General features: G+C 33.4%; 2 protein-coding genes across 2 annotated transcripts in view; one reads left to right on the top strand and one right to left on the bottom strand.

The window, feature by feature from the left end:
* Positions 1 to 14,163: 14,163 nt before the first annotated feature.
* LOC106717025 (eukaryotic translation initiation factor 4 gamma 1) lies at positions 14,164 to 45,874 on the bottom strand. The gene is made up of 30 exons (XM_045686153.1): positions 45,083 to 45,874; positions 44,946 to 44,981; positions 44,700 to 44,872; positions 42,239 to 42,348; positions 41,421 to 41,555; positions 39,136 to 39,197; positions 38,626 to 38,784; positions 37,967 to 38,026; positions 37,516 to 37,598; positions 34,672 to 35,635; positions 27,227 to 27,562; positions 26,679 to 26,990; positions 26,430 to 26,560; positions 26,159 to 26,306; positions 25,911 to 26,080; positions 25,290 to 25,493; positions 25,056 to 25,199; positions 24,643 to 24,727; positions 23,193 to 23,320; positions 21,725 to 21,946; positions 21,329 to 21,502; positions 19,334 to 19,493; positions 18,633 to 18,710; positions 17,420 to 17,690; positions 17,130 to 17,316; positions 16,819 to 16,998; positions 16,490 to 16,648; positions 16,194 to 16,410; positions 15,378 to 15,479; positions 14,164 to 14,775 (listed from the first exon to the last, which is right to left on the bottom strand). The coding sequence occupies exons 1-30, from the start codon at positions 45,381 to 45,383 to the stop codon at positions 14,696 to 14,698; spliced, it is 5,571 nt and encodes a 1,856-aa protein (XP_045542109.1). The 5' UTR covers positions 45,384 to 45,874; the 3' UTR covers positions 14,164 to 14,695.
* Positions 45,875 to 70,202: 24,328 nt separating this feature from the next.
* LOC106717140 (facilitated trehalose transporter Tret1) overlaps positions 70,203 to 72,089 on the top strand; it is a 16,402-nt gene continuing 14,515 nt past the window's right edge. Inside the window, exon 1 of the mRNA XM_045686180.1 lies at positions 70,203 to 70,330. The gene's annotated coding sequence lies outside the window, so the exon portion shown is untranslated. The remainder of the gene's footprint in view (positions 70,331 to 72,089) is intronic.

The following is a 72,089-nucleotide window of genomic DNA, read 5'->3' on the forward strand; positions in this document are numbered from 1 at the left end:
ACCTTGTTTTTTTTATGAGAATGAGAGGGATGACAATATGTTTGAAGATGTGTGTTTTCGCGAGTAAAAACCCACGGTAGAAACGGTTGACGACGAAGTGATCATTTCTGTTAACTTTGAGCTTTGACATGAGTGAAATGGACTCGACAGGGAGCCGCTGTTTTCCTAAAAAAATGTGCCACAATTCGCGGGAGGTGAGGTGAAGATGACAATCATCACACTTGTGCATATTATGACACACAAAATTGTATCGTCTTCATTTACGCTTCAGCATTATCAGGCTTTGTCTGTTCGCAGCCGAATAAAGGCCTTTCTCTTGCCATCTACATTATGCTGTTCTCCTTTATGAACGTATATTGAGTAAAAAATTTATATACAAAAGGAACTTGCATGTGAGATTTAGATATCATTGTTCGTTTAATTGATACAGGAGGATGTGCGCACCTGATAAGTCCTGTCTCTTAAAAGTCAAAAGCAGTTCAATTTTCTGTATTGTATTTTGAATTGTTGCTCTCCTTTTCGTCTTTCTTGATTATTGATTGCTTGATTTATTATTACATGGTGTTTGTGAATGGCGTTGCGTTATTACTCAATGTATATAAGTTTAAAGGTACTATTATTATTGATTAAATTAAAATTTAATATGTATTTAGAGTAGAGCTGCTACAGGTTGTTGTCAATAATTTAATAAAATTGAAGCTAAAGAAGATGAATTTACATCATATTTATATTTTGGGTGTTAATACCACTAGTGAACTTCACAAAATTCGTTTCAGATCTGCGGGGAAACTAGCAGAAGATTTTTTTAAAGAAAAATTTTAGCTCCTATAATTAGGGAGATACAAGTACATTTTATGTGCTCATAAATCTATTGTTGTTGATGAAAGAACTGGAAGATTTTAAAAAAGTAACTGGTTGAAAAGAAAAGAAAAAAGACATGTCTTACTATGCGAAGCCCATTCCCCTGTCAGGGCTCTCTTTTGTTACTCCTCGGCTACCGCCTAGACAACATACTGTGTATAAATTGTTGTTGTACCTTTTAATATCAATTAAAATACTTAACAATCACTTGGCTAACCATCGGAGATAAACACTATGGCGATGGCTATCCCAGTCTTATATGTACCCCAAGGCTTGGTAACAAGCAGTAGTTTGTGTAATTATGTCCTAATGTTGTAATTGATGTTCCCCCTATTACTAAAATATGCATAAAATTATTGCACCTTTCAGTTAGTAGATATGTAAGGGCTTTTGTGACTCATAGCAGCAGATTGGTTAAATTGTATTAACAGAAGTAAAGTGGGAACGGAACAATGTGGAAGAGTTAAATAATGGATTAGAAAATAATTAAATCTGGTTGTTTGTGTAAGAGATAATGGTGCCAAAGAACAAACAAAGCAGAAGACCAGAGACATATTAAGTTTAAAGTTTGCTGATAGTGGCACATCCAATCATTGTGATTCATGTCCACTTTTACTTAGTTGAGTGATGTACTACTGAGTGATGACCTTTAATGTATGATTAGTGTACAAGCCGAAGACATTGAACATGTGCATCAATAGACCAACAACATAAACCAAATACTAATTAACAACTTGTTAATACTAGATCATGAAGTACATTTCACTTAGAACTTTATGCTGAAAACATCACTCGACAATGTAACATGCTGTTACTGCTGACTGAATATTTGTGGGATTTTTTTTAATGTCTAATCTATTATCAATAAATTTGAAACTCTTTGGAAATATCGCAGAAACTTTCATCCCCACTCTCTACAAAAGTCAAAATGAAAATGTGCAATGTTTATGAAAATGTGAAAAATAAAATAGAAATAGTGACATTAAATTAGGACAGGTTGTTAACAAAATCCATGTCATGTTACCCCTGTTTTGTGTTATTTTCTTTTAAGCATTTTCTATGCCTTAGTAGGTTTTTCTGGAAAAACTATCTTAAAAAACAAAGCCTCTTTCACGGGCCCTGACAAGTTTGTTCCAATGTATATTGTAAACATATTGTATTACTTATTTTTTACAGTTAATTACCATAATCAATAATGTTATGTTAATGTCTGGCTGACTCATACATATATCATAAACAAGTCATACAGATTTGTATGTGATGAACAACTGGCTGTAAATTATGTTTTACTTCTACATTGTGTTTTGTTATTTTATGTATTTGATAGAAATAAATTGACATAGTCGCTGTAGCAGTGGGTTTCCACTGTTGATACACTTGTATTTTATCATATTGTCATCCCTTTCCTGCTCTTTCACAAAACAGAGAGCAATATGTTTTATTAGAAATGTCACCAGAGTAGAATTCAGTGACAAAGAAATCGACATGATCAGTATGAATTATGTTATTGTTTTATTTTTCTCAAATTTAGTTAAATACGGTAAGTTATTTGGAAACGTCTTTGTCGGGAAGTGTCATATTATAATAAAAATGTTTTGAACTCTAAAAGCTTGTTTCTATTTCCTTCTATCAACTTATTTTGCTACAACAAAAAACTCTACACGTTACACATTCTTAGGACATGGATAAAAGAATTTGTTTGTACAAATAGAAAGATTAAAATTATTGATATACAATTAATTTTCACTCCTCCAAAAGAATTATACATTTTTTTATTTTGTCTTAGTCGTGAAGATATAGCAAATTACTGACTAGGTATCAAAGTTCCAAAGTATTATAATAAGATCACGGAGTCATCAGGCTGTGTTAGGTTATCTTTATAGATATCCCCCAACGCAATAGCAGCAGTACAACATGTTTAGAGTTTCGTAATTATAATAACGAAATACTTACAATACAAGAAACGTAAAGAATTATTGTATCAAATACTAGCTTTTACCCGCGACTCTGTCCGCGCGGAATAAAAAATAGAAAACGGGGTAAAAATTATCCTATGTCCGTTTCCTGGTTCTAAGCTACCTGCCCACCAATTTTCAGTCAAATCGATTCAGCCGTTCTTGAGTTATAAATAGTGTAACTACTTGACTTTCTTTTATATATATAGATTTCAAGTGTTAAAGGTAGGCAACGCATCTGAAATTACTTATGTCTACGGGCAGCGATCGCTTCGCTTAGGCGTATTTATGTGGCCGTTTACTCATTTCTCATTTGTCACCTTATGATATAAAAAATGCATTAATGGTAAATATTGTGAGCAAATATAGTTTGACATTTATACTCATTATTATAAAGAGAAAAGATTTGATTGTTTCCATAGATAAAGCTTTAATATTACCGAACTGATTTGAATTTTTTTTTTAATGTTAGGAAACTGATATCTCCGGGTGACATAAGCTATATTTATTCCTCACGAATGATGTTGCGGGAAAATGCTAGATGAGTGTGGTGCCGGAGGCTTAATTTTAGTCCTCTTTCCGTTCCCACCCCTTTTCTTATAAAGAAAGGATGAGAAAGGGAGGTGAATTTGATGGAGGAGGAGATGCATACCTATATTACAACCATAGCTACAAGAAGGTATTGATATATTTAAACTGAATGGTGGCTAATGATTGACTATACTTCAGCTGTTATGTTGCCTCTAAAATTTGTTTTCCTGACTGAGAGGAAGGTAGAAATAAAGGGCATATTAATGTTTGTTAGTGTATACCTACATGTCCGTTACATTGTAGCCCAATCTACTTTTCACTACAGGACAAGTTTTCTGCGAGTACACAACTAGTAATTTTTTGGTAGTATCATATCTATTAAGATGTTACATATAAAATGCAAAAACAAGATAATAAAAAATGGGACCCATCTGCAAACTGCTACCTTTCGATTAAAATATTTTTTATCAAATTCGGAGCACTACGGACGGAGCTTAGCGGTAACACATAAAAAAATACAGTCGAATTGATAACCACCTTCTTTTTGAAGTCGGCTAAAAAGTACAAAAAGGGGTCGAAGCGTCTACAGCAGTGGTGTTGAGGTATGGATCCTCTTTTCAGTTCCATAGTCCTCTGAGCGCGGCGAAATTACACTTTCGTCGAGCGAATAGGGCCATCTAATCCCCTACTGAAGAGCGACAGAGGGGTGAAGACGGGTCGCCCACGCGTTGGCGCCGCCAGCACCCGAGCTGCCCTCAACTAGTTCTCTGTGTAGACACGGACCCCCACTGACGGTACTAGTGCGAGCGTCTTATATACTTAGCGTTGAGAAAAAGTTGATAGCGTGAGTCAGGCAAATCTCTCTCTCGAGAGAGAACACACGGAACGATAATTGCCCGGTAATAAAATAAATTCAGTTTTTTATGGCTAAAGATTTATTAAATAATCACACATCACACACTGATAACGAGTGCACGATTTCAGTTAAAGCCAATTTTTCCTTAATGAGGATTAATGACTGAAATTAAAATTTATAATATAAATAAAAATTTTACAGTCATTTTTGACCCAAAAAAGATGCTAATAATAATTATAAATTAACACGTCACCGCTACGATTCAATATCCGTAGCACTCTACGTAGCTGCTACGAAGTTTTGCTACCAGCTCTGTTAACAGTTCTGAGTAGCTTGTCATTGCGGATTAGCCGCAGAATATTTGGGTGTATTTTTGTTGACTTGGCTTTACGTACTACCTTTTACCTTAAACAGTTCTAATAATATTATTTTGTCTGAAATTACTTGTCCGTATGTTCTTTACCCCCACTCTTCGTATGCTCAATGACTACGCCCCCAATGTTGTACTTACAGCGGCTACACACTGGGAGTTTTGAAGCTCATTTGTTAGTAATGTGCTTTCTAGTGATAAAGGTTCCTAGCCTTAGAAATTAAATTAACTACGACGCCTGCTACATCCTTTCTTCACCTATAAACATCCGGAGTGCGGATTATCAAGCGTTCCATGATGTTGTATACGACTGCATAGTTATTACAACGCCCGTTCCAATGCGCACGCTTTAAATCGGTACGTGTGTACCGGCTGTAATACACACGAACACAAAGATTCTGTACGATAGATGAAACGTCCCCTTTCGCACACAAACAAACTTTACGGAGAACAAATGGGTGTTTCAATGGCAATCCTAGATGTCGTTGAAAAATTTTAGTGTAGGAAATTTCTAGATTGTAAGAAAAAGACATTACGTGGAAGGAAATTAAATTCAAAATAACAAAAAAACTTGTTAGCTTAACATATCACTTGAGGATCGAACCATCTGCATTCGTGCACGTTTGTAGTTTTATATTGGCAAAGGTAGTTCGGATCCGAAAAGCGAAAGGATTATTGAAAACCTTCACAGGATGAGCACTGGACATTTAATCTACATATACTGTCTTCATTTTCTGTGTAATGCATATTGCTAAAATAAATATTGTAAGTTAAATAAAAAAAACGAATTTTGCAAATGTCGTTTATTTCGAACAAAAATGTCGACAAACATAAAGAAAGTTAACAAAGAACTTTAAAAAAGTAAGTCGAAGCTAAGAATAAGAAAAATGTCTTACCGAAATATAATCAACAATTTACCGTCTTTCTCTCAAATAAGTATATAAAATAATAACAATATATAGTAAAATATTATATTAGTTTAATAACCAAAGCAAACTAAAACTATTCAACAAAGAAACATTTTTTGATTTTAGATAACAAAGATAAATCTTTATAACTACATAAAAAAACAATATCAAAAGTTAACGTTTTTCGTACCGACAGTACATCTGAAATAAATAACTTAAATTATTTACAAAAGTAAATCGATAAAAAACAAAGTAAATTTAAAAATGAATTTAGATTTTTCATCCTATTTATAAAAAGAAAAATTATTCCTTAAATGGATAACAAAAATATAAAAGTAAAAAAATATACTATAAGTACACTTATAATAAACAAATATCTTTTCGCACTAACAGAACATCTATATAAAACAAATGAGAAATAAATAAAACAGCCTTCCTTGTGTTCTGATTGTGACTAAGAATCATTCTTATTGTAATATTTTTATGCTATCTTACATTTCTTTCATTGGAAATTGGCCATTTGATAACGTCTAAGGAATGCTCTCTGTTCGTCTGTACCTGCAGGATCCTCTAATACTGACAATACTACACTGTTTTGATCTTGTAACTTAATTAATGTTACGTTCTCATTAGATAATACTGGCAATAGTTTGCTCTTTTGAATCTGTAATGTTGATAATGTTCCTGTCTCATGAACCTGTAAAGTGTGTGATGCTTCGCTCCCTTTTTTCACGGGCTCCTCGACTACAACTCGGTCAGTTTTGACATGTTTTTTTAATACTTCAATAGCTTCCTCAATTTGAACATTGAACTCGGGGCTGCCTACGGCTACCGACTGCGGCCATCTTGCAAGAGACTCTTTAATGAGCTGCTTAATTCTTTTCTTTTTCTGATACATTGTCGACATTAATTCATCAATTTCGGACAACACGAAATGTGTTAACCATTGCGTATCGTCCATTTGTTGTTCAGATACGAATTCAATTTCGTTTATTTCTGAAACGAAAAGCGAAAAAAATATTGCATTTAGTTTATAATATCTTGAACATATTACAATTAACATTTTTGGACCAATAATATAAAATTAAATAAGTATATCAGAGCAAGCTTGAAATTTATTTTGAAATCAGCGATTAACAAATTTGAGTAGGAAAATATTAACGTATAAAAATTGTAGAGATATGAGAGGGTAGTGAAATTAAATGTGCATCGCTAACTACAAAACGCGAACGGAGTCGCGGGCAAAAGTAAGTTTTTTTATAATTTTTCTTTTAGATATTGGAACTTGTGTGATTTCAAGGTATTATGAAGGTTCGAGGAAAGTAGTTCGAGACTTAATGATACTCATATTGACTATGTTTATAACTAAGTAAAATGGAAGCAGACGTCGTGTTGGACGTTATTTACTACTTTACCATCTTCTGAATTTGAAATAATAATAACTTCAAAACCTCTGTTGTTTTTTTCGTCTCTCCTATCAATAGATGCCATCTGTAAATTTAATTTATACTTAGTGAGCATTTTTATTTTAACATAATATGTTTTACAACTATAACTGTTATAAAATAATTTATGTTTGTATCTCTCTGTACTTTGTGATGGTAATAAAATTATTATTCTTTAATATGACATTATGAAACTACAAGGAAGAAGAAGTTAAATTCAAATCATGATGTAATAGATGTAGAAATTTAGGAAAAAATTGTGAAAAAATAGTTGTTAATTAAAAAAATGCTAAATTCAAGTAAAAAAAAATCTAGTGACACTTAAATATACCCGCTAATATAGCAATACGCTCTTCTCAGTTGCTTTTTTAAATTGTTTGATCCAATAATTGGAAAATCAAAGGAACTTCGTTCTAATTAATTTCATAAAATAAGATATTAACAAAAATGAAAAAAAAAATACAACGTAACTTATTTATTGAAGTAGGTAACATACATATGTTAATAATATTTTTAAAGTTATATTATATTTAATTGAAACATATTTAATAATAACTTACCTTTGTTTTCTTTTTAATTTAACAAACCTTTGTCAATTTAACACCACACAGATCTATCGCTATCACATAGAAGACGCGTTTAAGTCTTTTCCTTTTCACAATAACTGAAAGAAATTACGCTTACTTTTATACAAATTAATTGTTATTTATGTATTTATTTAAGCGATTTATTATCGGTTCAAAGAACACTATCAATAAAATGTTATGCGAGTGTTTGAAAACTTTTACTTAGCTAGCGCCGAAGTCATTTTTAGCAAATGTCAAAGTAAAGTTTAAGTTAAAAAATAGGGTTGCTTACTAGAGATATTAAATGTATAACAGGTAAGAATACTAAAGAAAAAATATATAATTTTATTCGCCAACATTATATATTTCTGTTAATATTGATGTTGTACATAAAATATAATAATACTTAAAATATAAACTACTATAATAAGGTACAGAGTATCAAAACTCGGCATACAAAATAATTTTAAATCTACCCACAATAGAAATGTTATATCCAACGATGTCATGACACAACCAAATACCTTATATCTACATTTCTTTGTACATTAGTTTACATATTCTTTGAAATAGTTAACATTATTTTTAATTTTTTTCTTTAACTGCCGTCTCTTAAGCAAAAAATTATCTTATTAGTAATTAAGCTATTTTGAATACTTCGTTGGTTCGTAATAAAGATATCATTTTATTTAGTGGTTCACATGCACTAATCGTTTCCGTATCATGATTAGCTACGGCGTAGCACTTGTCTACGATTTAGTCAGTTCGTAGCAGCTATGATGATTGCAAGTGTACCTTATTTATAAGAAATTTTAATATTGTGTTAAATTCTTTATGGTTTGAGATTTTGATGAGAGCGTTTATGTTTATTTACTATGTAGGTATTAAAGCGGAAATATATCAATTCGTTCAAAAATAGTTTTAATCATATTGTATAATAATAATTTTCCAAACAAACGCGAAATTCCCTAAAGTGAGTTTGTGAAAATAGGTAGATAGGACAAGTGTGTAGTTGTACAAGTTGTTGCTACTATTTTGTTCAGAAGGTGGTAAAAGAGTCGAGTCACTTAATATTATGTAAACAACGACCATGAATATCTACAGTGCTTCAAGAGCATATCATCTTTTTGTACCTTTAAAGAAGTGTTTCTTACTTATTACATTACGAACTGTTGCCCACAACTCTGTCCATGCAGAATTAAAAAAAAACATAATAATTAGCTCATGTATTCTGCTATACTATATAGCTTATCTAATATATAAAATTCTCGTGTCACAATTTTCGTCACCGTACTCCTCCGAAACGGCTTGACCGATTCTCATGAAATTTTGTGAGCATATTCAGTAGGTCTGAGAATCGGCCAACATCTATTTTTCATAACCCCCCCCCCCCATTTAGTTTTTTTTTTAACTGCGCGCGGACAGAGTCGCGGGCGACAGCTAGTGTATATCTAAAATTTCGAATTTGTAAGAATATTTTCAGGCAAGATATTTAACTTTATCAAGGTATTTCTTTTTTTAAATTCAAATTGCTTTGATACGTTTATTTCAAATATAACCTTACAGAATATTTTCAGTTATAGCTTAAATTTGTATTTATTATACTTTGTTTCAGTTGAAGCATTCTTTATACGAACTCCGCTTTTTATTTTATCATCTCTAGTCTTTCCGTGTGTTAGTTGGCTGCCACTAAATTTGAACCTTTTTTAATTTTTAATATAATTAGCTGTGGTTATATAACAGATCAATGTTCAAGAGCCCTTTACCTATAATGACATTGTCTGATTTTAACATAGCTACAGTAAGTACTTGAATAAAATCAATTTACGCACATATCAAGCGACACCAACACATATAACATACATGTGTATAAATGTTACAGGGTGCTTGTTTGTGAGCAACAGGCACTTATGCAATCATCAAATAATTCAGTATACGCCGGCACGTGGCCGGGAACGGTCGCGCGGGATTCCCTGGCGACGCTTAACCGATGTAGCGCAAGCTGTCCCACCAGCTATCTGATGTTAGTTGGATTCTTGAACTGGCAACACAGCTGATTATCTGTCCTAGTTTCCTGAACCGGCGGATGCGAGAGACTGTTATTATGTGTCATAAGGTAGGCCAGATTGTCTAAACACTTAAACTAATCATAACATAAGTATTACCGACATTTAGTAGACTTAGTCTACCACATGGTTATGCTTCCCCTAAAAGCTATAGTTTTCTTCTTGGAGCTTACCTCTTCAACGGACTAGGGTATAGTTTATAATAAGTTTACATACAAAGGCGTCGAAACATATATGTGCATCGTTAGGTGTTGCACATTCATCACGTGATGTCTTTTTTAACAAATTTTTGACTCCCACCCCCATCGCTGGTGTTATATGGTCAGGTTTTAGATTAACACTCCAATACCTAAATTTACGACTAAAAATAGTAATAATACTGAAAATTTATTAATATTACGACATTAGTCAGAAAAAACACCTGATATTTATTTAAGTCTGCTCTCCCTCCTCGTGATTTTTTCGGGACCCCCAGGCCCAGAGGCTAATTTGATAAATGGACAAGCCCTATTTTATTATAGCTCATACCTCCTCATATTTTTTTAATAGCAATGGATGTAAAATTAAAATAATCAAAAATTTTAAATTGATAAATGTTTACAGCTGCTAACTATGTTACGAGTATGCTGACAACGAACTATAAAAAAAAAACAAATTTGCAAAAACTCCCTAGAAACTACTTGTACGTTATCTGCATCATTTTACCCAACAAAGGTAAAACCACGGCTTAGATCGATTTGTATGAAGTTCTAGGTAACCAAGGTTTCTTCAGGTTCTAAAAATGGTAGATCCCTAAACAAAAATATTTCTTGGGTTCACGAATGAGCGGGGCGACCTGTGAAATACCACCAAACAGAAGACAGGTGTGAAGTGGAAGCAATTCCGAGACTTGTATGACGAGTGTGCGTGTCGGAGGCCTAATTCTAGTCCTCTTTTTCTTCCTTCCACCCTTTCCTTATTAGGAAAGGATGGGAAGAGAAAGTCAATTTGGCGGAAGATGGGTGTGCCATTGTTTGGTGTAAAAAAGTTCTAATCTAAATCTGGAATAAGATAAATTGTTTAAAAGAAGGTATGCAGAAAGTAAATTCAGATATGGCGTCTGATAGAGATGTATGAAATAGTAGTGCATATTGTGGTTCGTCGAAAATCGGATATATAATTTATCTTATCGTAATTTTCATAAATTTAGTTCATTGTTCTAAAAATGACAAAGGCAGTACAATTTCGTTATAGATTCTAAAAACTCTAATAATAGGCCTGCAGTGTCCTTCTTCTAGAAAATAAACCTAAGACTCATCAAGTATAATAATTTAATAGTTACTTTATTTACCATGGTTTTCTAATACCACACTTGTCACATCATCCCTGTCTTTCATCTTTGATAGAACAGAGATAAGAATATGTTTTGAACGGGGATTTTGGTCTGCAAAACCCACAGTTAGTGGCAATTCCATGATGAAGGTTGAGGTATATCTTAAAAAATGATGCCGACATTAAATGGGTTTTTTGAATGTTGTTTCCTTAAAGAAGCGAGCGTATCACCATTTCAAAGGCCGGCAACGCATCTACGATTCCTCTGGTATTGCAGATGTTCATGGGCGTCGATGAACACCTTGGTGTTCCCGCTGCTCGTTTGCCTCCTTCTCTTATAAAAAAATGTTCCTTTATTGTATTCATTTAGTCTATTTTATAAATTTCGGATATTCCTCTAATAAAAGATGTAAATATTTTTTTGACCATAATTTGTATCGAAAACATATCTTACTTTTCATCTTAGAAAAAGTCTTTAATACCATCTCGTGACCAAACACTTGAAGTGTTCCTAATCCTTTAGATGTTTTTTATATGATATATTTAGAAGTAGCTCTGCCCGGGAGTTGGTCCGCGTGAAATACTGTCCCTTAAGGGTAAAACTTTTACGAACTTTGAATTTCATATTTATTTTTATTATATTAACATCCTAAAAAAATAAGTTTCAACCTTCTTACTGTAAAAATGGTGATATTTCTATACAAATTTCCACCCCACCTCACCCTCACTTTCAACCCCTTACAACCCTTTTTTCGCGTTAATATCCTTTCGCAGGCTCTAGACTAACTGTGTGCCATATTACATTTAAATCGGTTCAGTAGTTTTGGCGTGAAAGCTAGACAAATTTACTTTCACATTTATAATATCAATAAAATTACAATTTTATAAGGATAAACTTGTATATAAGATTTCAGCAGAAGGAAATAACAGCGGAATTATATATTTTTGATGACAAAATGTGAAAAACATTTCACCTTAAATACAATGGCAAAAAACAGGATAATATTTTTTGCAAACGAATCCAGAGCGTGTCTTTTATTTTAATATAGTTAAAGATGTTATAGCCCTCTTTGAATATTTTATTTTTGAAAAAGGATATTAGATTAGAATTAAATTAAAAAAAACACTTTTCTTATTTATATTTAAAGACTTCAAACATTTATAAATCTATTAATAATATTTACACGAGACATTTATCATTAAATTCGAGCTATGTTTGTTATATTGTGACTACCAATCACTTACTATAGCGGTACAGTAGGTCAGGTTTATTGTTTTCTAAAATAACTATTCCTAGTCTTAGGTAACAATTATTCCATCTCGATCTAGAATTATCATTTAGTTGTTTTATTTGTATACTAGCTGTCACCCGCGACTCCGTCCGCGCGGAATAAAAAATAGAAAACGGGGTAAAGTTATCCTACGTCCGTTTCCTGGTTCTAAGCTACATGCCCACCAATTTTCAGTCAAATCGATTCAGCCGTTCTTGAGTTATAAATAGTGTAACTAACACGACTTTCTTTTATATATATATAGATGTGGTAATCTCGGAATATAACTTTTTTTTCAAAAAAATCTGACGTTTAACATTCACAAGATAAATCAAACTTGCAATCTTTTAAATGATTCTGTTCTTTCCTTACATTGACTATATTTATTTCAAGGTCGAAATATTTGTGAATTAAAAAAAACAACAAAATTCTAATGCAACAAAATCATACATTTTTTATTAGTATAAAAGAATTAAATATTACGATCGATCTACGATTAAATTGAATTTCCGGTGCCGAAATCGTCACTTAAGTCAAAATTAGTGCGATTTTCGTTGTACTTTACGCCCGATAGGGGACGTTGCTTAAATCAAAGAGTACACACTATTATATATACAAAAATTATCAAATATTAACTGAAATGACATGATGGATGACATTTAGAGGAATAAAAATTCAAATATTTCATGGGGTATATCGAGAGATGGCGCTATTTTCGCATTGAACCACAAGTATGGAAATGTCCTAGGCCTGGCTTAAATTTTGATAGGAACATTGTCGATGACAATACTTTGGCGATAGTCACAAAATATCGTGCTAGGGCCCACTGATAATACCTTATTTTTACATTAATATGTTGTTTATTCGTTGTGTTGCTTGTATGTGCTTTGTTCCAATCCTGACTGTGTCCGCGACTTTCAGCTAGTGGTCATGCACCCATACTTGCTTGTTAGTTACCTTTGGTTTCAGACCAAAATCTCTATATAAAACATATAATCACGCTTGTCTTTGATATAACAGAGATAACACATGTTTTAGCGGAGATTTTGGGCTCAGAAACCCACTGTTAGAAACTTTGTGTCCACTGTTTATCCATTTACGATTTGTTTCTGTAAATTAATTGTAACGATTGATGAACTTTACCATCGGTTAATACCTAATAGATCCATAAACCTGGATAAGCTGGATTATCAAAGTTATTAGAGGTTCTCCGTAAGCGAGAACCCTCTATAAGCTAGAAAAAAGTCTTTGGACTCTCACTTCTCTAGGTTCGTTAGTTTTACAAAGAGGTTGAAATAGTTATCAAGGGGTCGTAAAAAAAAACAATGTCTTTCTTCAAAAAAGTTTATTTACATAACATACATAATAGTAACTGATAAAAATAGGTTTAATCATAAAGCTATAGCCATATATATATAAAATAAAATATAGTTTACAATATTGATGTCAATTAATATATGATTCTCAAATTATCATAATATTGTTTAATTGTCATACAATACATGATGTCTATTATATATATTTATTAAAGTAAAATTTTGAATTATGCAAAGAAATTTACGCGAAATACACATTATTAGCAATTCGAAATGTATTTAAGAGCTTTTAATTTTAACAACTTTAACGTATGCCAACGATAAATATCTTAAAATTAACTCATGCAATAGAACTTTAGAAACTGTTTTTGTGGATCATTAGCGACAATATTGATAAATAATAATTAACAATGTTTGTATATTACAAACAAACAATTTCGACAAATTAATCAATTTAATATATATAAATATATATATATATAAATATATTTAATATAAATGTCCAATCAGTATTTCAATATGTAACAATAATATTGAAGAAATTACAATCTACATAATCCATACATCCATAAGCTGTAATATTTAATACATATTTGCAACAAATACGAATTACAAAATTGGCTAATAAAAAAAAAAGAAAAAGAAAACATTTATTTCATAAATTATAAATAAAATGTAGAAAAAAAAAATTGTAAATTATTTTTGTATCGTTTACATGTCATTAATTTTCCTAATTGAGAATTTAATAAGTTTGGGGAACAAAACAAAAAAAAAATGGATTCAAATGGTAAATTACAAAAAAAAACACATAAACAAAGGTACTTACCTGAGGCGTGTAAGGATAACACACCTTTCTCTAAATCAAGCATTAGTTTATATATAACCGATCCGCAACAGCATCGATTCTTTTAAAATTATAATAGTAGATCTGTGGCAGCAGAGCTCGGGCTCTCCCCACACTCATACATACATCTCACCTCGCTCCACATCTCCTATACCACGTCTCACTCTCCCACTTAATCTATCTTTTTTTTCTATTTTTTTTTTATATAATTTTAAACTTTGTTATTCATAACACATTCATACAATCAAGCGGTGGCATTGCGTGCACTGTCGCCAGTCAGTCGTCGCCACATTCCACTATATTTATTAAACTATGTTAGTACTTTAGTATAAAAAAATATAGTAGAAGGTAATTGTGGGGGAGGCCGGCGCGGGGGGCGGCGGCGGCTGCAGTCGTCATTCCTCGCTGCAAGTGTCCTCGTTGTCCGCCTCTCGGATGTTGGTGAAGAATGAAGTCAGCGCCTTCAGCATCACCGCTGTAACAAACAAATCGGCTCTTACACAAACTGACAATACTAAATGCAGTCCGTTTCAACTGTAATGACACTTTGGTTACACATTAATACATATTGTCGTCTTTGTTTTATCTAAATCTATATATATATATCTATATATATAAAAGAAAGTTGTGTTAGTTACACCATTTATAACTCAAGAACGGCTGAATCGATTTGACTGAAAATTGGTGGGCAGGTAGCTTAGAACCAGGAAACGGACATAGGATAATTTTTACCCCGTTTTCTATTTTTTATTCCGCGCGGACGGAGTCGCGGGTAAAAGCTAGTAGATGATAAGAGATGAAAAAGTCACCACTTGTTTAAACAGTATTAATATCTTTACTTTTTCCAAAGAGAATGACAGTGATGGCAATATTATAATACTAGCTTTTGCCCGCAACTCCGTCCACACGGAATAAAAAAAAGAAAACAGGGTAAAAATGATCCTATGTCCGTTTCCTGGTTCTAAGCTGCCCACCAATTTTCAGTCAAATCGATTCAGCCGTTCTTGAGTTATAAATAGTGTAACTAACACGACTTTCTTTTATATATATAGATGGGTAATCATAATGTTTGCATACCTTTTCCCTCTGGTTCCTTTTCACTTGTTTCCCACGTAATGAATCCTTCTACAGAGATGATGTATTGTTCATGCAGATATTGGAATATGTCCAATGTTAATCCTGAAATTAAAACAATATTTATTTTATCAATCTTAATATGGTACACATAAATAAAGCAACTCTTCAACAACATCAACATTATTCACGTACCGTATATTTCTGAGACCAAAATTCCTATTTAAAATATATAGTTATCTCTTATTTTGTCAAAGATAATGACAGGGATGACGATGTTTATACAGAGATTTTGGTCTCAGAAACCAACAGTAAGAAGACGAAGTAATATTGTTTACTGATATGAATCATCTGCAAAGATTGATACAAAAATACCCTACAAATTACATTGTTTACTTCACAACAGTAAGATGGAATTAAAAAAATTACTTTACTGAATGTTTAAATTTGTATTTATGAAGTTCAGCATTTGAAATGCAGTAAGTGAGCAAACATGTTACAGTGCAATTATGAGGAGTGTGTATTTTTAGTTCCAATTCAAAAGTAGAGATGTTATTTCTTTACATGATGTCCTAATGGCTTAGCTTAATAGCTATTACATTTTTCAACTAAAAACAGTGAGATAAAGAGAAGTTATATTGTAAAATACAAAATAATGATGACATACAGTTATGTGACAAGTGTTTTTTCCAAAGATATTGTTCAATATTTATCTAAATTGTGCTTTTTATTAAGGGTAAAATAAAATAATTAGATTATAACAATATATAGGCGAGTCGAGTGCCTTGTGTTCAGTGTATAGAAGGTTTGTAGACGTACCTTGCGGATGTTCAAGACGGTGCACAAGACGCTGCACAGCCAGCAGACAGTCCAGTTCGCTGCGCGCGGCCAGCTCGTGCAGCAGCGGGGCGTACTTGTGCATGCGGTCACGGGACAGCCGACGTGCGCCTTCGCCCCCGAGCAGCGCGTGCGAGCACACCGCGGCCATCAGCGCGCGTGTCATCCACTCTTCCTCACGGGACGCGCCCACATTGTCCTAGAACACATATTACCAAATATAAAAAAAACCAATAAAACTGTATTGAAATTCCTGAAATGGAGCAAGATGTATATACCTGGATCCAACCGCGCACACAGTCGCAAGTCTCGTCAGCGTTCATGAGCTGTAAGAGTTTACTCTCAACTTCAGCGGGGGTCAGTATCATCTTTGATTCCTCAGACGGTATGTCCTTCACAAGATACTCTAATTTATTATCTTCTAACCATTTAGGCACCTGTAAGTACACAAATGATATTTAATTACAAATGGGCAACCCATATTTTTTTGTGATTCTTCAGAGAGTTGGGCTAGTTGAAGTGTATCCATGTCCATGCCGTAAAGTTGGGAAAAATCTGCTATTACAAATAACAAAAGCTCCTATGTATGTACTATCAATATACTAACTTGATCCTCATTCATCCATTGCTTGAACTCCAATCCAGACTCCTGCCATTTGGTCTTAACAAATGACACTCCCATGCTCTCCTTAAGGCTATTTATAATAGCTTTCAATATCAGATGACCATGATCTGCGGGTATTATTGACTTTTCGCAAAGTTTAAATACTTGAGCAAATGTAACATGCTGAAAATAATAATCCATTAAAATATTGTAACATTTACTAGAAAATAATTTTAAATCTATACTAATTTTACTACAATAGTAATGGTAATATCACCAATTATTGATTTTAAAATATAAATGGTTCATCTTACCTTATTTTCAATGAGAGGCGTCATAAATTTACTAAGATAGACATAAAGCATGGGTATGTCAATGTACAGGTCGGGCCCAAACTCAAATATCTCAGAAATGCCAGCGAGGAAGTGGCTCGCAGACAATACATTCAAGTTGACAATATGTAGAATCGTCTTCGCCACTGTGTCAATATCTTTTGCTGATCTGTTGAAGTTAAAAATTAATTACTATATGTACACGAGTCTGTTCTGCTGTAAATGTTCAATAAATAAATTGTTTTTGTTCATGATTTAATACAAAAACTTACTTTTCTAGTACGATATTGACGATTTCTGTTACGAGTGCCACATGGTACTGGATCGGGAAGCGCTGTTGTATTTCAAGAACAACCTCATCATTGTCAAAGTTGAGACTAAGTCCGACCATGGACCTGACGGATCTCTTCTTCTCTTCAGACAAGGGTTCTTGCGCGGGCTCTGCGACCGGCGGGGGCTCCGCCACCTGAGGGCTAGGAGCACTGGCGACCGGGCGAGGAGCCGCTTCGGGGGTTAGTCGGGCACGACTGCCGCTGCTCATATCTGTAACATATGTTATACTGTCACATCACAAAATGGTAAGATTATTTATATTTTATTTCATGATTGCCTAAAATATTTGTATTTATATTGTTACGGGTGATGCGGAATGATTCCATTTCTTTATTTAAATTGTATAAGTGTATATATGAAATGATGGACAATCACAGAATGATATGAAAAGAGAAGTACAATGAATACAGCCCAAAAAATAAAAACATCAATTAATTAAATTTTCTTGACTAGGTTTCACACTTAGCCATAGTTAAATTCTCTTTTGAGGTTATGACGTAATCAACTAATCCAATATCAATGTAGATACTCTATAAGGTGTTTCATAAACATGGATTATAAGCTGCGTTAATTTTTCCTTGTATTTTATTATTTAGACATTTCTTATTGTTTTTTTTTTTTTAATGTAGACCCAAAATCTCTATTTCTTCTTACTTATTTATTTATAATGTAAAAGTATTTAGCTATGGTTTTTCTAAAACTTAAGGTGGGTATCCACTGCTGATGGATTGTTACAAAATATATAGTAATCTCAGTTTCTATATAAATAACAATATAATTTTATATGAACAGTACAACAGTGGAAGCCTAACTGTGCATGTTTGTAATAAATGAGAGGCAACAAGTATACTTCACACAAATGCAGTGTTTCACGTAATTTTCTTTTGTATGTGGTTAACTATTAGATTCAATCTCTCGTTACGATTTTAAAGGAAACTTTCACACATTGCCTATTTCTGATTTCTATACCTTATTTTTTTAATTATTAAATATTTACTTGGTGACTAAATATTAGTGATCTTATTATTTTGTTAACTAAATGGTGCATGAAATAAATTTAAAAACAATCAACTTTTATTTGTACACCTTCAGTTGTGCTGTTAAAACTGAAGGTGTGTTAGCGGAGTTTATTTGAACACGTGTATTACTTACTAAAGTCACCTCGGGAGTTAAATGTTGACCTCTCAATGGAAGCTCCTTTTGTGTAGCTCGTAGATAAATCAGGATTTGCTAAACGCGATAACAAAACAACAAGCGTGTTAACATTGTAACCCATTACAATACCTTCAGCTATTCAATACAAGCAATGAAAAATAGAAATAGGCATTCATATGCATTCTTGCAATTTTCTTAAATGTTTCCTAAACCAGGTATGCAATTATATATATACTTGAATTTTTGTTTAGAGAAATGATCAGACATCAAATTAATTTTTCAATGAAACCTAGAATCCAATTTTTGTTTTATTTTAATTTTTACTTGAACATAAAAAAATTGAACCTTGCTACCTTGTAGAGTTGACAACCTTGATCATATATAGGAAATCAAGAAAATGTCACAATATTTTGTAGTAACCACAAAAACAATTATGATAGTCAATATAGAATTTAACATTTACATATCTGGTAATATTTAAGCATTTCATGACAAATAAATAAAAATCACAAAAAATAAAATGATAAGAGGGATGAATGGATGGAAAATGGTGAGTCAGAATCTTGTATACAGAAATAGAATTTTGTCATTATCGGTGACTAGTTGTTTACAGATTCATTTGCAATTTTTTTTTCAACAGACATTGAGTTGTGAGATATTCATATATGTAAAGTTATTCCAAATATTTAGACCCAAACCTCTGAGCAATGTAGGATCAGTGGATGAGTTCTCAAGCATGCTGAATTTGTTCTTGGTGATTCCAATCATTGAGTTACTGCTGGCCTGTAATGTATTCTTTGTACCCGAGCCATGGTTCCATCCAGAATGCTGTGGCGCAAGTTTGATATTGCTTAGATTCTGAAATTAATATTATAAGTTAACTCCAATTAATTAACTTAATTAAATAAAAAAAGTTTCACAATAAAAGTTAATTTAATTTATCTGTGACATTTCAGATATTGAAAGTGTTACTAATTAAGTATAGATTTTAATCTTAGCGAAAAGAAATATTACTAAATTATAATATTATTGTTAAAGAATAGCAAAAAGATTTTACTCAATGAATATATTCAAAACAAATATTGAATGACATTTTTTTATAATTTATTTTTCTATTGTTTACTTTTGACATATATGTCAGTAAAAATATACGGTTAAAATTTGGATCCAGGACGAAAAAGTTGTTTTCATTTTATAAATAGTTATCACAACATCTGGCGACCCTGCTAGGATGGATGAAATTGCTAACGCTGGAGAATGCATAAGATTTTTGGAATCCGGCGCACGCACAATAATTATTATTCCACATATTTATTTATTTTCTGATTTTATACATTTTTCTTAATATAATCAAAAACAATAAATATTAAAAAAAATATAAAAATCTAAATACTTCGGCAGCGGAGCCTTGGGCCCAAGCTACCGGCGGTTAGGCCTCCGGAGACAGAAACCTCCTCACAATACGTGCCGTGCTCAGGAGTACCGCCTTCTGTGCCTGGCCCTTCACCCACTTACCGAGCGAGAGCCTCTCTCGATCGAGGCTCTTCGCAATTAATCCGTTCACGGATAGCACTATCGGTACGATAATTGTTGACTCCATATGCCACATGGCTGGAATCTCGTGCGCGAGATCCAAATATTTTGACATCTTGTCTGTCTCTGCCTTCACAAGATTACAGTCATGGGGAATACTTACGTCAACAATTATCGTACGTCTCGCAGATCGATCTATTATCACGATATCAGGCTTCTTGGCTACAATAGTCCTGTCCGTGATAATAGATCGATCCGAGAGCGTAATATGACCATCATCGAGAACTGGCTCCGGTGTGTATTTGTAGTACGGCACCTCCGAAGCGATCAGACCATACTTCAGAGTAAGTTGTTGATGGATTATCCTGGCTACTAGGTTGTGTCTGTGCAAGTACTCGGAGTTAGCAAGGCGAGAACAACCGGAAGTGAGATGTCTGAGGGACTCGCCGGGGCAGTGGCACAAACGACAGACATCCAGCGTGCCGTCCCTCATAATGTACTTCCGGTAGTTGTTCGTCTTGATAACTTTGTCCATAATTGCATAGACAAAGCCCTCGGTTTCCCCAAAGAGGTCACCGAAACGTAGCCAGTTCACAGAGGCAGGTAGGTCTACATCAGGCCCATGCAGAGTTTCTCAGGCGACCAAAGAATCATGCTTTTATCAGATGTTTTACTTCCTCATCAACAATACCCAACGACTGTGATATACCAAGGTACTTGTAGGTCTCACCTTCGGAGAGGGATCTGAAGGACATACTTTCGGTGAGTTGTAGCTCATCAGAGCTTGCAACTCTCCCCCGCTGTACATACATGACCGCAAACTTTTCGACACCAAACTCTATCCCGATGGAACTACTGAACTTTTCAGTTATTTTGAGCAGTTCCACTAGGTCGGTCTTTTTCGATGCGAAAAGGTCATCCATGTATAGAAGATGAGATATGACTTCACCCCCTCTACGAAGCTGAAAGCCCAGCCTTGATTCGTTTAGCATTGTGCTTAAAGGATTCAAGGCTGATTTATGGCTGACTGATTTATTAGATTTAACAAATGAAGTTCTGTTCAAGGGTTAGATTGAAGGAACATCTTTTGACAAATATAATTATAGTAACGGTTAACGAAAAAAGAAAATAGAATTATTTCTATCGAATGTATTGCCTACCTTTTGTGTGCCAGCTTTGAGTTTGGACATGTCAACGGTATTTATTCGTGGTGATTTCCAGTTATTATCCGTGAATGAGTTATTATTCTGACGTCGGCCCTCACCGCCGCGTTTACCACGACCGCCATCCTCGCGGCGACCGTAACCACCGCCCATTGGAATGGAGTTCATCAACTGTTGAACATTCAGATTTAACAATAAACTTGTGAAGAAGTGACAGTCATCCATGTTATATAGTGTGAAAGTAAAGCAGTAAAGGTAGGTAGCGTGTTCATCTTTCTACTATTAGCTACAGACGGTTTGTACAGTATGTATTACTCTACCACACATTTCCATCATCCCATATATCAGAAATCACGCTTACACCTAACCTTTTTCACAAAATCATTTTCATACCTCAATATGTCGCTGTTGTTGCTCAGCCTCCTTTTGAATCTGGTCCATCATCTTGGGCTGGGAGTCGACAACGCTCTTTACCACCCAGCGTCGTTGGCGCAGCTCGATCACGTCTTTTATCATGAATCGCACGCGACTACTTATTTTATTCGATTTCTTGTCAACAATCTCTTGCATTTGTTTGAACACAAGCTCCAATTGCTCTTTCACTTCGTTTTCCACCTGTTTTTGACAATTAGAACTGTAGTGGACTGTATTAAATAAAAGTTCTTCTTGATCGGAGATGCTAACGCCTTTATTGCTACCAAACGATTGGACAATTTTGACAACTTACAATAGCTATTTATACTAAGTTCGCCGCGGCTCCAACAAACGTACAGTCCTCGCGGCGTAAGCTGAGCTTTGCATTTGTGTGAGTGCACACAGATAGTGTACAGTGGGATACGGCTTGAGGCGCAGCGCGTCCCGCGCATGGTTTAAACGAGTTTATACTGGTTTTTAAAACGCGGCCTGAGGCGCGGCGCATCCTTCACGCGTCGCTTCCCTGCCGCGCACTTTCCTCTCTTCACCTTTGGTACCGCTAGCAGATAGACGTGCAATTTTTTGTGGTTGTGTTCGAATTTTTTGTGAAATGGCTTTTGGAAAAAATTGACGCGATCACTGTACAAGAGTGGAAAAATGTTTGTGACCGTGCAGTTAAATAAGAAAAATCATTTGATGGTCGAGACGCCGCTATCGACGGTTTATCGGAGCGATTGATTATTAACATAGGCTCTGATGAGTCATCAGACGAGAGTGAAGATGAAGATGCAATGCGCCAAGAAGAAGAGTTATAATATTGTTAATGTAGTTTATTACTGTTATTATTACTATAATTTAGGAAAATCAAAATATCAGCATTAACTTTTAATAAAATATTATTTTTTTACTAACTGTACTTTTGGCGATCACTCACACAAATGCAAAGCTCAGCTTACGCCGCGAGGACTGTAACACTGTGCCGCACCGTTCTTTAGAGGGCTTAAGTTAAAACAATGCGCGTCTTTCGGTGTCGGTTGATAAAGGATTTACAAAGAAACCCTTTAGCGGCCCGCTGTGGCGCCACAAGATAAACATTGAACCGACGATAATTCTTTGAAATGTTAAACTTGTCGCGACGCGAGTTCAAGGGCGGCACGTGTAACATGAGTTGGTAACTACGTCGCCAACAAGAACATTGTTTTAATAATATTTTACATGTTTGGTTAATTCGTCGCGCTGTAGCGTAACGCTTTAGTTTTATAGTTAGATGCTCTTAGTTTTATATATTGACTGATTTTATGTTTATCTAGCTGTTGCCCGCGACTCCGTCGTTTGTATGACATTAGTTCATATAAATTTCCCTACAGATCTCGGAGCCTATCCTAGTGATAGATCGGTGGTATAGGTTGTATTATTAAATTACATTATATATAAATGTAGATTATACCTGTTCCCCAATAGTGGTAAGCAATTTGCAAAGACATTCAAGTTTTTCCTCTTCTAACTTGTCTACAAGATAATTCATACAATAAACCATAATCTTGGCAGTCAACATTTTCAATTTATACAGCTCACCTGAAAATAACGACATATTGTAAAATACATTGAAGAAAATTGTACTGCGCTTCATAATGCTATAGTACATTGAACATTTTATATGGGAATAACAATAGAATAATGTTAAATTCCATTTTATAAAAACACTAGCTTTTACCCGCGACTCCGTTCGCAAAAAAAAAATGCACTCAAGATAAAAAAGTTCCTATGTCCGTCTCCTAGTTCTAAGCTACCTCCCCACCAATTTTCAGTCAAATCGATTCAGCCGTTCTTGAGTTATAAATAGTGTAACTAACACGACTTTCTTTTATATATATAGATTTCTAATGTATTAAGAATCTCGCGTTCTTGCGCGCGCGCACATAAGGTTTTATATTTAAATCAAAGAAATTGTTTCACATACAAATGAGGCTTATAAAAGCAAAAGATTCATGCAATTTCTTCACAATGTAGATATTCGCGAGCCAAACAAAACAATGACGAAATTTCTGAGACCAAAATTTCTATTAAATCATATTGTCATCACCGTAATTCTTAACGTCACGTCATCTTTAACGAATCAGAGATAACAATACACTTTAAACTGGGATTTGGGTCTCAGAAACCCATGATGAGTTGATTAAATACCGACAATTCAGTTCAAAGTCAGTGTTATATGCATTCTTTTTTATGCTTGATTTACATTATGCCAATAAAGTAGGACAGTAGCGCTGGCCTGTCATGAACTGTTTTGGCTCACTGGTACCAGTTAGTGTTTATATCGGTTGTGTACTCATAATGATTTTGAGTATTACGGTCCTGCCAGAATGTAAACTAGACATTAAACTACAAATGTATATATATACATTTGTCATCTTCCCTACGAGTTTCTACTTTGAAGACACTTGTATTGGTACATATTGTTGTCACCGTTATGCCAAAGAGAATGTAAAGTATAACAATATGTATTAATACAAGAGTCAATGCAGTTCAGTTCTGGGGTCACATTCTCAGATATAGGTTATCAGCTGTGAAACCCTATTTGAGCTACAATAGCTTGACAATGCATAGTAAACATTCGCTGAAGCAATTACCTATATGCATACAATGAAGTCATTATCAATTATAAAACATATACAGAACTAATTGAGACTTTTTAATACATACCAAAATTCGCATTCGCTATAAAGCGCAAACACATTAAATGAATAATCTTTGTACTTATAAGTTGTATTAAAACTTCTATAATAAAAAAATGTGAAAAAACAACAGCTGGCTACGTAAAGAATAGAACTAAGAATTAATCAATAAAAATGTAAAAATTAATAAATTTTTAGCATAACAAGAAAAAAAAAACTTACCAATAAATCTGACATTTCCAACAGATCTCATTCTTAATTTTCTATTTTCTTCATCCAACTGCAATTGAAGTTCCTTCTTTTTGACCTGAAATAATATTTATGAATAATTAATTTCACGATAGCTGTCTTCTTTATTACTTTAGGAAAAGAATTGTTAAAAAATTATTTTCTACTAAACAAATTGTAATTAATAATAGAACTGTTCTAATCCAAATCAGTAACAACTTGTTATACTGTAAAAATACATATGTACATATTTTCGAAGAGCTCACGACATATTGACCGTATAGCTAATTATATTCTATGTCTGTCTCCTGGTTCTAATCTACCCCTCTACCTGTTTACAGCCAAATCTGTTAAGTCATGAGTCTTGAGTTAAAAATAGTGTAAGTATATTTATAATATGTACTTACAGGGTCAGTGCATTCATTCATTTCTTTCTCCATTTTCAAGACATTCTCATCAACCTTAGCTGTGACAAATTGATTCTGGCACTTGCTAATAATGAGAAGTCGGAAATTAACATATTTGTCAGGGGAGCCATTATCAGCAGGTACCTGTGTAATAAAAAACAAAGTCATTAAACATGTTATGTTATATTATGTAGTATTTAAAGGTTACATTATTTTATCAAAGTTTACATTTACCTTTATTGATGCAAGTTTATTGCACATATTAGCATAGGCCTCGGAAAAGTTAGGCTCATCGATCGCCTTCTCAAAAACTAAATCAATGACACCTTCTAAACGGCTTTGAGTGTTTATTTCCAATGTTTTTACTTTCTCCATTAGAGTGTCAAACTTCTGCGGCGTAAGTTTGTTCAGAATACCTCTGAATTTCTTATACAACTCCTACAAAAACAACAAAAAGTGAATCACATAAGATTAATTTTGAATGCAAATAAAATACGATGATGAATGGTGATGCGATAAAATTGAATTTCACAACCTTGAAATGACAAAGGGCCATGTCCTCAATGATCCTTGTCACAAACAAGAATAAATTTATACAACAAAAATATATACAGCTCAAAAGGAATAAAATGCATGAATTATTTCAGATATTATTTTTAACAGATTATAAATTTATTGATACCACTTCAATAATAAATGCTTAACCTAAATGGTAGTAACTACTTAATTTGTACTGTGATAATTAAAAAATCAACTGACTGGTGAGATTTATTCCGCTTTAACATTTTTAGAAATTATTCAATAAGTGTTAGCGCTGAGGATATTAAAACTTTGCTATTAGATATTAAAACTTACCTGTGTTTTGAATTCTTCTTCGCTTAGACTAGCTGCCTTCAATCTGGTCGGTTTCCAGGCATCTTTAGATTGGTTAAGCTTTACATCCTCCCGAGTCAGTGATACACGGATCACAGCTTTATGATGGGTGCTACCACTAGGTGAAACGTTAAGCTTCATGCTTCCTTTACCTAGATGACATTTTATTTTTTACAACTAGTAATTATATATCAACATTTTTTATAACAAAAGACTAAATTTAAACTTACCACCGGCGCTTAAGTTCCTGCCGTCCTTCTTAGGATCCCGTGGTGTGTTACTCCTTGAACCAATACTCGAGTTCTTCGCAAAGTTCGGGAACAAGGAATCATTAATAGGCCTGGATATTGGGTTGAAGGGCTGCGGCTCTTGATGTGGCTAGAAAAAAAAACAATAAATAAAAATCAAAAGGACAATATTGCGTAACATTTAAAAAACTCACTTGTTCTAGAATGTCAGTTTTCAATAATGTATAATAAACAATTTTAGTTATACACTCACCTTTATTATATTGCACACTTCTAACATAGGTGCATTTGGCTTTGTCTTTGAGAGGGGATCATCTTTAATTTGCATCAATAGTCCTATGTCATAGCACTTCTTGCCAGACTGGTTTAATGGTGACCATTGGTCTAAAAAGAAAAATATTAATACCTTAATAATACAATGAATTTAAAAAAAAAAAGGAGTTATCAAGATCAGCGATATCTGTTCCAAAATATATTAAGGAAATTAATTCAATGTATTTACCATTGTCATATTTGTATTTGAGTTTTGGAGCAGCAGAGGCTGATTTCTCATTGTCCTCAGCTGTTGATGTCTTTGACTCTTCATCAGACGTTGGAGCATCTTGTTTTTGATCCATGCTTACTTTGTCTGAATCACTTTCAACATTATCATTAGCATCATTATCTTTTGATGCTTCTATGTCAATGTTATTGGAAGATTTATCATTCTTAGGGTTATTTGTGACCTTTTCATTTTTGTATATCTCTTCTTTAACATTTTCCGACTTCAATGTTGTCACTTCATTTTCATTGGCATCTGCTGATGGTGCAGAATCTAATGTCGCAATTAAAAATACATATGTATAATAAAAAAAATTAAAACTGCTGCTACACAACCTCTGTCAATTTTTGTATAGAAATAAAAAAAATACTATTATGGGAATACTTAAACAATTCTTATGAAATTGATTATATAATAAATAATTTCTACAGAATAAGTACATTATATATGAATAACTTTGCTGCCTTGTATAATAAGTATTTAAAAAAAAAAAAGAAAACGGAACAAACCTGTCAACTCATTATTAAGATTAATATCCTTCATTTTGTGTTTGATGTTATCACTTGCAGTATTATCTAAGCTCTGTGAAAGCTTCAGCTGAGCTTTTGTTGCGCTGGAGGTTTCTTTATTCTCACTTAGTCTAGGTTTGGCAGTTAATTCTTTAGCAGACTTTTCAATATTGTCAATGTTATGTTCTGTTGCAGCAGACTCTGGTAATGTAGGCAGTTTGTTTGATGTTTCAGTTACATGAATTTCTTTCGGAGTTGATGTTATTTTTGCTACTTTCGTTTCCGTTTTATGTAGTTGACTTTCATGTTCAACTTCAGGTATGGGTTCTGAACGCACTGAAATAAAATAAATTATATATTTTTATGAAGGGTATTATTTGTTATTCACATATTCATTTATTATCTTATTATCTATATAATACATTTTATAAAAAAATTACATTATTTGTTAATGATAAATTTTCAATAAAGAATACTTGATAGTAAGCTATGAATATATTGGGATAATGCATGTTATTCATCAAAAAGAAAGTACATCAAATTGATTGAACAGTCAATGGTGTCAATTTATTCAAATTTCATAATACTTGGAGTCAATTCATTGTTGACTCACTTAAAGTAACAATAAACAGACAATTTGCAGTTGTTTTTCAGTTCTCAACATAACTTGTACCAGCACATGTGTTAAAAATAAATTTTACACATATTTTGCACTGGATAATAGAACTAAATATAACCATAACCTAATCTCCACCACTAGAAATATGATCTGTTTCCCACATTTTAGTAAAGAATTTCATCACTTGGTTTAAATTCTACAATATATTAATGCTTATTTTTCTATTTTAATAAAATTCTTCTTTAATAATGCTTGGTAATAACTTTCTAACGTAAATTTGAATAAAAATGTACCACACGACAATTTTGCAGCATTTCTCAGATACTAGTTACATCTATAACAAAAAATCTGACAACCAAAGCAAGGTAATGCATTTGTAACATAACCTGTCTCCATCTGGAGATTGTTGAAGTAATAAAACGTGACATTACTTTAATTACTTCGTAGAAAATCACATCCGTACACGAAATAAAAAAGAAAGTAGACAGTGAAAAATTCTTACATCCTTCAAAATTATATAACCTAAGCACTGGTATAGTTTGTTCTAGATGACGACTAAGTTAAAAAAATATCAACGCACGATAGACAGTAAATTTTGGTTTTAATTCTCTAGCTGGTCCGTCGCTTTTGCTCAAGCAAGTATGAAGTCTATAAATAGAGAAGTGAGGTATTTCCACGTGGGAGTTACGTCTAGCACTGCACGTACCTGATTTTAAAACACTCTGCACCCATTCCTTATATACATTTATACCACAGTCTACAAATATTTAATGTTCAATGGAAATTTCAACACAAGATTCGTTCACGTATCAATATGGTATTAAGTATATTTGAAAGGTCACTCAAGGATTTTGATTTTTTGCACTCGTTTTAACTATATCACTTTACTTAAGTACTAATTTAAGTAATCTATTTACATTATAATAATTAGTAAATTAATTAAAAATGACAAAATTTAAAAATTAATGTTAAAATTCAAAATCATTGTTTAAATAATAAAAGCTAGGCAGCCACGCGCAACATTTCTGAAGTCGAATCCGCCATGTTGGATCACTCCATGCGGTGGTCAACCTGCGAGTAGTGTTGTGCGCAAGTACAAAAATAATCGATATTGTCTCCGAACGATTATTCGGATCGTCACATTGCCATATTGAACTAATAACTTTTGCCTGCGACTTCGTCTGCGCAGAATTGAAAAATGAAAAAGTAAGTCTCATATGTTACTCGAGTTTTGTACTATATACACTATATACAGTCGTTCTAAAGATACCTTCAAACAAACATCCATCCAACTAAACATTCGCATTTATAATATTATAAGATAAGATTATTCCACTAGCTGTGTAAATTAAAAATCTGAGTAAGTTTATGCGCTTTTCCAAACTGTGTACACAAGGCAACGTTAATTTTCGTAACCCGGCGATTTTAGTCGCAAAGTCAACTTATGACGCTAGCAAGCTGTTTGTCATGATCGTCGTGAGAAAAGTCGCTGCAATTTCCACTGTCAATTACATTGTCCGTCTATACGTGATAAGTAACCATGTATCCAAATTTTGTCATTCATAATGTTAGTAATATGCGCGACACATTTTTTACGATGAATCATAACTCTGATAAAAGGTTTTTAAATTCCGTATTATGGTTGTCATTAGCGATGAGCATTATGGTTTGAGCATCCATTGCATATGTGTTTTTTGGTTTCGGTACGTAAATGACTCATTGTCGTATGCAGTATATTACAGTTCTCATGGACCTTTCGCGACACCACCTACTACTATCGTTCTCCTCTGCGACTATGAATAATATTAAGATTTTTTACTGATTAAATGGTCATGGACTTGATAAAGTATTCTTTCAATTTCACTGACAACCATTAATTAAGACTTGCTTAGAAGTAGAGTAAGAAGAGGAAAGTAAGAATTTTGCTGTAAAATCCCTCTCCACAATACAGAGATTTTTGGGCTAAATTTTGAATTGTATTTGTTGTAACTTAAATGTAATTTGTAAAATCTTCAATTGTTTCAATAAAGCAAGTTAGATAAAATCGGTTAAAACAAATAATATATAACTGCACTTATTATTCAACACGTCATATTTTATTCGATTCCTTCGAGTGTGAATTTTATTAGTATAATATGGACAGACCATGTAACCTCATGCAAATACGTGGCCGTGAAACAGAAACACTACTTATTTGCAAGTAAAAAACGAGAACACGTCAATACGAAATACAAAGTTATACCTTTCATTCGGGTCTGAACGAGGGACATGTAACCATGAATAAATTACCTTATTACTATTTACGTCAGAATGGAAATCTTGAAATGAATATTTTATACATTTTCTACTGCAAATATCGCTGATCTTAATATTGTATATATATATATTAATCGATTTTCACGCATATGATAATCGATTAAATTTTCAACAGTTATACAGCACTTTCGTTTGACATTTCTCTCTCGTTACGCTATATCTAATCTTGTCATTGAGTTGGACCTATCAAAATTTTACAATCTCCTTTAATGTTGCACCATATTTTTTCCATAAACTTGTACTAACATTCCTTACATTCCGCAATTATAACTTGTTTTTACTATCTATTTCACATTTCTTGCTAATTACTTCAATAATTTTTATATACTATTTGTGACAATTTTGGTATTACTTTGAAAATATAACTAATAAAATTGGAAATTTAACACACCTCTGCTTAGAGGGATTAGGGAACATACCCATACCTACGTGACCTATTTTTTAAGATTTTTCGACCCCTCCCTCCCCTCGGTGACCATTCGTAGTATATGCCAAGACCCCCCCCCTCCCCCTTTAGTTTTCACGTAGTAATTCATAATTATGATTTTTAATAATTTCACCGGCAAAAATTGAAAAAAAAAAATAATTTGACTCTACTTGTCTTTATTGCATAAGACTGCATGCATACTTAAATTACTAGTGAATTATGTATTATGAAAAAGAATAACATTTGTGAAAACATATTGCTATACAGTATGTAACTTACAGTAACTTAATTTACGAACACAACAATTATTTTCTGTTTAATCACATTAATATTAGGTCCTTACATATGAAATTGGCGTTTTTCGTACTGGCCACTTTAATCACGAATTTCTCCTCTTTGGTAAGGAATTCCAAATTCAAATTTGTACAGCTATAGGCTCATGTATTTGTGGTTCGATGACCGTCATTCATTTGTTTTTTTTCTTCTGTTTTTCTCTGTTTGCGTCACTCATTTTACAAAATGGAAAACTTAAAATATCGCATTATTTACGAGTACGAGTTCCGCCGTGGCACTAGTGCTGCGGAAACGACTCGAAGGGTGAATGATGTGTATGGCGGTCGTGTTGCAAAAGAAAACACAGTTCGTTTTTGGTTCCAACGTTTTCGTTCTGGAAATTTCGATCTGCAGAACAAGCCCCGTGGACGGCCTGAGACTCGAGTTGATAATGAAGAGTTGAAGGCTATTGTGGAAGCGGATCCATCGCAAACCACGTCCGAGTTAGCTGCAGGCTGCGATGTTAGTGATAAAACTGTTTTAATTCACTTGAAGCAAATTGGGAAGATTAAAAAGCTTGAAAGGGGGGTACCTCACGAATTGACTGAAGCAAACCGGCAAACGCGCGTCGACTGTTGCGTTACATTACTAAACCGGCACAATAATGAAGGTATTTTAAACCGAATCATTACCTGTGATGAAAAATGGGTTCTTTACGATAATCGGAAGCGCTCAGCGCAATGGTTGGATCCTGGCCAGCCAGCCAAATCCTGCCCCAAGCGAAAATTAACCCCAAAAAAGTTACTTGTAAGCATTTGGTGGACTAGTGCCGGTATTGTTCATTACAGTTTTCTCAAATCTGGCCAGACTATTACGGCTGATGTCTATTGTCAGCAATTGCAAACCATGATGGAAAAGCTAGCGGCTAAACAACCTAGGCTGGTCAATCGCTCCACGCCACTGCTGCTTCACGACAACGCTAGACCACACACTGCGCAACAGACGGCTACTAAATTAGAAGAGCTTCAATTGGAAAGTCTAAGACATCCTCCGTACTCCCCGGACCTTGCTCCAATAGATTACCATTTTTTTCGAAATTTGGATAACTTCTTGCAAGGGAAAAAATTCAACTCCGATGGGGCAGTCCAAATCGCCTTCAAAGATTTTATTGATTCCCGTCCGACTGGTTTTTTTAGTAAAGGGATCAATGAACTACCTATGAGATGGCAAAAGTGCATAGAAAATAATGGTTCATACTTTGATTAATGAAATATATTATACTAAAAAATATTCGACTTTTTGTTCCTCCCATACAAAACGCCAATTTCATATGTAAGGACCTAATATTCATCTCATACGTCTTCAACAAATACATTGCCAGCATCAATCCACTTGGATACATCGTTGATTAAGGGGGCAGTCATATCAAAAGTTTCTTCAGTCTTGACTATTTCTTGTTCGTCGATAGTCTCGACGTTTACCCACTCCACGCTTTCTTCCAAAACACATAAAACTTCTTGTAGCCTCCTGGATAGAATCCGCAGAGGTCGCACGCGAGACAGGTTGTCCACTGCACCACCATGCACCAACTGTGAGTTTACAAAGCGCTAAACACCGCGCTATATTCGAATATAGGTCGAAAAATACGAGATTTCTGTCATTAAAATCGACTACGTGACAAAAAGCTGAACCAAGTGACTGACCGTAGTATTTTAAAGACTCCGCCCCCCCCCCTAAACGGGTCACGTAGTATGGGTACGTTCCCTTAGTTGTATTAATTGATTAATCGTGTGTTTCTGAGATCCCTTCACAAAACTTCACAAAACATACTGTTTTATCTGTTTTGTTAAAGACAACGAGAGTGATGACAATATTTTTTGTACATACATTTTAGTTTCTGATACCAACAGTCAATGATACAATGTATGCATCAAAATGATTAAAATTTCAAAATGTATCAATTTCTATTTAAAAAAGGTTGGGGGGTTTTTTTGGACTGTAAGGAATGTAACACAATCATTATATTACGCACCAGTCTAACCGTTTCTAATAGTGTCTCCACTGTGCATAACAATATACCATCCTAGGTCATTCAATAAAAATACAGAAATAATGTACTAACATTAAATACACAGTGAAGCATAAAGATGTCCCAAGAGGATTTTTTTTAATATTATTATATCAAAATTATAAAAAAAACTCAACAAGTTTACCATGTCCTGTCCATGTTACATGGCAACACATAATGGATATTTAATCAAATAAAAACTAACTATATTTCCGGAAGCATTATGAATAAATTGACACCACACTCTTTGAAATGCAGCAAGTTTGTTTAGGAAGTTGGTAACAGTTGAGAAATTTTATATATCTGACACCATCTTTATGAGAACATAAAGAAGTAAAACATTTTACTGACTTCTAATAAATAGTAATATTGCAATGTAAAGGAAACACGGTATTTTTTGAATTTAAAAACAAAGATAATATTATTCAATACAATGAGGTATAATTTGATATTCATATCTACATAAAAACATTTTTTTTTATAAAATACAAAATCATTCACAACTCTAAGCAGATATCTGTAAAGTTGATATTTGCTTGAAATCACTGCAGTCATTGTAACACATTGCAATCTGTAATCTAGTCCTTGTCTTCTCGTTGGTCTTTGTATAGGTTGACACCAGATCATTCTCATTATAATATTAGGCTATATGTCATATAGAAGATTGTAACACATGCCTCAATAATCACTGTAGCTGGCTATTCTTACACAGTGCACTTTATATATTTTAATATAAAATTGAAATAAACGTATTATCTAATCAATGCCGATAGAAAAAAGAAAAATACTTAGTTAATGTGGAATAAAATAATATCTATTAAACAATGTAAATTCCACTAATTTCACAAACAAAAAACACCATGCTGCTCGTAGATGTAAGTTTAAAAAATTATTCACTAAATGTAAATGTATTCGTTAATTATGAAAAAAAAAAACAAACTGACTGCACATACACACAGGGGAAGAAAAAGAATGGAATTACTTGTAAACTTCACTTGTAAAATTGGTTCACACATTTAGACTGCAGGCGGCCATAATGGATATTACGTCTAGATAATCGCGAAAAACATCACCCTCCTGATTCAATAGGGTAAAAAAAAATATCATAATATGAAAAAGACGACCGTTACTCTGGAGTTCTTTTATCTTCAAGTGAAGTAGTGATCTGAAGCGCCGTGAACGACTCCTTAATTTTTCCATCTTGAAAATTATGCAAATCTTCCAACACAAAATATGCACAGACACTTTGACATGTCCCAATATCGGGCGCATGAACAAAATAAACACACGTCTCCTCAAACGCACGACTATGTTAAGATTGACGTTCGGGACTAAAGATCACGCAAACAGTGTGGGGGACGCAATTTTACCCCGCCGCCGCACCAATTATTCATAACGTCTATAAAAAATCTCCTTCAAACGTGTCCTTCAAAAACAGTAGCACTGGGTTTGCGAATAAATGTTCTGCCGCTATTTTAGAATTGAGAAAAATCACCATTCGTCTATGTCTCAGACACATCTTAATAAACATAACAACTATGTGCTAACCAAAATATTATTCGGGAATACATATATAAATACTTAAGCATATTATATGCATACATACATATCCGAACGAACATTTAAAATCTAAAATAGGGAACTTAAATGTAGACAAAAACAAGTGGTTAAATACCACGAGGTGTTATACACCTTGTTAAATGGTTTCCATTCACACAATACATAAACAGTGATGTACTCACCTAGTGACGTAGGTCCGTTAGGCTTCGTCGTCTCCTTTTCTTGAACGTGTTCCTTCTGCTTCGAGTCCTCTTCTGTTTTGATCCGATCCCTTTGCTCGCGTAACATCTGCGTTATGGGGTTGGTCGCAGCACTACTCCGGGTCTGCGGGGGTTCTACGACTACATAGGGAGTGGGGGCTGGGGGCTGGAAGGTGGGGATTGCGTAAGCGGGGAGGAAGTTCACGGAATGTGCGGGGGCTGGAGCGGGCGCGGGTGCACGCACGGGTGCAGGGGCAGAAGTGGGCACGGGGGCGGGCGCGGGGGTGGGCGCGGGGGTGGTTGCGCGGGCGGGCGCGGGTGCGCGAGCTGTAGCACGGGTGGGAGCGGGGGCCGGGGCCGGGGCCGGGGCCGGGGGCGAGTCTGCCGGCGGCGGGGGCACCTCAACAGGGTCCGCGACGTCCACGGCGGGGGCGGCGGGTTCAGCGGGAGCGGCGGGAGTCGCGGCCGCAATCACGAAGGGTGCAGCTTTCTCTAATGCTTCTTCGACTTGTGGCACAGTCGGCTTATTCTTCTGCTTATTTTGCTTGTACCCTTGCGGTTGACTCTTCGTCTCCACTGGGCTCTGACTCTGTTCCGCAGTCTTTGGAACTTGCTGCTTTACGTTAGTAATTTTAGGCACTATAACGGGACTGTCAGATATTGCAGAAACGACTGGAGTTTCAACAACATTAGCAACAACTTCGGATCCTAAAGTTGTATTGTCATTATAATTTATTATATCAGACTTTACTAAATTACTATTAATAGGGTTTATGACGTTCGTTTGTGTTTGCATGGACAATGATAAAGGCGGGGTGGGCATTTCGATCGTCTTGGGGACGATAGGTGGCTTCATTGCAACTTCGTTCATGGGCTGTTGGTTCGCTATCGATTCGTTCACCAGTCTCGAAAATTCTTCCGCGATGGTGTGCGTCGGCGTCACCTCCTGTTTCCGAATAAATTTCACATGTAAAAAATTGGATTGTACTAATACGAAATAACATAAATAATTACTTTGTTAATTAGAAATAACCATGATCAGTTAATATAAACTTATTAAATAATAATAATGACCTATGATATATAATTTCAATAATGTTACTGAATTATTTCCATGTAATCATATCTATATATATAAAAGAAAGTCGTGTTAGTTACACTATTTATAACTCAAGAACGGCTGAATCGATTTGACTGAAAATTGGTGGGCAGGTAGCTTAGAACCAGGAAACGGACATAGGATAATTTTAACCCCGTTTTCTATTTTTTATTCCGCGCGGACGGAGTCGCGGGAAAAAGCTAGTAGATTATAATTACGAGAAGTAATTAAAGTAAATTTCTTTCCAAAATGCCAACTAATCAGCAATAAAAGTATCTATTTGTTAGAATAATGCATGCATATCATTAGTATAAAAATTCTCAATAAATTGTCAAAAAACACTCAATTTTCAGTCATCTTCCTGCGCATTTTTTTTAATTTATTTTATTCACATCTGTTTTATTACATTTTATTTGCAATACCTGTTGTAGTATACATACTCATTGCATAACAAAGTAATCGAAGACGTCTAACTTCACTAATTAATTATAATTAATAGTTATTTCAACATTATTTAAAAAAATATATACATTATTTTTAATAAATTAACTAATTTGATCAAATAACAAAGTTAATTTAGATAGTTGTTTAATCTTTGTAGTCTTTATGGTATCCTTTTTAGTCTATGAGTGCGCGACGCAGTTTTATGATATATTTTTTTAATCTGTTGTAAAAGGATTCTTGTTTTAAGTAATTGTACACTAGTTTTCGAGTTTAAATATTGAGATGTAAATACTATATTAAAGAAGTAAGTACAAGTTGGATATGGTCAAACGTAATTTCATTGGTACATGTACGCTAACTAATGTATGATTCTCATCTAAAGGTTATTCATCTACGGTTACAACATTATGTTCTCTGAAGCTGTAAAGTTACTCAATGGCAGGAAAAGAATTAGATAAAAACCAGACAATCTGAAGTTAAATTAAAACCGGGAATGGAGGACATTGAACATGAATGAATCAGCATTATAAAAAAAAATATTCACTATGGGACATATGTATGTATTTATTTTTAATTAATGAATTTTTCCATTATTTTAATCACAAATTAATTATACATAAGAGATATTTTTAATAGCAAAAATAGCAAATTAGTAAGCGGCCATTTGAATTCAACAAAATCGCATAGTAACCATTACCTATAGTCATCTGCATTTGGAGATGCATTGCGTAAAAGAGGATATTTTCTCTTATGTGTCTCCTTCTTTTCTAAATCCACCTTCCCTTTCCATGCCTTCTTAATAATAAAAAAGTGGGCAATAGAGGAGGAAAATTAGGTCTCCGGTACCAAACTCATCAGACTATACACGGAATTTCTTCCACATTTTGCCTGTCTTCTGTGTGGTCGTGGAATAAGAGCTTGTTTGTGCAAATGTTATTTTTGTGCTACTGTTAAAATCTTATAATTTATAAGTTTTATAAACATTAATATTGATATTTTAAGATGTCCATGATTTATTAAGTTATTTTATTTTATTTCCCTTTATATTTGTATATATAAAATTTTCTAAATTTAATAATTTTTTTTATAGATATTGGTATATATAAATCAATCAATTTAATTATTAAGTATTCTATCATTTCATTTTATACTTTTCAAGTGTCTATGTTAATTTGAATTTCGTGTCGTTTTTCTTTTAATCTTTTTAAAGACTATGCGGTATAATGTGTCTTTACAGATCTTTAGACAACGAAAACTTAAATATATTAAATATGGGTACATACCGGTTGAGGTGTTTGTCTCTCGTTCATTTCTCCCGGTACGAAATATGTATCATTGTTGTATAACTCTGACAGTACCTCTTGCTCTGAAAAAAAAACATGATTCAATTTTAATTATCTTTCATATAGACATGATATTATTATTATCCTTAAAATATTCAGACATTAGTTCTTATCTAATCCAGGTGGCATAAATGACACTAAATTACAACAACTTTAGACGGGATGGTTCTGGTAGATCGACAAGGATATCTGAACCGGTGGACAGCGCCCTCCTGTTAATGTCAAAAAAATATTAAAAGATACTGTTTTTGTCAAGTTTATGTAATTTTTTATGTACATGTAGGTTCTATATACATTGTGTTAAAACCAACCGCGATCTCAGCCTCTCACCGGTCCATAAATGTTTGTCAATCTATATAAGTAATATTATGAAAAAGTGAAAATGACTTACGTGTAACAGGATCGATTATAGGCACTCTGTGGCTACGCTTTGTGAGTGTAGGTCGTACACCTGTATATGAAATAAAATTATTTTATCAAAATAAAACATACAGTCAAGCCGGAAAAATAAAAAACATCGACAAGTACCAGTAAATTAATTAAAAATGAATTCGTTGCCAAGGCATTGACATTGTTGATTGTTTAATTGTGATGTATTTGTTTATTTTTAAACTATAAACATAAGAGAAAGTCTTCAGAGCTGCGGCAGAGAAAAAGTTATGTACAAACATTCGTTACATATACACAATTAAATGTTCTCACTAAATTTATAATGGATTTTACTTAATTTTGATTTTATATTCGAATTGATTTTTCTTGCAATGATCTAGCAGTTACCTGCGACTTTGTCGCTGAATTGAACAGACACATCTAATAATAATAAATACGGTTGTATTGTCAAATACAAAAAGCCGGTGATAGTGTAATTATCCAACAGTGAAAAAAAAATTCAAATCACTTCAGAAATTTTCTGAGCATATTCAACGAAATAAACAAACAAACAATGATAATTATTCTTAATAATATTAGTATAAATAAATCAGCACTGGATCTTGATACCATCTGATGATGGTACAGGAAAATTTAGTATATATATATAATGTAACGTACCAGGCATGGTGGTGTGTAGGTGGGGGGGTGGTGGCGCATGGGGGAGTGGTGCTGGCGCGGCCGCAGCTGTGGGCTGCGGGCCCACTAGTGGGGCCCCAGCGCGCGCGCTGTTCGAAGTCACTCCGCTGCCACCCAAAGGCTGGTTGTTCGGGTAGTAATCTTAAAAAAAATATATACATATAAGCTATTTTTTTATTTACTAATGAAATATCACAATATCCCCTTGGTTTCTAATCAAGATAACAAATGTACTATAACAGATTATGGTAGACAGAAATAAAACAACAAGAACTGCAGATGTTTTGCCCACCTCAAGGAGTAAAATCTTTTCTTGAAGATATTTGAGTCGTACTTTGAAAATATAATAGATAACAATTTCCACCATTTAATAGGAATATGTATGCAAATTCTAGAATCTATAATGAATTTTGACATCTTGTCTTTAATAAAGATTAAAATTAGCAAATGAAAGATTATATTAGATTAGATTAGATTATTAGATATACTCACATGGTGGTGTGTGACCAGTTGGAGTGCCGTAACCCAAATACGGCGATACGTACTGGTAAAATCTGAAAATAAAATACAATATACATTTCTTGTAAAAAATAATACAATGAGCGATGTAACATTTTTTTTTTGGCCACAGGTAACACAAAATTCCATAATTACCTAACCAGGTTATATACTTTAACCATGGTTATGTTCTGCCAGAGAAGCTACATCAAACATTAATTTTTTTTCCAGAATCATTTCATGCATCTATCAATCAGTTTGCGTTCGTTGCTCAAGTCGTACTTTACAACAACTCAATCTATAATTATCAGTTTTATATAAGTTTATGTAAATTTAACATAATCCTCTTTATCGTATATTAAGAAACTAACTGTCGGCTGCGACTCCGTCCGCGCGGAACTAAAAAGATCTTCCAGACTATGTTCTATATCTATGCTTAATTTTAGCAAGATCCGTTGAGCCGTTCTGGTCATACCTTTTTTTTATATCAAACGGTGGCAAACGAGCAAACGGCCACCTAAATTCGCCGAAATAGCGAGGAGACCGTTGCCCAAAGACATCCGCAAATGCAGACGCGTTGCCTACCTTTAATCAACGGAGAAGGGGACGCATAGGAAGAGAATATTTCACCTTCCTTTGGGTCTCCTCTTCCGCCAAATCCATTTCCCCTTCCCATCCTTTCCTAATCTAAAAAGGGTGGGAAGGGAAAGAGGACTAAGGCCTCCGGGACCACACCTACTAACAAACTATTAACCCACGGGACATACCTTCTAGCAATCATCTCGATGGGTCCTATGTATAAGAGCCAAAGTAACAAAGTGATGATTTTTACTTTTTTGTGTTAAAAGCTCCCTCTTAGTTTAGTTAACAACATGCACTAAACATAAATACACATTTAAAAGTATAAATGTTATTTTTTTTGCTGAAGTAAAAGTGCCTATGTGGCCTATTTTCCTATATGGAGTCCTTTGAGAGTCTCTCCTGAAAAGTAGTCAATTTGCACATTGGCCTTTATTCGTAGGAGCCCATCGATCTATCCATTTATCCATCTTATCATTCGCATTCATAATATTAATTAGATTAACTCTGGTAGCGCAAACTAAACTTACAATTTACATATCAGCGGGTTAAGTTTTTGATGAAATTGTACAAATCTTAAAAATCTTGTACCAATCTCGTATCCTAAATTAGACTCGCTGCCCATTATTAATTTGTTTTTATATTTAATGTAATTGTAAATCCAAGATGGCGGACGACAAACTTTTACACAAGCCTCCGAACATGAGTATCAAATAAAAGGGCCCAGCAAATAGTATATATGGCATTTTAACTACCCTTAAATATGGATATAAAATGGTAGGATTTGAAATAGAACAACGTGGTAAAGATCAATTGACAACATTAAACTTAAAAACGAATTGCTCGCTTAAAAAAATATATTACTTGTTAGTAACAACAATTTTAAGTCTACTCCATGAATTGTATAATGTAACCGGAGAAGGCAATAACGCGTATATAGTCAATGAACTCAATAGATTAGCTAATACAGCTAAAACCTCGTCCGGTCGTTCATGCAGTCAACGAACTCAAAAATGCTAATACAGCGAAAAACGCAACGTTTCATAAATGTAATTATATTATTATAATCGCTTTATTTATATTTCATGTTTGTTAAATTTCTTTCTCAAATTATTTATCCAGCATTAGATTATGGAATCACTTAAAGATACCAGAGTTTTTACTATCTTACTAATATTATAAATTTGAATGTTTAAATGGATGGATGTTTGTTAATAGGAACGTATCTGTCATACGGCTGAACGGATCTCGATGAAATTTGATACAAACGTAGAACATAGTCTGGAAGAACACATAGGCTACTTATAAAGTTTTTTTTTTAAATTCCTCGCGGACTTAGTCGCCGCCGATGGCTAGTGACCTAATAAATACGTTTTCTATTGCTACACGAAGCATAGTAGAAGTAGAGTGCCGTGACACTTGGAATAATACACGTGTCAATACAAGTATGTATAACTAAAATAGTTTAAATCCATACATTACGGACATATAGATTTTTTTGTTATTTAGCGAAAATTGAGAGATAAAGTGAATTAATACTGTAATTGTAAAATAAGGGCATTAATATTAAACAGTGATATAAGACTATTGTATGAGAAATATTTTGAAATTAACAAGTTTTAGTGTAAATTGTACTTTGTCTTTGGTTTCTTTACGAATCCGGTATACGATTATTTTGATAAAATTGTAAAACAAATTACCCTGACGAGGACGACCTTGGTTGCTGGTAGCCTTGTGGCAGTCCCATGTGTGGCTGGAAGACCAGCGTGGGATGGTGGTATACGACAGGCGCCGCTGTGTTGTTACCCGCACCGCCAATGTAAGGCTGTTGTTGTCTGAGGAACAAAGACATTCAAATAAATCAGTTATTCAGGACATTGGAAATTTTTACTTATAAACAATTTGCGCACACAGAATGCTGTCGTGTCAAAATTGACTTGTTACTTAGTAACTAGGTAACAAGAAATGGATAACGGTTTGGTTTATACAAAGCAAGAACTGAATGAATATCTAGTGGTTTAGGGACGCGAATTAAAATTACAATATTTGTTTTATTTCCAATGTACATTGATAGTACATAAAATTCTGGATTAGGCACCAAATTATTATTATACTATATGCACATGTCTTTCATAGAATTATGAAAAAAATTATCCATGAAAGCTTATGCTAAAGGAACTTAAGCATATTACATTATTAATGTAAACAGCTCTTTAGGTATCCAAGACTAGTGATGACTAAAGATGGAATACATAAACTAGTTAAGGCACAACTTGGCCACATTTTAGTCCCGATGTGTTCCTTTGGAGATCCCGGGACTCCCAGTTGTACTTGAGGATGGCCAACGAGGGGGTTTTAGTGAGTCTAGTCTCACGTAACCCAGTGTAAATTTTGAAGATCCCAAAAAAAAAATTACCCTAGACTAAACAAATTTGTTTTGAATTATGGGGGCTTATAAATATGGGAATCTTTTTAAAAGATTATCTACTGAGAGCCAATAAACAATAATGAAATGTACCTTGGATGTGTATTGGGCCGTGTTCCATGTTGCGCCCTGTACGAGAAGTTTGAATACTGCGGTCTCGATTGCGGACTCTGACTTTGTTGTGGCACGTAGTTGTGTCCTGCCTGTAACGTACAAAGTAAAACATTTTTACACATATTATATATATCTATCTAAAAATTAATATTACTTGTGCATTGGTCGATATTTTGACCGAAGTAAATAGAGAATAAACTGTTTTTATAACAATTCTATTGATACAAAGATTACATTATTTATACAATCATGAATTCCTTCTTTGTTCCGTCTTGAAATATCAACAAATAAAAGTAATTTCAATTGTATTTTCTAGATTTGTCTAGGCACCTGAATACATATCTCTGTGATGGCATAACTGCACTTGTTGTAGTTTTAATGCAATTTTGAAAAAAAATATCTTGGAGAGCTAAGCTATTAACGCAACAGCATTTTGAAATGGCAAATTAAATAATAATATATGTAGTAAAAAGAAATCCGTTATTTTTGCATGCTTTAGTGAACTATCTCGCGTTGCATATTTCATATTTATGCATATTTTAATTATTTTTATGCATTGTTAGGATATTATTTTTATGTAATAAAAATGGACCAATTTTATTTGTATGCGACTCAAAGAAGTTAGCGATAAACAATTTTGTTAAATAAATTAAAAGAAAAACAGGTTAGCGGATGAGTAATTTATGAGGTAGGAAAAATGACATGTGACGAGAACTTTAAATGGGAATGAACGGATTGCGTAAAAGGTGAAATGATCAAGAAATCCAACTTGAACTTGAAGTGACGAATGATAGTTCGATTTGGATAAAAAAAAAAGGTTCAACGAACGAATGGTAGATTGGGATAAGGGCAGGGAGATGGTGAATTAAAAAAAACGCAAAGCAATCAATAAAAGTTTTGACAATGTGTGTCTTCATATTGTAACAGCCAATCAGTTTTATACTCCACTTCCAATGATTTGTTTAAAAAACAAATCACACAGTAGGACGAGCAACAATATTTAGAACCAATACCGGAATGGTCAATGTGTATATATCCAAATTTAAACAAAATAAACTTGACGAATGAAATTTAAAACATGCACATTTATGGATTTCATTTTACTAAACCTAAGCAATGTACTCGTACTTTGTTCAATTTTATTCTGTACGATTTTGTTGAATCAAAACGGTTTTTAGTTAAATTGTATTTTTTCTATAATTTTTTTTGGCTGTTACTAAAACGGTCAGGCTGTTAGTTAAAATATAAGCAAATCAGGTAACCAAAGAGAAACTTCGCACAAAAAAAAAAAAAATCTCGCATAGCTATTCGCAGCATTTATTTTAAGATTAATTATGAGTTAGGAATCAAAATCAATAATTAATTTATTAAATAAACATCAGATAAGAAAACGGTAATATATTTTGTATAATTTATAAAAAAAAATTGTCTCAGCCATTGTGGTCTAAGAGACAGAACCAGTCACTTCGCACATTCTCCCCTGTCAAATAAAAACGATAAAATGTTCGAAACTTGCTTGTTTATGTGTGTTTTTAGAGTCAGTATGCATTCTTAAAGATGCTCATCCCCTGCGCAAAGTGTCAGTATTATACGAGTAGTACATCATATCAGTACAACGGCGATTCTTTGCCTAGTTGATTTCTCTATGGTCAAAGGTTTCAGAAAATCGTTTGTATTATTATAAAAGTGAAATTTTGAGATTCTACAAGTTTAGGTTTTGATTTGGTATAAGTTTTGAACAAGTCTAGCCACTTGGATCTGCCTGACATTTTCGTATTAGATCTGAATGACGTATGCAGCGTTTGCGTTTCATACATATGCCAAGTTACGAGATATTGATTTTGTGTCGAGTGTGGCACGAGACAAGGCCGTCTCTTTGTTGAGGGATTTATGGGCTCGAATAAAATCGACGCGATATATTTCTTATAAGATATTCAGGTGTGAAAGTGAAAATTCGTCCATGGAACCAATCTTTTAAAATGCAAAATTAGTTTTTGTGATGCATATTTTTTTAGGATCTATTATAATGCACTAAATATACTCTATATATAATATTAGAGAATTCTTTAATAAATAACTTAAGAATAATTGTTGAATTACCTTCTAAAATTTGAACATGAAACATCCTAGAATGTCTGCAATGGACCACGACGATGAAGGGGTTAGTAACGCTTCAGTATATTCATACAAGTAAGACAAACTGTGTGTATCAAGTTCATTACTGCCATAATGAAGTTTAAACTTGTTGTAAAAGTAGTTTGCTAAGCTTCCTCTCAGCAAGAAAATGGTGACGAATCTGACAGAAATTGAGCGGTAAAAATGCTCCGGTTGTCATTTCGAACACAGATTTTTCTAGAGAATTCCTAGAAACAGTCTGGCACGGAAACTATTTACATAAAAGCTTATATACGCAAGTAGGTGTAAATTATAGTTAACTCACCAGGGCAGGCTTTGACATGTCCAGTTGTTGTGCAGCAGGCGCAGGGGGCGCGGGGGGCGCTGACGGCTGCGGGGTCGGCTGCGGGCGCAGGGTCGGCTGGGGCCCTATGGTCGGCTGAGCCCCCGGCAAGAAGCCGGAGGCCGTCGAGCCCGACGGATGGTAGCACTCCGACCCTGAAACAAAAACCACAGTAAGCCAATAGCTCTCACTTTTCGGTTGTACAAACCTCCCGAAGTCGCTACTCACTGTGTGGTGTTGAAGCTCGTGGATAACTGTTTGGCGCTAAGGAAAATAAAAACAAAAATGTATTACTTTAGTAGAAGCTAGACAATTTATGGGTGGTGGGTTGTGGCCGTGGGTGCCGCGTGTGCCGCTGCACTTACTCGACTGCGGTAGCAGCCTATAGGTGGCGCCGGAGGAGGCGGCAGCGGAAGGTGCGCAAGCCGGGTACCGCGGCGGCTCGTGCTTGATAGGCCCCGGCATGTACTGCACCTGCACGCGCGCCGACCCGATGCCACCGCCGTTCTGCGCCCCATTGCCCGCCACCTCCGACTGACCGCCGTGCGATACGAACCCATTACCTCTTAGCGCAACCATTTTAATTTCATGATACAAATCCTTCAGAAATTCAACTAGCCAAATGTTAAACCATTCCCAAAACAATGGCGATGTGATCATCGACATGGGCAGCGAGGACTTTAACCGATCCTACGAATCGTATCCGCGGCTTCCTTCACCGCGCTCACCGCATCACACTATAACCTAAGCTATATTTAATTTGTACGAATTAGTTTAGGCCCCACTATATAATATGAACTATTAAATGTACATGCGTTTGTGCGACGTTTAAGCGTATCGCATATTGTTCGCGTCGAAGTTTGCAGTCCGCATTCACGATTTATATAGTAATTTAATGCAGCATTGAGAAAATCGATAAGGAGACTTCTCGGCACGGCAGCGGCACTCGGGCCGCGCGGCGACCGGTCGCCAGCGTCGCGAACACAACGCAGACACGGCTGGTTTGCTCTTCAACACCGCCACGCACCTCCTCTACAATTATATCGCTTTTAATAATTATTGAAAATGTAACAAAATACAATTTTAATGATATTAAATTCGGGACCACCGCCAAGCCGTCCGTCGCTTAGCGTACTCCGACTCCCTTTTGTAATAATCTAAGTAGAGACACGACAGATTTTGCGAGGGGAAAAGAGATGCAAGTACTTTGTGCTTTAGCTTTACGAATTTGGGGCGTTCCCGCGTCTAAAGCTACCCTCTTGTAGCGACAACCATGTACTGAGCGGAAAAGTTAAGCCACATCCATCGCCGCTCCACTTTGTTGGAGGTGGGTGTTGTAGCGAATCTTAGTGGCAATGAACGCCAGAAAAGTGATTCCGTAATTTTGTGCGGGTTAATCTGACATTGAAGGCGACGCGACGGCTACGTGGCGTATATGTATTTTTTAGGGTTCCGTGGTGTTGCTAGCTAGTCGATAGGTAAGCGAGGCGAGGCGAGACGATTCTCAGCGCCCCCACGTGCATCGATACATCGGACTCGACGTCGACGATTCGGCCGGCAATTGGCATCGCTCGTCGCTCCCGTTCACGTCAACCGGAACTTACGAGTATTGCGCTCCTATACGAATAAGCAGTGCCGCTTGAGAAAGTTGCACGAGTCGGAATAATTAAATACGAATTAATTCGAGAAATATTTCGCAAAACATGACGCTTTGCTGGTTGGCGCGATCACCATAAAAACACATCACCGCTATAAGAACCGTAAACATTTCACGGAACCATAATGTACTGCTAATACCAATAAACGCATTCACTAGAGTTCATTTATTGAATAAACAGCATTTCACTGAATAAAATAATTTTTCATTGTATTTTAACATGTTTAGTAGGGGAGGGGGGCACAAGACGTTTCCCACTAATGTAATTAGTTATGAAACCAACAGAAGAAGTTAGTTATGTACTTTTTGCTTTACAAAGCATATGGATTATCAGTTTATCTTGTGATCAGATAACATCAAATAATTAACTAGTAATTCTTATTTAATCGCTATTTTTTAATGTCGTTGTATTTTTACATTTTTAAGTGAGTGAAATAGATGTATATGTTTTATAAAGGCATTGAATAATATGCACATAAGCTCGAGAACAATCGACAATATTGTTTGTTATGTTGTAAAGGTATGTCAGATCAGCAATTCGTCGACGTTTGAAATAAATATTTTTTTATAGCAACAGTTGTTTTACTGATAAAATCTCCGCTTCGAAACTGCGAAAACTTTTACATTCGATCTATAATATGTTTAAATATAATTTATAACATTCTGCACATTTTCCTTTGAATGCTTAGAAGTTTTTCTGTAAAATTGTAAATTGATCCGATTGATAAACGGATCTTTTAACTACGGATTTTTTATTATAGATTCATTTGGTTATCAATATCATACAAGACATGAAAGTTTTCAATATATATCATTTTTTGATGTTGTTATCAGGTAACTATTTTTATCGAGAGTTTTTTGGGCTTCATTGAAGTAATAACACGTATCAGTGTTATCTATTAATAGATGTAGTGATAGCAAGTGAGAACATGTACATATAAATGTGAGAAGGCGCACCTTACTCTATAATGTGAGTGAGCGTTAGTTAGCGATTACATATAATGCGTACGCCTATCTGTTAAATCTTAGTAAACATATTATGTATCAAAAACGAAGTTATCTTGCGCAATGCAATGCTCGCTATTTATATTATTCAAATGATTAAATACTTACCTCGTCAACAAAAATGGGTAGTTCTAATTGTGTATTGATTTTATTCATAATACCTTACCCTTCGTTCATCCCTCCGACGATCAGAATAGGTCTCCCAACAGGACCGCGTTGTTACGACGTATATTTACAAATATATACAAATGTAGCAAGTCTAGTGAATATCAAATACGCAACAAGATTGAAAACATCTAATCAGTGAATTACTCTAATTTAATACATTCAGGAATACACTCAATGATTTGATCATAAGTGAACTACAGTATACTCTAAGTAAAGGGAATTCTAAGGTCCAATAGCTATATACATATCTTTATATTATATATTCCATTCCGTTTTACGACACAGGAATGCTGACACACATAATAAATCCTGGGCTCAGGGTACATGTTCATACTTTCTATGTAATGTAATTTACATAATGATTTTTAGGGATAGAGGAAACTTTTAGAACATATTATTATACAAATAATAGTTATGCATTAATTTATAACATATATAAAGATGAAAGTGTTTGTGATATATGTAAATAGAATATTCTACGATCTTTATTGTCTAATAATAATTCTGAATCACATTGATTATTAATTAGACGCCCACGTATTTATTCCAGGTAAATACTTCAATTAACATTGCGTAACCTTTCAATATACTATTTTTAGATATTTACCTCCACAGGGTTGCTATGGTTATTGCGAATTAATTTCCCCTCGGGGAAAATACGCCTTACTCTTGGAAATTGCGCAAACATAGATGTGCCTTGACATATAATTAGAATACGAAAATAAAAAAGTAATGATTTTTTTCTGATCGTTCCGTTCAATCATTAACATGTAGCGTCGATACTGAGAGGACTAGTTCTAAATAAAATTTTATTTTATCCAGTACAAAGATTATTTCCTTCACCGCTTATATATACCTAACAATGATGTGTTATTTACAGCTATCAAACTATTCTCTGATCAGGTACTACATGGCCTATTTACACGCTCTATTCAATGTACATTCAATTGCAGAATAATTCAATCTTAAATATATTGAGGAAATGGGAATTTGTTCCGTGTGTTATTATAAAGGTTTATAAAACTGTGCACTTCAAATAACTTATCGCATTCCCCTTTTCCCAATATAATTAATTATTACATACAAGTTAAATGAACGAAGAGGTCGATACAATGAAAATGATATGGGATAATCAAAAACACCTAAAGGGCAAACATTATTTAATTTTTTTCTTAAATACAAACATGTTCAACATCTCTGCAACATTCAGAAGGCGATCGTCGTACGTTTATACCAAGATTCAAACTTGATGGCGGCTCATGAGTAGTTAGGAGACGCTTGTCCACGTACGTGGGTGTCAGGGCCCTCAGCGGGAGAATGGAGCGCGTAGGGGTGTGCCCCGCCGCTCTTCACGTCTCATCGATATCCGCGCAGCGTCTCGTGTAATATTGGGAGCCACCATAAAGTTTGGATAGAATTATACTCTTAACTTTCGTTTTATAAATCCGTTGTAAGCAGCGGTGAAAATGAATGAGTTCATCCAGATGCCATGATGACGTCATTGACACTATGGTCTAACAATTTAGATGATATACACCCCATGTCGTTCGTGATGTTAGCTATGCATTAGATGAAAATGGAATCACTTGGTGTTAAGTGACCTATTAGTGAATAATTCATGAAAGAATGTTGCGTTTGCTTCTGCGTTGTAGTTCTAGACTGTTGTTCGCAGATAGGGTAGGAGTATAAATAAAGAGTACGTATAAAATGTAGGAAAGAACGAAAAAAACTATAAAGTAAAAGTAAGAAAGAGAAAAAATGTACGGGGATGAGGTGGTCAGATCTTGAATAAATATCATTACTTCAGGATGAACGGATATACAAAAGGCTGCAATTGTTACAAATAAGTCAGTCGTAGTATTTTGGTCAGTTTTGAGTCGGATCTTAGATCTCTTGTCACAGTTATTCTAGAATAGGTAAGCCTGTAGTGGTCCGTCAATTAAATTATTCAGTACAAATATAATAAATATTGACGTATAAATAAATAGGTAGATTGAATATACTAATACGCATAATATTAATGTGATTAAAAATAATAGATAAACATATGCTTAATATTTATGTAGTAAATAAATCATATTTCATTGACAATTAAATGAAAACAAGAGTATAAATGCAATGCATAAAATACATAGATATATGTTATAAAAGAGAATAAATATCCAAAATAAAAATGCTCTCACAATAAAATTTTTTTTTTTTATGACTCAAAGACTTATCTGAGAATTCCCGCCCTTATATAAGCTTTATTTGGTGTTGCAACACCAAACCATGCTAAATGTCAAAATGGCCGTCGTTTCCTATACAACTTTTTCTTCAACGGAATACAATTTAACCGTACTTTTAAAATCAAGTCATACTAAATGCTTAGATGCGATCATTTTTTTTTTTATACTCTTGTCACAAATGGATTAGTTTTAAAGTATTAAAGATTTTAAGGACATGGCTGTAGGAGACGAAAATCGTACAAGAATTATAACTTTTCCATATTTCATTTATGGGCAGTAAAATTAATTATTATGAGAGCTTTTTAATTTCCATAAAAATATTCAATTAAAATATAAAAAGATAATAACATTAAAATTAAAAATATGAAATGATACGAAATGGGACAGCGGTGGTCCAATTATCCGAAAATATTTGGACCGATGCCGCAAAATGCCAATTGGAAAAAAAATAGACAAAAATATATTAAATATCAATTCATGTAACAGAAACAAATTTGATGTCCCATATATTTTATATTCTGAAGACGAAGTAGGGATAAATTGTTACAAATTATGTTTTAGTGCTTTGCAAACATACAGTACTTATTTTATATTTATTTATAGGATTTGATGAATTATTTTTTATGTAGCTATTTCTATATCCGCCTACACGTTATTTTTAATATGTTAGGAAATTGCTTTATAAGAAATTCGTTTTACTATATCCAAGAAATAAAATAATAAAATAGTTAACTTAAACGATCTTTTAGAGTAAATGTATATTTCTCAAAAACACTATTACTATGAGATTTTTTACTTCAAAATAGCTCGTTTATGGTAAAATTTTCTACGAATCAATTGGTTGCAGAAAACTAGGATTCTTTGTAAATAATACCATTAAAGATATTTTTAAAATATCATTTATGTTTAAAATACGCTTTTCATCTAGAATGTGTTGAATTAAAATTTTCGTATTTATTTTTAGGGGTAGAATATTTCTACAACTAACTGCCGAACTGAGTCAAGTACAAAGATATACCCTTAGTGTAGATTTAATAAGAGACATCCACAGTAAGGGAATGCTTAATTAAGTATTAAACAGGCCTAATTGCGCAAGTAATAATTGTGTTTGTTATTCTTAAGAAATCAAAAGTTCCAAGTTGCTAGATCGCAGTGCGCTGTAGACGCTTTGCCCTTTTTAAGAGTAATTAAGGTGTCAAGACTTGGTCTCTGTCATTTCAACTACCAGATTGGATGAGTCTTAGGTGACTTAGTCTCCGTATAAATATAATTTTCTTTAAGGGCTTGCAAGTGGGCAGGTAGGCAAGAAGGACCTTGGTTAATATCTATTATTATGTAATTTAAATCTTACTAATATTATAAATGTGAATGTTGGATGGATGAATGGATAGATGTTTGTTTAAAGGTATCTCCGGAACGGCTCAAGGAATATTTATGAAATTTGGCACAGATATAGAACACGTAGGCTAATTAAGCTTTTTTTCAGCTAATTGCAGCTACTCTATAAAACTATAGATCAAGCATAACTTTGCAGCTAAAAATATTTTCAAATTAATAGTAAGCTAAACTGGCAACACGTAACATTATAACATTTATCTTTACATGAGATATTTACATAGTTCAATATTCACGTGGTCAGTGAAGATAGTGCAATATTTATAGGTAAAATTATCAAGCACAGCTCACTATTATTACATATTTTCATTGGAAATAAAATAACAAATAAGCAAGGTTCCTGCGATGGTAAAACATCTTTGCATCGTATAAACACCGCCATCAGGAATCAATGCATTGTGACCGTTGGATAATAACTTGGTATTATTTGTTGGTGTTGTATAGGCAAATAATAATTATAGAGGAAGGAAAGACACGAGCGGTAATTCAGAATAATTTAAAAACTAATTAAAAACGAAAAAAAGGCGAAAAGAAACGATTAGCAACCACTAGGAAGAGAATATTTTTTAGACTGATATAATTTTGTATAAAAAAGAAAAGAAAAAATAAAAATATGTTTACTTTCGAGGTTTTTCTTTCTGAGGTTCGAACAACTAAAAATCATTCAATAAACTAAAAATTCCATATGTCTGTTATTTTATCAACATTTAAAAATATAAAACATTAACAAAGAGGTCCGATTGTATCGACAACAAAAAATTTTCAATTTCGTTTAATCCGATGCTGAAATTAAGTAAATAGGCGTACATCAACATCCAATATTTATTTTTTTAGTTATTTTATCATTATTGTGAAATAAAAGTGTTATTGTCAAATACCGGTAGCTAACGATATACAGTTTAGAAACATTTTGGCGTAATGTGCAGTTTGTCAATGGTGTTTGCGATTGGATTAAGGTATACAAAACGCATAAAGCTTGTTTTTATTTATTTACTGCTCACTTATCTCTTTCTAATTTAATGAGTCTAATTTCTTTCTTTGTATACGTGTTTTTATTTGTCGTGAAATAACATTTTCATAACAAATCACATTTACTGAAACAACTACATATTACTTTTCTAAAAAAAATAAATTATATAACTTTAAGCACATACTTTAACGCTTGATTAATTTATACCCTAAAAAATTATAACTTTTCTTAACTATTATTCTATTAAAAGATCAATAGATACTTTTGAATACGCGCTTAATTTTGGCTGTACTTATAAGATGTTAAGGATGGCTTGAACTAGCGCTACATTACCTACCTTAAACAACTATATCGTTCGAAATGTAACTAGATACTATTACACAAGTATTAAAGAACATTATATCATGATAATGCCGAGAAAATTACGTCATGTAAAACATAAATGCAACCTTATCTTTTAAACGTAAAATTGATTTTAGTTTTCGGCTTCTCCTTTCTACTTTTTCCGTGGTTTGAATGTGATAAATTTAGATAAATGAGACAAGTTCACGACATCTTTAAAAAAATATAAACATCATCCGGCAAACATTGCATTTATAAAAAACTAAACGTCGCCCGCGACTACATCCGCGCGAATTAAAAAAAAAACTTAGTATCCAATGTGTTCTTTCACACTATATTCTACATATATATAAAATTTCAGCGAGATCCATTTAGCAGTTCTGGAGATACATAATAACAAACATCCATACATATAAACATTCGCATTTATAGTATCAGTAAGAAGTAAGATATAAGTTTGTATTGCAAATAAAAACAAATTTAGACAAACAAAAGAACCTAATTAAATAAGTATACGATTTTCTGTTTAATCGTAATATTTGTTAAATGCATATTTGTTAATTCGAAACTATTATTGAACTTATTGTTTGGAGTTAATTAGCAAATTATAATTGCTATTATATCAGAAGTATTGCTTCATGATTCCAGTTAATAACATTGTATAAAGTTTACTGCGATAGTGTCCTTTCCACACATATATGTAATTTAACTGGGTATAATATAATAAGGAACGATATATCACATTAAAAATATTAACAAAAGCTATTTGCAATGCAATGGCGGCGCTACAAACATCCTAATTAAAATCATAAACATATGGACATATACGTTATGGAAATAAAATTAAAACGAAGCATTTATATATTGAAGGTTTTTCAAGCCGGCAAGATATAATAAATAACTTAATGTAATTACACGTCGTACATAATCACACTTTGTCAGCTTCCAGGCATTGTCAGTTTACGATACTTTTAGGAACACCATAGGAGTGTTGCGATCACATCGACAATGCTTCATTATTATCAAACATGCGGATACATGCTACTCAATGATTACAGCTAAACTTCGCGTATGTCACCGGCAGTGTACGCCGACAGTTCGTAATTTACCTAAGCGATAAGACTTGACGAATGCCCGATATTCCGGTAATTCCCAATATAAGGTAAAACTTCAATTTCTGAATATGCAAGTTTATACGACTCGACTAGGCAAATTACAAACAGGCAGGGTACACGATTTACCAGTAACGTTCAAAGAAAAACTCATAAGACATGCATATTACTATTGTGAAACTGTCAATTACAATAAATGTGCATTTTATTGTGAGTTCCCACTGCCAAAACACTTGCACAAAAACATGTTTTTTCAAAACAAATGATAGTATTAATGAGAGGGATGATAGTGTTTTGTACAGGTATTTTGAAGTAGAAACTATAAATTACAACCAAAAATACTACATAAATATTTTTAACGTATATCTACAGTAGTTTTAATATAGCCTTATTTTTAAGCATATTATTAATTAACTTAAAAATTTAAGAAAAACGGTTAAATAACTAAAAAAGTCACATTCAACTGTTTGCGTAAGTACGAGTTCTAATGCTTTGACAATAAAATAAAATTCAGTGATTCATAAATTTATGTATGCCGACATGCAGCTTTCAAATAATAATATAAATGAAAAGCTATGAAAAGTTATGGTGTAATTTTTTTTACATTATAAGGTGGCAAACGAGCAAGCGGCCACCTAGCTTTGCCTAAAGTTAATGGAAGACAAAAAGGTAAAGGTGTAAAAATAAAAATAAAAGAAAGTACACCTGCATTTGTATGAGGAAACGTTGAAATTGACCAAAGTATAAATGAACAGGCAAAATTTAAGTGCTACGAACATAAACGAAATAAATTAATCTAAGTAATAAAAAAAACATTACAGCAATTTATCTATATATCTATAAATAAATACGTTGTTCCAAAATAAATCTATCATTTAAAAAAAAAATCACTTAAAATTTCGGAATTGTAGCGCAACATATGTGTACCTAAAGTTACAATGTTTAGTTTCTAATTTGGAACAGCGTATACACACGTACCTGTCTCCTATTCTGCCTTTTCCAAATGTTTTCCATAATTGGTTTTCAATAATTGTATCGATGTGCTCACACAGTGTATTTTCCTTCAGCGAGAGGGATCTCCAGATCTCTCAGTCGTGTCTGTTGCTCATTACTCTGTGTTGGTCTATCTTATGAATGCTTTAGTTTCACTCACCATCCAACATTATCTTACATGTTCGTTTAATGTCTTAATGACAATATTTCTAATTCCAGATATACTTTTAATCAAGCAGATAATTCACATTTCTCTTTAGGATCTGATTTCTCTCTAATTTCTAACTATAACTAATATGAAAAATACTAACACAACTTTTAATTAATAAAACATACGACTTAAACGTTTTCTACTTGCTCTGTTCACCAGAATTTATACATCCCCAGTGGTTGGTTTTATTAGCGTATCTGCTTTGAAAACTTCTTTTTTTCAATCGTCCAGCAAATTATCATTAAAAATCCGCACCTCGAATTATGTTGCATATAATTGACCCTTGATGATTTGTCCTGTATACTCTCTTGGGGTAGCGAAAGCGATCAATATCTTGTAATATCAATACAGAACAGGTATAACGTGCGCATGTTAGTTAATAGACCTTGTACAATTGCCACATCGTCGCGACGCAGAAAATACGCTGCTGTAATATCGTAGAGATTTTTAAATGACACGTGCAGCGATGCTTTAGATGGATACATGAGACTGGCTTTATAATAAATTGGATAAAACCTTCGCAACTGCTAACGTCGATTTATAACATGCTCATATATCTAATTTAATATATTAATTCTATGTTTTCATAGGTTTTATCTTTAGTAACAGGAACTGGGATGATGGTATGGTATAATGAGTTTGATTTTCTTCGGGTGAAATCGCAGCAGCAGTCCTTTCAATAGCAGTGATTGATTTTGTTATCAATCAGATGGTAATTGCTAAATTGTTTTGAGTATAATGAAATAATTTTTAAGTTATATAGAAAAATAATGTAAATTGCAGTAAGCATTGTATATATTTCTACATACATAGTGGTTGTCATATATGCAAATGTTGTGCTACTAAGAAATTTTAAAAGTGAACTTCTTTCACAAGATCATTTTAACAAAAATCTTAACTTCAATAATAAATGACTAATTCTTTAACTATTTCATAGTGTAAAGTTACACAGCATTGTATAACTGGTTATAACGCTGAAATATCTTCATAAATTATCGGGAACTTCTCTATTTTTTGTTGTAATAAACACAATTGTATCTTTAAACCATTCCAATTAATCTTATGTTTGTGCTAGGACATGGTTAAAGATAATATGGTGATTTTCAACTTTAAAAAATAATACTAAACTGATCATTGTGACAAGTTGCGTAGCAAGTTTGATAGTTATAAATATTGGTGTAATTTTAATAGAAATACTTTATCTATAGGATAAATATGACCAATCATATTAAATTAAATAAATTAAGTACATAGTTTCCAGTTACATATTTGTGCGTAATTTACAAAACAATTTATGTAAAAGTGATATCACCATAAATTTTCCCCATCAAAACACCTGTACAAAACATAATTATCAACTAATATTATAAATCCGAATGTTTGTTCGAAGGTATCTCCAGAACGGTTCAATGGATCTTGATGAGATTTGGCATGGTTGTAGAACATAATCTGGAAGATCACATAGGCTACTAATAAAGTTTTTATTAATGCCACGCGAACAGAGTCGCAGGCGACAGCTAGTTCTATATAAGTTTTGTACAGATGTTTCAATGGTGAAAGTGATTGTTAGAAAATTTATGTCATAATTACATACATTGCTATTAATAATTTTACATATGAAGTATTTATAATTTTACATATATTCATAATATTAATAAAGCAATTTCAAGCATACACATTTAAAAGACAGTTTCACATAAGCTACTAAAAAGTTATAATTTACATTCACTACTATAAATAAATGAAAAAAAAAATTATACCAAGATTTTTGATAAGAATTGTGAGAACATTTTCAAAGAAATTGTGCTTAAATCATTTGTATTCTTCAACTTTATTCATAGTAAGTAAAAAGTCTTGAAATAAAAAAACATCTACCGCATGTTCAGTATGATTCAAGAAAAAGCTAACATTATTTACCTTTTCCTTTATGTGAAGGTACGGAGCTTTTCATTAACTTCATAAGAATTCATAGTTATAATTCTCACAATTTTTATTTTAAAATATGAAGCACTGCCAAATTTTGATGTATAAAAGGAACTAAAGAACACAAACACATGTTGACACTTCGTTTATAGTCATATGATTTATTTTATTTCAAAGTTTTTCTTTTCAACAAATAGAATAATATTTCTACCAATTTAATAATTTCAGATATTTTTTTCTAGTAATAGTTTATCAGGTGTTTATCACACTTATTTGATTTTCAGTGGACAATTTTAAAATGGACAATTAAAAAGTAACTTAACAAAGATGAAATTTGACTTTAATATTAATGATGTATTGTGGTACCAACCGTAACTTTCTAAGAGCAAAATCTCTATAAAACATATCATCGTCCATGTCACATCATTGACAATACAGTGATAACAATATGTTTCAAAGGAAGATTTTGGTCTCGGAATGGTACGGTAAGAAATTTTTTGTATGGTTTTTTATTGTAGGCCCAGGTAAGACCATAATAATCATAAATTAAAATATACTTAAATAGAACAGTGCGGTCTACCCAAGAATCAATTTTAAGACCTTTCAGTAAAGTATATTTTCCGTTCTTTATGAAAAGTTCTAGTTGAAGAAGTCACTTGGAAATGGTTATTTATTAAGTTAAAAATCACACGACTGAAAAATGACAAGGAGTTGGTGGATTATAAGACTGGATGTAAATATGGAATCAACGGAGCAAATGGTTGTGATACATGTGACAATGTAGAATAATTAAAAAGCATGTGAATACCATGAAATGATGTTTGAAGTTGTTATTTATGGCTTATAAGTGGATATGAAAGATAAGTGTGTGATTTCAACATAAGAAGTACTTATTTATAATTCAGACTTTCTGTTAAAACAAGGGGTTGGATGACAATACACAACAATTATATATCACTGTTTTATGAATGAAAACTTTATTTAAAAATGGGCAACAATTAAAATGCATAAAAATTTAGATAGTTGAAACTGTCAACGTTTGAGTTCCTACAAATCTCCTCCTTGGTACACATTTAGTCAGGTATATGTCGTTTTGGCCTACTTTCTCAACTTCTCGTGATAAGTATTATAACAAGATAAGCTGAGTATTTTCTAACTTCATGTTGTTGATGTGAAATAGAACATACAATATGACTAGTGGTCAATATCACTACATAGCTTTTAAATATAAATTAATAATACATGCAGCATTTCAAAAAAAAATTATAAATTAAATGGTGATATACTAATAGGCTGCATTATGATTTATTTTTTAATTGAATAAATATATTATATTATTAATATTTTTTTTATATGTCAAAGGCAATAAGAGGATGGTATATTGTTTCTTTTTTAGTTACACCTATTTTTCACGTATTTTTAGATTTAAGAAACAAAAAATGAAGAACGGAAGCAGAAAGAGTATAAAAGACAAGTAGAGTATATGAATATAACGAAAAACAACTTTAAAAAGTTTGTATTTTGAATGAAAGTATCTAAGCAAAAAAGTTTACTTTCTTAAAATAAAGTAATAGTAATAGTAAAAGTAAGAAGAAAATGAAAAAAAAGTTGAAAAGTGGGTGCAAAGATCGTAAAACAGCTTCTAATTACCTATAACTTAACACATCGAGACTTTTAAAACAATGAAAAAGTTATAACCAAACAGTAAGTTTTTCAAAGTTTGTTAAAACTACATAAAAGATAAACAATTACAATGAAAAGCGAGCTTTTCTCTACAAAAAAATAACACAGGATTGTCGTGGAAAAATAATTCACACACACAGCATTCGGAGATACGATCGTAGCAACTGCTAAAGTGGCTTACATTACGTAAATATAACTTTAAAACTTAAAAAAACACTTGAAAAGGATACTTTCCGGGCCCACGCTGACTTGGCGCCAGCGGCACCTGATTCCCGTTGCCACTCATATTCTAGGCAGCATAGGTATCGCAACACGTATACCACTCAAGGTGGCACCACGTTCTATCGCCCTAACTGATTGTAGGACACATCCGGCACATAGGTAGACTTGTTCCAATGTCAGTTTGACAGACACACAAAAATGAATTTTAAGCCCTTAAAAACAAAGTGTCTAGCAAATACATTTTACACCGATTGCAAAATCACAATATAGGTTTTCCGTAAATTTGTGTGGCATTACTAGGTAAAAACCCAGTCACTAAACAAACGACAGAACAAAATGGCGGATGTTAGGCAATAAACAAACGGACGTCACTGTTACAGACGAAATTATATTTAACGGCGAAATTTAACAACTATCTCTTGATATGTCTCGATTTAACAAAAGTAAAAATGTACAAAATATTTTTTCAATTGTTGAATGAATTAAAAAAATTTAAATTAATGTCATTCGATCATTTACGTCTACTAGTCACGTCACGCATGCCAAGCCATGCCAAGCTTCGCTTTTCGTGTTCTTTTTTGCCTGTTGCTGTTGGTTGATGTAAACATTGCGATAGTTGACAAATTGCAAAGAAAATGTAAATGTCTTTCATATATTATCTATGGATGAAGAAATATCGATATCAACTATGGATAGAGACGATTATAACTTTAACTCTCTTTAAATAGTTGCTTTTTTATTTTGAAGCTGCAAAGATCTTGAACTATAATTTTATAATAAACCTGCCTTTTCCGCTATGAAACGTGGGCGCAGTGCGTCCTTCCATACATCCTTTCATAAATTGCTATGAGCCATCATAACTGATATTCACTTCCTTCTTAGGTATATCCTTAGTCTATCTTTAAGCCAACCACATTTAATCTCATTACTGTCTTATTTACATAAAACATTTGGCTTCCCAATTTCGCCATGAGTGACGCTATTTATTTATTTCCCCTAGTCATTCCGTAATTTTAATCCTTCTCTTCATCCATACTTCCATCCACATAACATTCGCACCTTATCCACATGCAATTTGCTTTCATATAATAATGAGAAATTGTACGAAATTAGTATTTATTTCTGTCTATGGATAAATAAATAATTAACAGACTAAACCTGGAAAATATTTTGTAATTTCAAATAATTAAAATATTGTATGTACGTTTAATTGGAAAGCTTTGGAATAATTGCAGTTTGATAATAAAATTTATATTACACTTTTTTGACGCAATAAGAACGTGATAAGAAAGGGCATTTTAACCTGCCTGCCTGATTGCAACGGAAGTAACGTGAACAAATGCAAATTAGTTGTTGTGGCAACACTAAATTTCGGATAATCGTACGATGATCAATCGGAATGTCAGTAAGGTAGTCAATAAATAGCAAATTGTGAAATAGCAAAACTAATGTTTCCAATAGTGTACCGGCCCGAATGTACAAGTGGATAATTTTCAAATAAAAGCTTTAAAAAATATTGATAAAAATTAATTATTTCACAAAAACTTGCCATCACTGAGATATTTAAATAATTGTAACACTCAATAACGTCAAAGTGAAATCAAATCAAAAATCAAAACGGCGGCAATGGCAACGGAATATTTTGGTTTTGTATAGTGTTGTATAATATCACTTAAAACTTCATATTAAAAGTTTTTAAACATTTAGTTGTATCTTTAAATACCACGGAAGAACCGCGACCGAATACTTTTGTTATTATACAAATGTAAATAGAACATTTTTTAACATACTGGCTATCCTATGTCTTGGCAGAAGGGAGTCATTGCTTTAATCCAAATGCATACCATTTCATGTCTAAGCTTTTATTATGTTACAAGACAAAGAAACTAGTGGTGAACTACTTAACAATTTAAATTCACAAAAAACACAATTAGCTATAATTTATGAAGAAAAGTAATAAATTTAGCAGGAGGGTAATCTTACTGTGAGGTATATGTGTACTGCATTTGTTTTATTATGATATAGGCTCACGAAGAGTGTGGTGGCAGTCATATACTCTCCATGGCAGAACAGTCAATGCGGTTTTAATTAAACACTCTTGTTTACAACCCCGATCATCGTTTGAATTACTATAGCTTTACGCTGTACAAAAACATATCTTTTCTTCTTAAAAACTGAAATATTTACATATATAATAATTGTAAAAAGTCAGTACACAGTAATATACTTTGAATTGCAACGGCTGTATAAATATTATACATATTATATTTACAAAACTTAGAAATTTGTATACACATTTTATTTTAAAAATATACATATTAGTCACTAGCATGTTTATATATTTGTTGTATTCATAATCAGAAGTATATGGATGGATACATTCTTAAATATTTTTTGATAGTGTTTGCTAGTTTTGAAGCTTTATAAATGTGTTGTGCAAAAATAACACTGGCTGGTGGTGTGACCTGCTAGACATGTTTGGTTTTCACTTTGAATTCGGCCAAAGTAGATTGCTATATCAATGCTTCTTTTAGCAAGTTTTATTACCAAGTACTAGAAGAATGATCAGTAGCAATGTGTAAATCAGATGTGAAGGAATTTAAAAATTCAGATAAACTTGAACCGTTGAGCTATGGTTCAACAATTAAATTGGCAGGTCATAGTTTATCCTAACATACTCAAACTATGTGAATCAACGAGCCGCAAGCTGCCTAAACACTTGTAATTTGCACCTCGAAACGCAAAGCATAACTCCATATAGGTACAAATTGAACTGAGCTGTGACTAAGTTCACTGATTTGCTTCACACACATGAGCTGATCTGCAGGTCATAAATATTTGTTGAGTTACCCGCCTCTAATGATCAGTTCTGATTAATAAATCAGCCATATGTTATTAACCTAACCCAGATTTAAAACATGTATACTATAATTATTTTTGTGTTTATGCAATTACATGTTTTTTTTTTCATATGAAATAATATACATGAAATATTAAAACGATCAAATAACAATTCTAATGTGAATAGTTTTAATCTTCATGAAAACCTTAAGTTTATAGCAATCATAGTTTACGCCCTCTGCTGCCATTCTGACTCTTATAGCTTGTGTTTAGGAAATATTAGCTGTTGCTCGCGACTCCGTCCGCACGGAATTAAAAAAACTTGATAAGTAGCCTATGTGTTCTTCCAGACAATGTTCTAAGCTAAATTTTATCAAGATCCGTTGAGCTGTTTTGGAGATACCTTCAAACAAACATGCATTCATCCATCCATCTATTAAATATAATAAAAAAAAACTTGAGAGGTGTCAAGGGACACCCGGATGGAACGAAGTTCCTTTCGATTAATTAGTGAAGGAATTGTAATAAATTTGTTTATATATTTTTTAAGTCTCGACACCACACTGTTCAGTGCGAAATAGAAATGAAAATATCTGGCTTGCTTTCTATAAGAGAGAGAGACAGACAGAGAAACATGCGACGTCGCACAGCTTACAATAGCTTACTATAGCAAAAAGTGTCGTGACAACTTTTCGTAAGAATTTTTTCCGTCTAGCCACCTTTCACAACGCTCCAACTTCGTTCCAAAATTTAAAAAAGTTATTGCAGATGCATGGTCCATTCAAAATCAAATTAGTAATGAAATAAAATTACACCGCATGTAGAAAAGCAGGCTTGTACTAAGCAGCCTTTTGATTCACAAAGCTGCGTTATTAAAAGTGCTGGTTACTTGATCACCGATATCGAAAGATAACTTCGAAAGTGCAAATGGCAACTTTAGATTCGATTTGATGCGTTGTGGCATAGTTACAGTTACGTCTTAAAGTCTGTACGACGTAATTTCATTCTTGAGTTTGTGTAAATACAATTATCCTCATGCAAGCTTTAATAGTTTCCGAGAAAATATGTATTATTCCTTTGAAATTCTAAGCTTACAACCAGAATTCGACTTTTATTATATTAATAGAACGTGTTAGAATAAAAGTAATACATAGTAGAAAAATTATAAAAATGACGTCATAAGACAAAACGAAATTCAGCCTACGATTAATTATTTAATAACAAGACTAAAAATTACATTATATCTTATATATTTATAAAATTCTCGTGTCACGGGGTTCGAACTTGAACTCCTCCGAAACGGCTTGACCGATTCTCATGAAATTTTATGAGCATATTCAGTAGGTCTGAGAATCGGCCAACATCTATTTTTCATAACCCCCCCCCCCATTTAGTTTTTAATTGCGCGCGGACGGAGTCGCGGGCGACAGCTAGTATTATATATGAATCATATAAATTTGTTGAAATACGTTAAATTTTGACAGCGAGTTGCTAGTAGCGTTATTGAACAGTTTAGTTTTGTAAACAGCTTAAAGTTTGACTGTAATTTCACTTGGCGTTGGTGATTCTATTTAAGGTTTCGCCAATATTCAGATTAAACCCTCGCCCATCTGTGAGTTATTTCAGATGCTTTTACCCTAGGAGCCAATAAAATTTGAAAGCTTTACCTCCGAACTGTTTTGTAAGCACGAGCTTACGTGTTAAATTTGCAACTTATGGAAACTATTGCATGCTTTAAACTTACCGGTTTGTCTTGATGCATATTGGTTGACCACATCGGCGTGGGGAAGAGGTGCTGGAACATCATAGTCATCTGAAAAACAAAAGAGAACTGGTATTTTGTTACCTTTTCCCCTAATCTTCGTACACAAAGCAACGTAATTCGTCGAAACTAATATCGTATGGTTGCTTCTCGAGAATCGCGTTGCGCTCAATCCGTACGCACAACGCTGAATCGTCGACGCGAGTATTCTATTAAATCAGTACAGAAAAAGCAACTACATTTCGACTGTATCTATTTGCTCTACCTTCTTGAAAATTGCAGCAACTTTTCTCTTGACGATCTTGGAAAATAGGTTGCGAGCTACTATCTGTGGCGATGACAGAAAAGTAGGCGATGTGCTCTATGTACTAACAACGTATTGCGTAAGTCGCGTAGACTAAAATCGCCGGATATCAAAGATTTACGTTGCCTTCTGTACGAAGTGCTTTGTTCTTACAATTTACTCTTACACTTTTTAATTAAATTAAAGTCGCCCATCTTGTGAAAACTTTTATGTCTATTCATTGCATTTATCTAAGTAGCACACATCAGCTATCAGTTATCCTAATTACGAGAAATTTTACAACAAAAAAAATTAGTGTTATACGTGTTTCCATTATTGTCAAAAGAGAATCTTCCTGGACCTTTACCAGCACTTCACTAATGTATTACAGTCTAAATATCGCAGAAAAAAAATCTTACAAAAGACAATGTTGAACGAAGCTTGGCCGACAACTAGTTTAACTATAATCATCGCTGGCACTATAGTGATTTCGCATGATTTGACTCCAAAAATATCTACTTTACAATTAGGAATTCATGTTACCGAGCCTCGGCTTTACTATCGAAGGTTATCTAAGATTTCGTTTCGCTTTATAGAGCTCTTTTTCAGTACAATGTAAAGAGTTTGTGACCTCTTTGCTTCCTGATGTGTTGTTCATTCAATTGAATATCTCAAGAGATAACGTAATTTATTCACAAATGTTTTTTGGAAGGCGCATGACGCCCCGATCGTACAACGAGACGCTCGAAGTTCGATTTCTTGTCAATGATAAATGGAGTAGTTCCCAAAAATATGTTTTTTCAATTACTTTTACTCATAATAAAATTTTCTATAGATAAATGTCAAGGGTATATATATGTGCAAAATAATAGAAATTGTTAAAGTTAAATATATAAGTATGTCCAAATTCGCTCAATCTCCATATTAGGAATTCATGTTACCTCCTTGGAACTCTTACATGGAACTCTACACGCAATTGAGGAATTAAGATACAAAGGTTTTATTTTTTCTGTCAGTAAAATTTTCCTAATAGTCTTAGAAAAATTAGTCCAAAATTGTTTTGTTATATTCAAAGTTCTTTATATTTAGCAAATAAATATTTGCTACGAGTAAATTTTTAGAAATATAAAAAATTAGGTAAAAAAAATGTAATAGAAATATAAACAAATTTTTAATAAATTTAATAACCAAACATAATTAAATGGAAAATACAATGTTTCCTACTTACTATCCAAAATCACGTATTATTGTCGGCTTCACTCAGAATATTTCGGTGAACACTTTAGGAACACTATTTTGTGTATTGGCTAAAACCAGTAGTAACACATAACTAGTAACTGTTTGTTATGACTTCAGCGACATTTTGTAGTTGTACATATTGTTGTCTGTTTTATCAAAGAGATGTCAACATGTATTATCACAAGTGTAGGAATGTATCTATCAGGGCAGCTTCGAGCCTACTAATAACAAACGCATGTCATCTATCTATATATATAAAAGAAAGTTGTGTTAGTTACACTATTTATAACTCAAGATCGGCTGAATCTATTTGACTGAAAATTGGTGGGCAGGTAGCTTAGAACCAGGAAACGGACATAGGATAATTATTACCCCGTTTTCTATTTTTTATTCCGCGCGGACGGGGTCGCGGGTAAAAGCTAGTTTATAATACGGGTAACATACATTTTCGGCACGCCCATGATATTTACATTGTTGTTATAAAAAGTGTGTTTTTTTAATATTCTTTAATAATACAGAGTTATCAATATGCATCACGGCAGTAGCAATTGAAAATATCATAATACGAAGTAACTTACATGCGTAGTCTTCTTCATATAATGTCGGTAATGATGGAACTCCTGCTAACATTTGTTCGAATGGAATATAACAAAAAGAACGGAAGGATTTTTGAAGTCCTGAAAAATAAAAAGAATTATTTTATCTCACAAATTCCATGTATCACAAAAAAAGGTAAAAAGCAGCAATATCCAATATTGGTTAATGTATTATTACATATATGATTTATTTACTTTATTTACACTACACGCTGGATTTACGCAAATAGAGTTAAAACCGGACTGAAATCTAAAACGTCCAGGTTCGATCCCTGTCACGTATTTATGTACCAATGTGTTTTTATATTTTCGAATTTCATTTATATTTTTCCGACGTTCTTAGGCTGAGGAAAATATAGAGATGTAATCTACACAACACATATAGGTGATGAAGTTCAAGGATACACATTTTACCAAAGATCTAACAATTAAGTGTAAATACTCTAAAAAATCTTTACAATACTCGGCATATGGTCCATTTATGTTTATCATTTACTAGCTGTCGCCCGACAATTCGTCCGTGCGGAATCCAAAAAAACTTAATTAGTAGCCTATGTGTGATTCGTTGTGCCGTTCTGGAGATGCCTTCAAATAAACATCCATCCATCCATCCATCAATCCGTGTGTTCGGTACAGATGTACTATAGCCATCTTCAATGACTAACTATATTTTTGAATTTCGCGGTTGACATATACAGGTTTTATGTAGGTAGGTCGATTTATTTTTATTCTCCCGCACAAGCAGGTAGTTAGAAATCCCTCTCCGCTACGGACGAGAGCGGGGCCTGCGGGGGCTTGTGCGGGGAAAGAGCGATTCGACAGACTTCATTCTGTCAGCATCGGAAGTGGTCGGTGGTTTGATAGAACAGCGGACGTGTCTATTATTTAGCGTACAGGGTCGCTAAGTTTACGGTTCCGCGTTCGGTTTGATAACGACGCGTCTCTAGGGCGCTTACGGGAAGCGGTGCATCAGGAGTGCAGCATTGCTGGCGCCTTTAGACTGATTTACAGTGACTTATTTAACTCGACTGACACCGACAGAGTGACCAGGCACCTGCAGGCGGTGAACGGGGCATCGACTTGGTAAGTGCCACTTCATATATTTACAATATTACGCCAGGCCTTGCGAGACGTAGTCTAAGGCAGGTTGTGCCGCGGGACCCGAATGATAAACGAGATGATGAAGTATGATAAGCGAGTTCTTTTAACATGCGTTTGTTTTTAAGTTTGTAAATTTTTTACTCTTGACGGTCGAAAATAATAATAGGGAATGAAAGCTTGCATGGGAAAATGTAAGGTTTATGTGCAAGTTATCTAACTTTAATATGTTGAAATGTTCATGTAAAATGATTATTCTAAATAATTAAAATGCTATCCGAAGATAGTATTTCACGTGGATGAATTCGCGGGCGCAGCTAGTATATAATATATTACTACGAGGGTAGAACAGTCTTTTGTCAGTCACGTAAAAAAATAATATACCTTAATTAATTCTAGCAACAAAGGTGAAAGATATTTTTGTTACTTTGAATCGAAATACATTGGATGTCCAACAAGAATTTAATAATTCGAAACAAGAATTTTACTATACCTGTAATGTTCATCTGTCCTTATTAAAATATGACAGTACACTAGAACTCCACTGTACTGACACTTGTATTAATACATACTTTTATCTTTTATATTGACTTTGAAATAAAAAAAATAGACACATTAATGTGTTGATTGCTCCCGTGTTTTTCCATATTTTTAGTAAGTAATTCATTGTTATATTAAAAAAATTCATATTACATAAAGCTATTCTGATTTATGTACTGTTTAAGTTAATGGTTAGTTAAGTTATTTATGCTATCATACATTCTTTGGCTTGAAACAACTCGGTCACTTCACGGATGTTGTTTTTTTATTTTGAGGGTTAATCTGTTCTATTACTTTCTGTATACTTAACTTTTAAGAGTATTTTGAACTTTAAAATAAGTCTACAGGAGCAACAGTGCCACGGAAAAGTTATCAAGAGTTGCGTAGCAAAGCACGTGGAGTGAATTCTTAAAAATTCGAATTTAAAAAAAGAAACAAAAGAAAAAGTTTAACGGGCAACAAATTAAAAAGGGTTGGGAAAATCCGACATTACAAATACTTATTAATAACTATTCTCATTTTAAGCAACATTTCTTAAAGCGGAAATTCTATGGTTTCACAAAGTTTCGTCACTGGTTTGATCCCATCGATTTTACGGCGATCGTGATTTCTATTTAATCCTAACTGAACCTGTGCGAAGTCAAAAATTGTTATTTTGACTTAGGCATTGCAAAGTAAATAAAATCTACAAAAATCTAAATAATCTATCTCTTATAGTTTTTGGCGACAAGCGTTTGCTGCGCTGCTAAGATCCAATATATAAAATTCTCGTGTCGCGGTGTTTTTGGTTAAACTCCTCCGAAACGGCTTGACCGATTCTCATGAAACTTTGAGAGCATATTTAGTAGGTCTGAGTATCTATTTTTCATACCCCCCCCCCCCTCACCCCACATTTAGTTTTGTTTTAACTACGCGCGGACGGAGTCGCGGGCGACAGCTACTAACATATAAAAAAGTCATCATTATATGTCCAGGTTTAAGAACGCATAGCGGTCAAAGATTTCTATAATAAGAAAAAAATATAACGATTTTTAGACAAGCCGAAAATTGACCTACCCTCAAATTTTGACGCTTTATGTCAATATTTCATACCGTCTTTAATGGTATAGGTATATCTCACTAGTATTACTGATATTATAAATGTGAATGTTTGGATGTATGGATGGATGGATGTTTTAGAAGGTTTCTGCAGAACGACTCTTCTGATCGCTGACGAACACATAGACGGATGTATGGGAGGCAGCTAGTACGACATAATTTGAAAGCGAGTTTAAGTTAGAACGCGGAAAAATTATGACGTTACAGATTAAAAGAGTTCCAGATTGACAATCATTAAACTATTACCAAGAGGAGACCAGAAAACCTATTTATGTCCTTTTTATATCTTTCAAAGTCGAGCCAAGCTTGCTTCTCAAGGAATCATAACTCTACATTCCTAACAAATTTTCTAGTTTTTTATTAATGTTGGAAAAAATCTAAAGCATAAAGATATTTTTGTCACAAGTTTATTTCGAAATAAATAGTCGTCCTTCGAAATAGTCGTTGCTCGTACCTTGCATTCTTTCCTGAACTTCACGGCTTGAGACGTAGTTGCAGAAGTTAACTTGTAATGGAACAGTTTCAAGTGTCCTGGGTACTTGGTTTCCTAGTCCCTGGCCTTGATCCACACATTCTGTTTCATTTTTGTTAATTTGTGATTGATCCATAGTATTTTTACTGAGTATATTCAGCACATCTAAAGAACGTTGCGAAAAATTTCCGCGGTAAGTTGGATGAACGAGGGGAAGGTTTCAAATCTACCCGCTTTCCACGGCGTACAGGAACTAACTGAGGAAAAGTACAGATTCCCGCAATAAAGCTTTCGTTAATCCTTTCCACGACAAACTTTGTAAGGTTTTCCAAAAGTTTCTTTTGTAATGTTTTTAAATGAAATATAATTTTCAAATAAAAATGATTTTTAAATTTTAATTACTTTATACTTATGAAATAAATTATACATACCTTTCTAAAAAAATATTTACGATGCAATAAAAATTGTGATTTTATAAGATTATTAATTTTTTTTTTATATTCATCATTAATTATCATCATTTCTTCTCAGATATGTGCAGGTTACATCACGATGTTTTCCTTCACCGTAAGAACGTCGGATAAATGTACACAGTATGTAAATCGAGAATCGAAAAACACATTAGTACATGGCGGGATTCGAACCCAGGACCTGCAAATTGCAAGTCACGCGCTTAACCCGTGAGCCACCGACGCTCTTAGATTGCATCACGATGTTGATATTCGCGAAAGATCTGTCTTCAGTTTATTGTCCTCACCGAGTGGCAGGTAAAGATGTGTTAATGTAAGAATGTGGAAAAAACGAGAGAAATACCGTCTAATTAAATAATCTCTCAGCCTAAGCCTCTAAAATACAGGGGACGATGGCTCATTTTTTTAAACTATTAATGTGTATTAACAAAATAGAAATAGGTATTTTTTTCATGTTTATATCTAATAAATAAAATTCTCGTGTCACAGTTTTCGTCACCGTACTCCTCCGAAACGGCTTGACCGATTCTCATGAAATGTGAGCATATTCAGTAGGTCTGAGAATCGGCCAACATCTATTTTTCAATTTTTTTTTTAACTGCGCGCGGACGGTGTCGCGGGCGACAGCTAGTCTAATATATAAAATTCTCGTGTCACAGTTTTCGTTGCCATACTCCTCCGAAACGGCTTGACCGATTTTGATGAAATTTTGTGAGCATATTCAGTAGGTCTGAGAATCGGCCAACATCTATTTTTCATAACGCCCCCCATTTTTCGGACGGAGTCGCGGGCGACAGCTAGTTTATATATATTTCGATAACTAGTAAACTTTTAGTATTCTGTCAACTTCAGTAGATTTCATTTGTTTTATAATTACTTTAAATAATGCTCGGATTTATTTTCACCAACTCCATTAAGATATTGTATTTATAAACTCGATCGACATTTGCGACTGCAGCGACAATACGGAATGTCGAGAGACTAGTCTTAATCTGCATATTGAGTTTGCCTATAGTTGCTAGATAGCGTATCTTTCCCATATTAAATTTTTTAAACTTTGCTTATTATTAAAATTGTGAATGGATTAAAATATTTACGTATAAAGAGAAAAATTCGAGTTGGCAACACTACTTGCTTGTGAAACCGCGAATCTGTCTCAGCTCACAGCTGGCATTTGGTTGTCGCTGTTGGTAGCTGTCACTAAACAGGTTGTGTTTGTCAGTCGTGAGGTGATAGCGCTAATGTACGTTACATACCTAATCCAATACAGAAACTTTCACGCGCAAATTGATCAGTGAAGATACGGTGAGTGTTCTTATGTTTACATGTTATATGACCGTAAAATAAATATCAAGTGAGTCAAAGAATTATTAATTAATGTTTAACATTTCATGATTTTGATACGGTAAAGTTTCGTTTTAAAACCTGTGTTTATAAACCGATAATTTCGTACCATTGCATATGTATGTTGCTAATTTATGTAACGATATAAAATTTTTAAACATGTTAAAATAATTAGGAAATTTATGTGATAATTACTCTCAAAATTAATTAAAATATTTTGAAATTGAAAGAAAAAATAAATGATGTTATTAACTTGATATCTATTGTTTGTATTTTTTTAACGTTCTATGAAAAATGCAATAAAATTTTAATGTAATTTATAAACAATAATATCTACGAATTGAACAATTTACGAAAAGATCGTATACTTATACATACTAGCTAAGGTAACGTTTTGACAATAGCTTTTTAATAATAATTAAAGTACAATTTTATGAAATTATATATTTTTTTAACTTATCAATTGTATAATTTTACAGCCATTAAACACGTAGGTTAATAATTTGTTGAGACAAGTCCATAAATGAATACTAAAATACTAAACGAGTTTCCACATGTCTCTACTTTCTCAAAGAGTATAAAAGAGATAACAATATATTTTGATACAAGTGTTTTGGAAGTGAAAATTCACAATACGATGTAGGTATTAAAGATGTGTCCAATCGTATCATGTTTGACCTTCCCAACCTCCCAGTTGCATTAAATCACGGAGATAGTTCACGAAATTACATTGTAATATGTGTAGTTGCAGATATTTCATGGAATTGGTCATTCTGTCATCAGACGAAATAGTTGCAAAGAAACAATTTATCGTTACGTTTTTTGGCCCTTTTAAAAACTGTCGATATTAATTAAAATTCGTCAAGCCAAGCACAGTAACATCATAATATATAAAGTAGTCTATAAATTCAGTGGATTGTGTTAATGAAGGTGAAGAGTTTCCCAGGTTCCTTATAAGATATATATATGTATTTTTAGTTTTGCATGCTTTAGTTTTTGTTTACATCCATTTTGTATGCAGTTCATAAGCGAAAGGTATGGATTGCAAAACATGGTCATTTATAGCAGCATAGTGATGACGAAATGAAACGATACTCTTTGCCGCGCGATTGAAGTGCCATGGTCGAAGATATTCATGTACTTTTAATTTTTTATGTATGTACTAGCTGTCGCCAGCGACTCAGTCCGCGCGCAGTTAAAAAAAAATGAAAAATAGATGTTGGCCGATTCTCAGACCTACTGAATATGCTCACAAAATTACATGAGAATCGGTCAAGCCGTTTCGGAGGAGTACGGGAACGAAAACTGTGACACGAGAATTTTATATACTCGTATTAGATTATATTCTTTTCTATACAAATTAAAATCAATAAATGCTTGTTGTCTTTAGATTCCTAAAATACTAGACAGATATGATGAAAGTTTGGTTGAGTGATTTTTAAGTCGCCAAAAAGGCTTATGCCCTAAAAAATAAAATACTTTTTTTAATAAATCTTTTTAATTGAACTACTAATTAATTTGACTTTAAATGTTCTGTTGAATGAAGAGAGAATAAAGATTTGATTGTTTTTTTGCATTTAAAAAGCTCCGAAACTACTGAACAGATTTGAAAAATTCTTTCATTGTTAGGAAACTACACAGTCCCTATGACATAGGCTATTTTTATTACTAGATTTTTTTTTTAATTCCGCACGAATCGCTGGCTAGTAAATGTATCAAT

This window comes from Papilio machaon, chromosome Z, assembly GCF_912999745.1.
Source record: "Papilio machaon chromosome Z, ilPapMach1.1, whole genome shotgun sequence".
Classification (NCBI taxonomy): Eukaryota; Metazoa; Arthropoda; class Insecta; order Lepidoptera; family Papilionidae; genus Papilio; species Papilio machaon.

What these genes read in the sequence shown, in the direction of transcription:
- LOC106717025 (XM_045686153.1), bottom strand. Translation starts at nt 45,383, where the DNA reads ATGTCGATGATCACATCGCCATTGTTTTGGGAATGGTTTAACATTTGG. An exon ending in ATAAACTTGCATCAATAAAG is followed by an intron (nt 25,200 to 25,289) that starts GTAAATGTAAAC and finishes TTTATTACACAG; the next exon opens with GTACCTGCTGATAATGGCTC. An exon ending in AACAACAGCGACATATTGAG is followed by an intron (nt 21,503 to 21,724) that starts GTATGAAAATGA and finishes AATGTTCAACAG; the next exon opens with TTGATGAACTCCATTCCAAT.